This window comes from Xenopus laevis, chromosome 3L, assembly GCF_017654675.1.
Source record: "Xenopus laevis strain J_2021 chromosome 3L, Xenopus_laevis_v10.1, whole genome shotgun sequence".
In the NCBI taxonomy this organism is placed as follows: Eukaryota; Metazoa; Chordata; class Amphibia; order Anura; family Pipidae; genus Xenopus; species Xenopus laevis.
In genome coordinates, this window is record NC_054375.1 from 19,363,548 (window position 1) to 19,435,636 (window position 72,089).

Below are 72,089 nucleotides of genomic sequence, written 5' to 3' on the forward strand. Positions count from 1 at the left end.
GGACCTTTACGTAGCAACAGTCTAGGTGACCGGACCCACTATCACTCCCTGTCTCTTTATCAAAGGCGGGCGATTACGCCACTTAACACCTTAATATCAACAGTCTAGTGATGGGACCTTTACGTAGACAACTAGTAACAACAACAACAAAAAGAAAACATATACGTTACCAGATTCCAGTCACCCTGGTCGCTGTGTTCTTTAGAAACCGTCACTGTTCCCCCAAACGAGTGCGACTGGCCTCTCTTTACGACAGCTGTCGGAGGTCTTTCATTTCAGTCCACAGAGAGAATAGGATTAACCCTCTGCAGTGACCACAGTCACGTTTCCCGTTTGAGAAGACAGATGTTGGTTTCCGGTTCGAAGGACCAAGTTGTTAGAAAAATCTGCCAATGACCATTCAGGGTTCAGAGGAATGTGATAAGTTTTATACTCGCTGCGAGGGGACAAGCAATACAGAAGTAAGCTGCAGGTTGACCAGCTAATACAGAATTAGCTGGCTTTTTATAGATACTGTAAAATGTTACAATCTTTCTGCAGCTGATCTGGCCCCAACGTTCACGTCATTTATTCAGGGGACAGTTAGCTGCGTACAAATGCACTGTTTCAAATTAACACAAAGACTTGTTATTGTTAAAGAAGCTACAATTATCACAAGGACATGTTATTGGTAAAAGAAGCTACATTTCACATATCATGCGTTTCAAGTATTAACTCAAGAATTTCCTTACAAGGTGACAGTCTCTGGAGGGGAAGGCCAATTAAAAGAGAATTACAGTAGTCTAGACGTGATATGACGAGAGAGTGAATAAGAATTTTGGCAGCATTTTGGGTGATAAATTATCGTATTTTGGATAAATTCCTCAGGTGGAAGTGACATGATTTAATAAGTGACTGGATATGAGGAGTAAATGACAGGGCAGAATCTAGGATAACCCCAAGGCACCGGGCCTGGGGAGAGGGGGTGATAGTGGAATTGTTAGCTATGATGGATGTTACTGGTGATAGTTGGAGGAAAGAGAACCATTTCAGTTTTAGAGAGGTTTAATTTAAGGTAGTGTATCTGCCATAGAAGCGGATACAGCAGATACGAATCTCTTCACAGTCACCAGCTGCTCCACAGGGAAACAAACAAAGCTGCTCGAGGTCTGGGAGGTAAGGTGGGGGGAGCTCCCCCCTGCCGTTTGAAAGTATGATTGTTTCACTGCAGAGCAGTTAGGGGCCGTCTGTTTCCTATCCGCAGCAGTCAGAGCAATTAAAAGAAGGGGGAATTTCACTGCATACACTCAGGTTTCTATGAGAATAGATTGTTCATATTGTCAGAAAATGTTCGCAAAATGGTTTTGGAGCAGTTTTTTCATTTCTTCCCAATGGAAAATTGGGGTAGGTTGTACGTTGTTCCTGCACGTTTTCTGTTCTGCTGTTTTCTGCTCTTAAAGGGCACCAATCATAACTAAAATCATTTACTAATATTACTAAGTAAATACACTATGTGAAAGTTCTAGCCGAGGCAGGCATTTTGGATTTCACTGTCTCCTCCTACCTATATATTCATAGCCAACAACAGCTCTGAAATCTTGCACATGCTCAGTTTAAATTCCTTGGTTGCTTAGCCACCCTTCTAAGCTATTTTCAAATCAGCCAAACCTCTGTGTTAGTTGCTGTAAAGTAGTGCTGCCACCTTATGAAAGTAAGTGTGTGCCCTTCATTTGCATAATGACATCACCAGCAGGGGACAAGATAGGGAAATCTCGTGATACTTCTAGTTTTTTAAAATAAGGCATTCTGGGTAGAATACTCAAGGCAACGCTACAATCTGAGCATGCTCCTGAAATTTGCATGTTATAGTCACTGTATGGACTCCCTCAGTGAAAGAACCCATTTGACAAAGTAAGGGATTTTTTAAAACCTGCAGTTTTTACAAAAAACTATATATGTAGTTTGATTAAATGTGTTTAGGTTGTACCGGTCAGATTGTTAATATGTGTTTGATTTTGGCTGTGATAGGTACCCTTTAACCTATATATTGCTTGCTTTTTCAGCTTGCAGTTTGCCCCAGCAACACGCAGGGAAGAGCCACATGTGACCCATCGCACACACGCGACTACTTCCTGTAAACAGAAATTTACTCAGTACAGTTTTGCTACCAGCAGGATTTCGTCATGAGAACTTTGAATAGCATCAGTAACTTCAAAGTCACTTATGTACTCTTAAATGATGGACCAAAAGATGTGCCATAAAAGCCTCTAGTTTCAACAGCCCGTGACCACCTTAGAAACCCTGTCCTTTGCATGCTGAATTGGCAGTCTGTTTCTGGCTTAGCATGACTTGTATGGGAATGCATTCTAGAAGAGACTGCAAAAACTAAAACATTAACAACTCGTGAATACGATAACTCCAGTTTGTTATAGCTCTACCTGGCATGATTATAGATAAGATTCTGTTGTCTTCTCTGATGTGAGGGGATACATGGACCTTTTTAATTAATGAGTACCGAGAGCACTGCTTTCTTTATTGTGACTTTTTCAGATATGTTTATTTTCAGGGAATACAATTTAATTTACATTTTCATATGCGCTTAAGGTTTTTTTGGTGACATTTCCAAAAATTACCTCAAAACTTCCACCCTGCAGCATCTTATTTTCCACATACTATTAGGTATCAATAGTCAAATATGAAAGCCTGTGGTCCTCTAAAGTACATGGCATGTAAATACTCCAGAATCTACCAAGTGAATACTTATTTGATGGCTTACTAATACTGCCAGTTTTATGTGGGCTACAAGGAACAAAAAATTATGGTGACCCCTAAAACCCATACATCTATACAAACTACACATTTGTATGAATCCAAAATGGTTAATTTTCTCTATCTACTCCAAACTACTTGAAGCAAAACAAACCCAATGAATCTAAAAGACTAGTGTTTGTGAGCCAGTACACACATTGCTACTATTCTATGAAGACACTGGCATGTATTACAAAAGTGAGCCCCAGACATGCCCCTATAATGGCCTACAGAAGGGGTAAAAATATAAGAGATACCCTGGTGAAAGCAGACACTGTCCCACAAAAGAAATCTGGGCAACAGCTTTTAGTTGAAATTAAACCAGGGACTTTTCCCTGTTTAAATTATGCCCAATGTAACAGTGTGACTAAGGGCAATACTTTTACACATCCCCCATACTGGGAAAGTCACAAAGTGACAGATTTCAGCAGGTTTCTTGGCTTTACGTGCCTTTTTGCACACCCTCTTCATGTGTTCTATACTTATTCCGTGTCATACAATTTTATTACACATAACTTAATGTTTATGGACTTATTTGTTTTGATTTCTTTGTACGTGTGGATTACTCGGGTTGTTACCGACATCTGGGGGCACATTTACTTTGCTCAAGTGAAGGAATAGAATAAAAAAAACTTCGAATTTCTAATGTTTTTTTTTGGCTACTTCGACCATCGAATTTGCTACTTTGACCTTCGACTCGAACGATTCGAACTAAAAATCGTTCGAATATTCGATAGTCGAAGTACTGTCTCTTTTAAAAAAAACTTCGACCCCCTACTTCGCCACCTAAAACCTACTGAACCTCAATGTTAGCCTATGGGGAAGGTCCCCATAGGCTTTCTATGGTTTTTTTCGTTCGATTTGAAGGATTTAATCGTTCGATCGAACAATTTTTCCTTCTGTCGGACTAATTTTGGTAAATCCTTCGACTTCGATATTTGAAGTCGGAGGATTTACCTTTGGCAGTCGAATATCGAGGGTTAATTAACCGTCGATAGTCAACCATATGTAAATCTGCCCCCTGGAGTAAATTTCATTTCAATAGCCCCATTAGAAATATATTTACTGAGAAAACGTTGACGTGTTCAATATTTATTTTCACTGCTACCAGGGGTGTTGCTGTCTAAGAAACAAACCTTATTTTGAGACTTCATCTGCATCTTTTCAGACTTCATTCACATACTTCATTAAAAATAACACATCACAAACTTGTTAGCTTGTATTCGGACTTTATTACAGGTAATGGTGTGTACAGTATCAGGGAACTCTACAGAATGGAAGACCAACATTTGCTAAAACACGAAAATAAAACTGGGATAGGGTAAAACCCAAACATTTAACTATGTGTACAAAGAATTAAAGAGTTTCCCCTTGCATATGGCTCTGTCAAGCTGTCCAGTACTTTATGTGAAGTGAATCAAGTATCATCACTGGCACATTCTTTGTGTGCACCAATAATATGGGTTGTCTTGTTATGGGCTACAGACATTTATAAGACCTTTAAAAATATATGAAATAGTTCAGGTTTTTAAAGTCCCTGCTTTGTTCAAGTTTTAAGTATACACGTTGTGCATATTATAAAACTCTGATCCTGTACCTGTGATGTTGATTCAGAATCATGAAATACTAGTTCTGAACAGTGGATACTCGAAGGAAATGAATGTTTAATCTAAAAGTCTGTTTAGTATTATAAATAAACTCTGCACTGTATGTTTTAAAAAAAGGCATTCAAACACTTTCTTGTTTAGCAACATGTGTATAAATAAGCAGCTATGAAGTGTTTCTAGGCTGGCCTGGATTTGCAAAATCTGCAACAATAACCCTTTTACACACAGCTGTCTATTATTATTCAAGGGAATCAATTGTAACTGACATGGTGGGTTGTTTGCATACCAGACACAGAACATACAAGGTGCACTAAAATATTTTGGTTTCTATGTTGCAGAACACCAGGACAATAAGATTGTTCTATATGACATTGCTTATGCTTCAAATTCCAGTCCTAGACCCAGTTTGTGACCTCCGGCATTGATGTTCTTGCCATCAAGCAATGTAGATAATGTTAATTTGATACCTACAGAAGAAAAGAGGGGTGATGGGGAGTGTTAAGTGTTTCGATCCATTCCAGAAATTTACAACATTATTTTTTAAAGGAATTTAACTGAAAATATTTTTTTTTTTCAGAAGATGCTTTTTGGGGTGTATTATTCTCAAACTGGAATATGTACATTAGGTTTTGAGATTTGGTTTGTTTTGTAACCAAGTGTAAGAAATTGCCATCTTGATTTTGTTATTTAATATGAAAGCTGTTGTTGTTCATACTCATAATGTATAACCCTTCAGCCAGTTATGAGCCCACACCCCAACTTTTAGAGGTTTAATATCCAGCTTATTGCGCTGCTTTGTCTGTGCCCCACTTACCACCTGACCCTGCTCCACCCAGGTCTGGGCTGGATCCCATTTTAGGCCTCTACTTTTAACAAACCATGGTCTTTGCACCACCCAACACATTCCTACTTACCAGTTTTCATATTAAAGAGACCACACAGGGAAAACATTTTATTATTTTAGGGTAGGGTGTAAATGTCTGTGGCACATTTTATTAATCAGCATAGCTGGAAAGAGCACCTCATTTCAGCAATAGGTGTGTATGTAATACCAATACTGGCCTCAGGAAATTCAGAAGATACACTACACTAAAGTGTGCGGCACTATCTTGGCCAAATCACTAGTGAGCGGTTTCTCGCCTTTGTCTCAGTATTTCCATATCAGTTTCATGCCTGATTATCACAACCCAACAAAACAGAAATTAGCATTATTATCAGAAGAGAGATCATTTAACAACAAAAGAACAACACAAGAAGTAAACTGCTGTCTCTCGCAGATCTGTTATGTAAATAACCCCATGCATATCAAAGTAAGACACTTGTATATTTGCATTTGCTGAAGGCTCACGTAACTTTTAACATGTAGACTGTGTATTGGAGTGTTTTTTTTTTTTTTTTTTTAAACACCCCACCTTGAGAACTACAAATAATTATAAACTACAAATACAAACAACGACAGACAAACTTTGGAAAAAAAAGTCAAAAGAAAAAAAATATAGAGTGAATACTGCTTTGATTAAGAAACACATACTGATGTTATCAAGCAGCATGCAGTCTATGTAAAAAAATGTTCATAACCTGTTGCTGCTGAAACAAGAGTAAAACAAAAATGTCACTCAGGCAAAAATACACCAAAAATAAATATTCAAAATATGCCTCAGTGCTATTTACTCTTCTGTAGACTAAAGCAGCAACCATTTTCAAAACTCCACAGTGCAGGCAATTCTAACTATTAAAAACAAAAATATTTTAGAATTTGTTAAACCTGACTGTACCATATCAATTTAGAGGCTTTTCCTTCAGTACAAAGTAAAAAAAAAACAAATAGATAAGGTCCTCTGTAAATCTTTTTTTCTTTTTTTCATGAGATAAAAGGGTGAAGGGAATTGTTTGGAAATTCTTCTTTTTGTAATCTGCCATCCTGTTACCTGGAAAACAAACTCATAGAAGACATAAGCACCGATTTAAATGTTGGGAACAATTACCTCCCACTAAACTTCTGGTTTGACTGACATTTGATCTCTTTAATGTATAAAACTCAGATTTGAGACTTTCAATCTCAGTTTTAAACCTTCCCCATGCATTTTTCAGTGTAAAGTTTTCTTTACTCAGCCTTTCATTCTGAGTTTTAAGAACATAGTAGGGAATCCATGTATTCCAGCTCTTGCTTTTATTTTGGAATCCCCACCTAGAGGACTTCCAGCGTTCATTTCCATTGTACACATTTTTATGATTGTTTATGTTGTTAAACTGCATGGTACAATTTCTTGCTATGTGCCCAACTCTGGAACATGCATAGCAGCTAAACACTTTCTTTTGTGTACATTTTTTTTTATCTGTACTATACACACTTTGTTTCTCAGGGTGGGTAGCCTTTATAGCAAACACCCTATCACTGCCAGGCTGCTTCCTGGGTTGAATAGGTTTGTAAACCTGTACTTTAGGAAGGTCCTGCTTTTGTCCCACAGTCCTATTTTCTGTACATTTCAGTGTCACTATAGGAGGCTTGGCCTGTCTACAACAATCCATATTTAACATTTTACTTTTGACTACTAATTCACAATTCATATTGCTGTCTTTTATGCATTTCACATCAGTTACGTTTCTATAATTTTTAGCAGTGTTCTCTACTTTAACTGCAGAAATTACACAATCTCTTGCTCCTAACTGAGCCTTTAACTGTTTAAGCTCCGATTTGCAATTTGAATGATCAGCCCCTGCTTTTCTGAAGGTTACAACCAAACTTTCTGCATCCCTCAGCCTTTGTTTGAGCTGCTCATTCTCTAAGCAAACCTGCTTGTACTCTGCAGTTGTTTGCTGGTTGCTAACATTAATAGCAGCAGCATTTTCTACAGAAAATTTTAGAGAATCTACTAATACATTTAAACAATGAACCTTTTCTTCAAGATTCCCTTTTTGCACAGATAACATTTTATACTGCTCTGCTATCCAACAGGCAGCATAAACCAGTGCACCTTTACCCTTTGACTTAGACAGAGATTTGTCATGAATTGCCCTGGCCACATAATCTTGAGCCTTAGCCCATGGATCTGGAGATCCTTGCATACATTTAACAATCTGTCCTGCGCATTTGACCATGGCCATCTTTTTAGCTAAAACCTCCATGATTATTTTAACAACAATTAAAACAACACAAAACAATCAATTAATTTACTAAACAATATTACACACTCATAAATATGGATTAAATGCCATGCATTGAACTCCTACACTGGATCGCCATTTATGAGTTTATATAGTATATTATATCATTATTAATAATATACCTCAACCCACTTACTAGGGTTTCTGGTTCTTTTGAGCAAGCAGACAATGAATCCACACCAATGAGCGTATAGTAAAGTGATGTATTGTAAAATAAATCAAATGATTGTTCTACATAAATGATTACACTTAGACTAAACAAAAATTACAATATTTCCAGTTACACATTACACAAGTCTACAGTTGTTACCAAAAAGGCAGGGGAATAGAGTTCGGCTTCATCTCTGCCTTCGCCTCTGGTCTTCATTCCTCACATGTCTTGTCCCAGGCTCCTCTGGCTTCTCCCGCTCTCTAGCTGCCTCCTCTCAGCTGCCCAGCTCTCAGCTGCTCAGCTCCCCCTCTGCTGCCCAGCTCCTTTCACATTTGTCCAGCGTTCTTTTATCCTGGGTTCTCACCTGCCCCCACAGAAACCCTCCCAACTGCCAAGATGCTGTGATAAACCCCCAATTTGCCTACATCCTGTTGAGCAAGTTTTCTCACATACAAAATCAGTTTTATGGTCCCCACAGCAGACATAGGCCTTAGTAGTCACAGGAAAACCTTTGTTATGATAATCAGGGCTTCATGTAAGTTCCCTGAACAACAGCTTTCATATTAAATAACAAAATCAAGATGGCAATTTCTTACACAAGGATTTGGTCCATAATTCAGCCAAGATTATTAATCCCTACAGTAAAGTTCAGCAAGCTGGATACTATACTACTACTAAAATGTTTCTTCTCTCATATGACTATGAAGATTTTCATTCATCCAGGTCATGGTATATCCAATATAAGTAATTCAAAACATATTTTACCTCCAAAACTAGCAAAAAAAAATCCAAAAATCTTTAAAAGTCTAAATGGCTAAAAAATGGTACAAAGTACCAGCACTGCTCCAATTGACTTATCTAGGACCTCAACTGCTTTTACTTGCCAAATTTATCCATGAGTTTTTTGTGATATACTTCTTGAATTTTCGGTTTTAGAGGAAATAAAAAAAACCACGAATTTTAGAGATAAAAATTCCATTAAAAAAAAAAAAAAAAATAGAAATTTGAGTGTTATTAAATAGGCCCCTAGTATACTAAAGCCTATTGGGCATCTGTAGCTTAACAATGTTTAACTGGAGATGCATTGTTGAAATACCTTAGCAATGCAACACCTTATCATGATTATTTGTAATATAGTATATAAATTTATCAGTAGTAAGATTATTCAGAAATTATAAATGTGACACAATCTGTAATGATTGCTGGCATTAAAACTATCAGTTTTTTTTCACCAATTATAACAACTTAAATATCTCCACTAATAATTCTTGTAAAATGGTTAAAGCATCTCATATTGTTTTAAAGCAATGCTTTGTCTGTACTATGAGGCATGTGAATATGTTTTTTTAGAAGGCTTTCACTCCATTGTTTGCCTTGTGAATGGCTTTTGCACTCCTTTAGCCTAACCTTGACATTTGTTTGCTTCTGATTGCTATCCAAACTCTATTCCTCAGAAGCCAAGTCCCAATAATTTGAACAGATAAAGACTGAATGAAACACAGGTTGTCTGCAAGAATGAATTTATGACTCTGAACTATTAGGCTTTATTTCTTCTTTAATTAGCATACTTGGCCACAGGGACATACTATGGCACAGAGGCAGATTTTTATGCCTGTAAGAAATCTGTGCTACTTGCAGGCAACAAATGTCCTAAAAATACATTTTCCTGCAGCACTACTAAGGGTTATAAGCACACTAGGAGATTAGTTGGCCATGGTAAATCTGTTTATAATCTCTTGCAAATGCTTTCCCAATAGCAATAATGTAAATCGCCTGTGGGAAAACATACATGTTGCATTTTAGGAGGTAAACAAACAGCTTTTTAAATTAAAAGTTACCACCATTATATACATTTAGTAGAAGGATGCTGACAGCCCTAGGAAGAAGAGGACATCCTGGCCACATAATGCCCAGTGTCTACTTTCCCTAGTCCCATGCTGTTTTCCTCATTCCATACACATTTTATTCACTTCAGTAAATATATATGTCCCAAGTACAAGTTCTATTTAACTTTTTTTCAGATATAAATACTTACCAGGCTTAAGAGTCTGAGTGTATCCTAAACCTATAAGACTTGAATTATTCACTTTAGCCTGCAAAAAAAAACAAAAAAAAAAACATATAAAGAAAATATAAGTCATAGCATATGGTCACATTCCACAGCTGGGAGAGTATTTTCAGAGCTATAGTTCACTGCTGGATGGCTGTGAATAAAATCCATGCAGTAAGTTTGTCACAGCAATCAAAGCTGTTTTTTCCCTGTCTGCAGTCATTTACCTGGTCTTTAAAAGACTTTGAAACATGGAAATCCGAATTAATTGCTTGCTTAAAGAAATTAATTGTACCATAAGACAGAGCGCTTCCAAGTAAACAGAATGGCAAGCAGCTGCTGGCTGTGAGGACTACATAGGTCAAAACACCACTGAAGAGCCAATGCCCTACATTCTGCTTGGCAAAATATATTAGAACCTATTGATCACAAGTGCAGGTTAATTCAACAAAACCAATAGATGCTACCAAAATGAACTCTAACGGAAACCCCTCATAATGTATTCATCTTAATTCCATGCAGTGCAGCATAAAAAAAGCAAACAGAGTGGATTACATAGATTTCATGATTTTGCTGTTTAACTGTGGGGTGTGGGTGCTACTCCAGCATTAAAATGAATGGAAACTTTTTCACCAGTAATGTACATGGTATGTAGTCAGCAGCTAAAAGGCCTAGAAATGCATCAATGACACAAAAATCTGCCAAAATTTAGCGTTACATAACATTTAAAGGAGTGGCTTTGGTTTGAACATGAACTATTTAGCCAAGTCAGATAATTGTGAATCCTAGGATTTGGCCAAATTTTTAAGCAAATTGTAGATTTGAATACTGGAAGTAAATACAGTAAGTCTAACAAGGTGAAATCCACATGAAAATACAAGATATATTTCATTCTTTGTACTTACTGAAAATGAAGCATCAGAATCAATTTGATATTTGGCTGCTATTCCAAAGCGTGTGTTGCTGTTTCCCGCTGTCCATGCAAGGTTGATTGCAGTTTCCAGTTTATCATTAACCTTTTGATATACAGAACCACCAAACTCTGTACCGTCATTCCTGTTGGCAATATACCACAATTATTATTATTATTATTATTATTACTGGGCCATTCAGCATAGTCCACAGCATTGTAAATAACAATACAGAACAAAAAATCAATGAAGTAGGTAATGAGGGCACAGTCGTAAGGGCTTCCAACACCAAAGAGCAGGGATACATAACAAAAGGCATTTGGCTGTATGGGAAAGTTTTATGTTGAAGAAATATTACCATAATGACTGTTGGGGACATAAAGACTTGTTATTTTTAGTTGGGATCATCAAGATGTGATATGAGAAGGATTATGTGAGATATCAGATATGACATTGTAGAACTGAGGTCTTTTTATTGGCAGAAGATGTGAGTTTTAAGGGAACATATGTGAGATATCAGATATGACATTGTAGAACTGAGGTCTTTTTATTGGCAGAAGATGTGAGTTTTAAGGGAACATTTAATACTCTGCAAGGTTGGAGTATGTCTGCTGCTGTATTGTAATGAAGTCCACAAATAAGGATCTGCAGAGGTCGTGGGTTCAATGCCCGATTATAGGATTTGTTTGTCTGCATTCCTGGGTGTTACTTAATTCCTTGTATCCTTTAACTTTTTGACCTGAACTCTGGACTTTGATTATTTGCCGCCAGTCTATTGAACTATTGCCTGTATCCCGACTACGTTTATGAACTATTGTCTGTATCCTGACTACGAATATTATTGATCCATTTGGTTACCACGAACTTGAACTTTGTCCTGAAGCTTCCACCTTGGTCTGGACTTCTCCGCTAGGAGCTGACATTATAATCGGGCCATGGACCCCATGGAGGAAGCTCCGCCAGATGCGTAAAGAACTCTCCGGGGGTTGGCAAATCGTATGGAAGCTTATGAAGCTCAATAAAATCGTATAGGGCAAGTACTAGAGGGCCCCTCTCTCCTGTATGTCTTTTGTGTCTCCGGTCACCAGAAATCCTCCCGCGGCTGTTACTCTTCATCGGCTGGTGAGCCCCGCATTCTTTGGCCCCTCGCTATAATGGGGATCCTCAAGCCTGCAGAGGTTTTGATACTCAGCGTCTGATTCAGTTCAAGTTTCAACCCTCGCAGTACTCCAGTGAACGAGCCAAGGTTGGGTACGTGATGTCCAGATTGTAGGGTAAAACGCTAGAGAAGGGCAACACCTCTTTGGGAGAAGAATTCTCCTGTGACCTCCTGCTAAAGCTTTCCTCCAGGCTTTTCGAACGGTGTTTGATGCCCCGGGTCGTGTCGCTAATGCCTCATCCCGCCTCTTACAGATCCAGCAGGGAAATTGCAGTGCCAGTGAGTACGCTATTGATTTTAGAACCTTGATGGCTGAAACCAATTGGTACAACGAGGCTTATGGAGCCATCTTTTGTCAAGGATTATCAAGCTGACTCAAAGATGACCTAGTCTCCAGGGAACTTCCCGAGCAATTGGAAGACCTGATTGCCCTCGCCATCAACATAGACACCCGACTCCGGGAGCCCCAATCCAATAGTAGAAGATCCCTGCCTGTTCTAGCACCACACTTCCAGAAACACCTCATTCCTGCTCCTGTTTCTCCTCCTCCTGTCACTCCCTCGGAGGAATCTATGCAGATTGGTCGGATGCATCTATCGGATGCCTGTATTGTGGAGGTAAAGCCCATTTTGCCAACAACTGTCCTGCAAAGCTGGGGAGATCTCCACACTCTAGAACTGGGGGATTTTACCTGGGTGGCATCGAACCTGTGCCCCAAAGAAACTCTCATCGATTTCAGTTGCCTTCACAGATTCAGCTATCTGATAAGACTATCAATGTCTCCGCTTTTCTTGATTCTGGGGCTGCAGGAAATTTCAAGGATGTTGCTTTTAACAAGTTTCTGAGGTTTCCCTTGTTCCCTCTAACTAGTCCCCTGGGGGTTTTGCTGATTGTTGATCGACCGATGACAGATAATCTCGGAGACAACCAGAAAAAGCTCAGGGACGGTCGGATCCCTACATCAAGAGAAACAGTCTTTTTTTTTAATAAGCTGTCCATCGGCTTCTTTGGTGCTGGGTCTACCGTGGCTCCGTCTGCATTTCTTAAAATGTCTAAAATATAGTTGGCAAGCTTTTGCAAGGGACTGGATTTGAGGGATAAAAAGAGTACATAATCAATTATGACTTAAAAGACAACAACCCATATGTCCTGGAATCAATTACAAAGTAGCTTACAGTAACCAAGAGTATGGGGCTTGGGCATAAATGTGTGTGGGGGAGGAATATTCTCACATTTGTTTTTGAATGTTTAACTCTTTATTAAGATAAATACAAGAATTAAACATGGAGTAACTAAAATGGCAATGTTTACCCTGTGTAGCTCAAGAAATAGCAAGAAAAACAGATTGTATGCAATTAAAAATAACAGGCAAAAATTATGCTCAGCACAGGCAGGGACAAATATGAATTGTTACTTGGGGTTGAAGTTCAAACCACTTAATACAATATTTCGATTTTTTATTGCAGATTCATAAAAAAGGTAGCACCCAACTGTGTGTTATACCCCATACATTGGCCACTATAATTTTTGAATCCTTAAACTTGTACTATGAAGTAATCTTCTATACACGTTTATATGCCACTAATATATATACCCACATGACCAACGACAACAATCCTGATTTAAAGATTTACCAAGAAAAAAATGTAAATAGACAAAAATATGTATTACTAATATGTATTAATGCTTTCTCTTTCATTTTGTAGATTCACTATTATTGGCTTAGAGTGCTGTCCTGTCCTGAGCATTCTGGATAACAAGTTCCATACCTGTACCAGTTTTAAAGGGCTTTGAGAAAACTTTTAGTATGATGTAGAGAGTGATATTCTGAGACAATTTTCAATTTGTTTTCATGTTTTATTATTGAAGGTTCTCCGACTTATTTAGCATTTTATTCAGCAGCTCTTGTAACTAGGGTCCAAGTTACCCTAGCAACCATGCTCCAATTTGAATAAGAGACTGGAATATGAATAGGAGAGGTCAGAATAGAAGGATCAGTAATAAAAAGTAACAATAACAATACATTTGTAGCCTTACAGAGCACTTGTTTTTTAGAAGGGAGTCTGTGACGCCCATTTAAAAGCTGCAAAGAGTCAGAAGAAAAAGGCAAATAACTATAAAAAAATAAATAATGAAAACCAATTGAAAAGTTGCTTAGAATTGGCTGTTCTATAACATAATAAAAGTTACCTAAAGGTGAACCACCCCATTAAGGTAATAAAAGTACAATCTGTATTTAATGCTTAAGACCTGGGGTTTTCTGATAAGGGGTCTTAATCAGTATTCCCTCTAAGCTGTGTGCTCGTGCACACAACTAATTGTGGTGCGGACAAATACATTTGTGTGAAAACACTAGTCTTATCGTATTTTGGATCTCTATATCTTGTCTACTAACAAATCTTATAAATACTAATTAAACCCAATAGAATTATTTTGCCTTCAATAATAATTAATTATCTTCAGTTGGGATCAAGTACAAGGTATCCGACAATTTGCTGTTTTCTCATTATTACAGGTATGGGACCTGTTATCCAGAATGCTCGGGACCTGGGGTTTTCCAGATAACGGATCTTTCTGTAATTTGGATCTTTATACCTTAAGTATACTAGAAAATAATGTAAACATTAAATAAACCCAGTAGGCTGATTTTGCTTCCAATAAGGATTAATTATATCTTAGTTTGGATCAAGTACAAGATACTGTTTTTTTTATTACATTATTACACAGAAAATGGAAATCATTTTTAGAAAAGTGGATTATTTGGATAAAATGGAGTCTATGGGAGGCGGCCTTTCCGTAATTCTGAGCTTTCTGGACTATGGGTTTCCGGATAAAGGATCCAATACCTGTATTAGTATTATCATTACAAGCTATTGTAGACTTATACTGGTGCACTCAGTAGTTGTACAGATGAAATAAATGTCTTGTCACAGAAGTGAACAATATATAGTTTCCCTAAAAAATGTTGCCCACGAGGAAATTAAAATAAATTGTAAGAGCACAAAAGAGCTTATGGCAAATCGATTGGCAATTCTGCACGGTTTTAACATTTTGTTAAATTGCCATTTACAAGAAAAGTAGCCATATACTTCATTTAGTTTGACTTACACATTGGTATGCAACTGAAATTCACCAGTTTTGTATCCAACTGCAAAGTTGCTTTGGGAGACTCTAGACTTTGAGGATTCAAAAGTCATTTGGTAGCCAGCTAACCATCCCTCATAGCCAAACACCACAGCTCCACGTACTGATGGGCCAGCAATATCAAAATCCATGTCACAGCCAATGTTAAGGTGCTCTCGCTTGTATGCAGACTTGACTTTTGCATTCTTCTTTCTATATCGTTTGAGAAAAGACAATGAAAAACATATATTGGATATCAGAGATATGGGAATAGCCACACAAATCTGTTTTTTAATTTTTTCTGTGTATGGATTAAGGTTTGATTTACAAATGTTCCACATGCTAAAATAAATCTACAATAAGAAAAAAAAAAAAAAAAAAAAACTTTGTAGAGTTTCAACCATCTTTCCACAACAGCTACACCTTTAAAACTTGCCTAGATTTCATGCATAATTTATCTCCTATCTATTTTCACTCACAGTAGTCCAATAAAGTGGAGCTAAGCAAGTACAAGGCCAGAAGGGCTGAAACCCTAGGTTACCTAGAAACATAAATTTTTAAACAACATGGCAAATTTATTATTGAAATGAACAGCACAATATTGATGAAGTGTGGTTAACATACTATGTTGGGGGTTCTTTTCTGTAATAAATATAACTAAGAGCTACAGACGATACATTGGATATGAAAGTTATTTTCCCTTTTTGGTTCAAATATTCCTTTGAAGTCCAAAATTTGTTCAGCACATTGGGTCCCCCAGCCACTACTTTGAGTTCCCCTAGGACAGCTGTATATAATTAGACGAAAACAGACAAAGACTCTTTTTCTGACATTCAAATGCAGATTCATCTTACCCAGTGTTAGGAGAAAACGAAGAGTCAAATGTCAACTTCAGACCCTTTGCAAGCTAAAGACAAAACATATGTATTAAATTGAAAAGATATACATTACACACAAGTTATAAAGTTAAATTATCTCATGATCTTTACCTGGTCTTCTACAGTGATCTCTGTCCCTAATGTGTTATCTGTATTCCACTTTTCTGTAAAAGTAAGGCCATATTCTGCCCACTTGTATTTGGTTTCCAAGCTGCCTGCAACTTTGTTGGTCTCTGCATTTGCTGATCCTGAGCTTGTAAATTCCTGAAAGTTAGAGAAGTATACATAGAATATTCTGTTACTGGAAGTTGTGTAATAACCTTTAGGGACTTAAAACAGTTTCTACATGGTGCAATCCTTTCAGTGTCCGCAGACGCCTATCAAACATGAAGTGACTTGATCTCTACACTCAATAGTAGTATGCAGTACTGCACATATTAGTTGAAATTTTGTAAGGTATTCTTTCCTTGCTGGGAACAACAGACTTGTTGTTTAATATGTGCAGAAAACACCATGCAAGTAGGTGATATTAGAGAATGCTAAGGATGAGCACTGTAATCCACAAGGTGAGTTTAACAGCCTGAATGGTTTATGGTGTTTTAAGGGTATAATAAGCAGCGGATGTAGTGGAACTAAGCAGGATGTTACCACTATTATAAGAAAACTTAATCTCCTATTGAAATAACTTGCTCTTGCCCCAAATTGCAGCCAAATAACAGCTTTAAAGAGAAGCCTGTAGGAAAATGTTCCAAAATACACCAAATTGTTGAAATTTTTGACAATTGTTGACAATTGTTCAAATAATGATCTGCACAAATAAATTGTTTTTAGGTTAAGGCTATGGACTAGGCAGTTTTTATGCAGAAAGGCTGTTTCCTGCATTTATCTCTATGCCATTCATGCTTTCAAAACGCTCCTCGCATTTGTCACATCCACCCTCATTCCAAATTATGCGCAGATGTGCTTGTTGACACAAGGGAACCCTACAGTTTTCCCTGCCTTTTGATGCCAAGTACCAGAAATAACATTTTGACTTGGACCATATTTAGCATTGTTGCATCTATTTTGCATAAAAACATATGCTCAATTGCACTCGTTTTGACGTATCAGACTTAACTGCATAAGATAACAAAACAAAAAGAACAGATGCCAGGAAAAATTTAATAAGTTTTGCTAACAATCAAAAGTTGTTTATGTGGGAGGGATATACTCACAGTTTACTCCAGTCCACAGGTGCAACAATAGTTGTGAGTCCCTCCAAAAACAGTCAAGTTTATCAAAAATACAGAAATATTTATTTGAACATAGTACACTTATAGGCACGAAACGTGTTAGGCCGTTTTTTTACTATGTCCAAATAAATATTTTTGTATTTTTGATAACAGTGACTGTTTTTCGATGAACTCATAACTATTGTTAAACTGCATTAGACTCAAGTCCTTCTTGTGGCTGCAAATTTGCTGAAATTGTGATGGAAATTGCTGCATTGCTATGAATTGCATCTCAAACTACATTTACTTATGCAAACTACACCTTTATTGTCCACAGGGTATAACCTAAAAGAGGTTTACCATTAGCAGGAATATGGGAAAACCACTTAATGCAATAATGGATACAATAGTTGTTCAAGTAAACCTATAGTAACCAGTAAGCTGGGAATATTTACAGGGTTGCTGTTTGAAAGCAGATATCCAATTGGCCGGTATGGGTTATCCGACAAGGTCATTTCCATACAACAGAAAAGGTTACATTTTACTCAGTAACATACATTTCCATACTCAAAGTACCAAAAATTTGTAATTATTAACAGTATCATGACCACTTACACGATAAAAAAGCTGTAGCACAGAATTTAAAAGGGATTCAGTCATGATTTTTTTGATGTTTTATTTCTAAATTACACTAGTTACACTGTAAATAATTCACTCTACAATAATTGAATTCCTGAACCCGCGTGTATTTTTTTTTTTAGTTGTAATATTGGTGTGTAGGCGGCCATCTCAGGTAATTTTGCCTGGTCATGTGCTTTCAGAAAGAGCCAGTGCTTTAGGATGGAACTGCTTTCTGGCAGGCTGTTGTTTCTCCTACTCAATATAACAATGTGTCGAGTGAGACCTGGGTTCTGTTCCTAGATCTACCAGGCAGCTGTTTATCTTGTATTAGGGAGCTGTTACCTTCCCATTGTTCTGTTCTTGGGGGGAAATGGAGGGGGTGATATCACTCCAACTTGCAGAAAAGCAATAAAAAGTGACTGAAATTCAAGTCATATGACTAGGGGCAGCTGACAAAATGTCTAGCAGCAGGTCAGATTTCAAAATTAAATATTAAAAAATCTGTTTTCTCTTTTGAGAAACAGATTTCAGTGCATAAGTCTGCTGGAGCACCACTATTCACTGATGCATTTTGAAAGAAACATTCCTATGACAGTATCCTTTTAAGCCCCTTTTCTATAAACCATAGATACAGCATATACATAGTGCAGTGTACCACTATGTACCCGCCTATTCAAACTTACCAGTCCATTTTTTGATTTTGTTTTCAAATCAAGTTTAATGAACCCAAATCCTAAAAGACAACAAAAATAGCAGAAATAAGATGTCTTTAAAAACTTACATTATTAAAAAAATAAAAATAAATACATTTATAGCTCCCAATACTCACAAAAACTTATCTAGCCCCTTCTTTGCAGTTTTAAAAAAAGCTGTGACTTTAACTTTCTTTCCTACATACCGTAGTTAGTACCCCTTAGCAACAAATTTAAAATAAAATTGTGTTCCCAGTTAAAGTGGATTTCCACCCATAAACAGATTTTATCATAAGGAAAGAAAATATAATTAACATAATCAACTTTTGAGGTATTCTTTCATTTTGCAAAATGGTTTTGGGCGGATACCCTTTTATGGTGTAGCACAAGAGTTCTAATTTAAAACAAACAAGCAAAAAAAATATACAAGCTCATTTTTATACATATAAAGAAAGCCATGGCTAAAATCATTCATTTTAAAATGTTTTGCATTTTGGTAATAATGCTTTAACCCTTTCCCTGCCAGTCGTTTTGTCCTAGATGCGAACATCTACTGCCGAGCAGTTTTTAGACATTTTGTATACGGTCACTGTAAGGGCCTTTCCTGGTGGTCTTTTAGTTTACCCAGGAAAACAATATATTGTTTTTTCAGGACAACCTGAACTTTCAAAATATGCAATATGGTGTACTTCTACTTCTGTAAAAAAAATATAGGCTTCTAAGTGTCTAATAAAATGAAAAAAAACATGTATATATCAGAAACATCATTCATTTTATGTACGAGAACACAGCCAATTTGGCTACTTTTGTCTACTGAACACTATGTACCCAAGCACGTGGCATATAGGGGCCCCAAAATGAAGACCCCACATATGGTCTGTCATTTCAGGTACTGCAAAATCAACATATTTACATAGTTGGGGGGGGGGCAGAAGTAGAAAAAAGTAAGTTCACCACAGAAAACCATATATTTTCGTAAAGTAAACATTCCCCTGAATCCAAATTGGGTATGCATGTCTTTTTACTCTAAAGCACCAAGCCGCAAACCTTTCCTAAATTTGGCGATAAAAACATTGGTTTTTACATTTCTGAAAATCGCCTAAAAATATTGCAATTGGCCGCATTTATCTCACCCAATTTCTTACATACAATTGTAAAACACCATAAATATTGATGCCAAGGGTCTACTAAACAGTTTGATGCCCAATATGCATTGATATACCAAGGCAGCTGGCATGTGCAGACCCCAAATAAAAATAGTGCATATGAGTTTTCTTCTCTGCCGATTTAGTCTTCAGTGAACATAGACCCTTGACTTCATATTATGTGCCTCAAAATCCTCCTAACAGCAAAGACCCCCCAAAACCATATATTTTTGCAAAGTACACATTCTGATGAATCCAACAAAGATAAAGACGTCTTTCTACACCCAACTACCAAACTGCAAAGCTTTTCTAAACTTAGAGGTTTTTACAACATTTATGAAAATCGCCTAAAAATGTTGCAGTTTGTTGCATTTATCTCACACAATGTTTTACATACAAAGAAAAATCACCCTAAATGTGGACGTCAGAGGTCTACTGAATAGTTTGATGCCCAATATGCATAGATTTACCAAAGTAGGTGGTGTGTACGGACCCCAAATGAAAAACGTGCATATGAATTTTTACGCTGGCCAACTGAGCTGCTGAAAAGAGAGCCCCAACTGTGCGTTATGTGCCGGAAGACCCCCAAACTATAAAAAGACCAGCAGAAAACCATATATTTTTGGAAAGCACATATTCTGCGGATCAAATGAAGTAAAATATATCTTTATATACCAAAGCACCAAACTACTAAAGATACATAAAGAACAATAATGCAGGGATAAAATTGCAATAAAACCACAAAAATTATGCAAATAAATGAAATAACAAAATAATTGATCCAACAGCGTAATTAGTGGCCAAAATCGATTATCCAATAGTCACGCGGTCAAAATAACAAGTTTTTAGGCAAAACAAACAAAAGATAACAGTACAATAAATAAGTAAAAAAAAAAATAAGTAAAAAAAAAAAAATACAGTTTGTGTATACATGTTTGTGCACTTCTAAAAGTTGTCTGAGTGTGTAAATACATGTAAATAAGTGTACAAAAGGGAGCAAGTGTTCTAAAAAAAATAAAAAAAAAAACAATCTTTACTAAAATGTGTGAGTAAGTGTATAAATGTACTGTAAGGGGCAGATTTATCAAGGGTCGATTTTTGAAGTGTAAAAAACTTAGAAATTTGCATTACTTCGATATTCAAATTCAAAGTTTTTTTATCGAATTTGGCCATATTCGGTCAAAGAACGATTTAGTCAATCTATCGAACGATTTTACATCGACTTCTAAAAACCTAGCCAAATGTTGGCTATGGCTTTTAGGAGGTCCCCATATGCTAACATAGCAATTCGGCAGGTTTAAGGTGGCGAAGTGTCGAAGTCTAACTTTTTTAGAGACAGTACTTTGATTTTCGAAGTCTAACTTTTTTACTTCAAATCAAAGTCGATTTAGGCCTATTCGATGGTCGAAGTACCCAAAAATTAGTTTGAAATTCAAAGTTTTTAAATTCAAAAATTCACTTCGACCCTTAGTAAATGTGCCCCTAAGTGTGTCTAAGTGCATGTAAGTTTGTAAAAAAATGTGCACTTACCGTTTTTGTAGCAGGAGGATCACTGGAATCGCTGGAGGGACCCTGGACAGTGTCTATGCAGAGTTATTGTGCAGCAGGAAGTGAGTTGTCGGGTGTGCGTCGAGGAGGAGGTAAGGGAAGTAGCAGAAGCGCCATGCATGCATGGCGGATCTGACTTGACAGCCCTCTAGCCTCGTTGCCCAGGGGGCTGTCATCCCTCCGGACTCTCTGTGGAGGCGGAAAAAGCCATACACTGCCATACACAGCTGCAAAAGACGTACACTGTACGTGCTTGGCAGCCTGAGCCCTGAACCGCCAGCATGTACGCTGCAAAATAAAATCGGTATTTATTACCACCAAGTGTGGTTATCCCAGGCCCGGTGAAACCTTGATTCGAAGGGAGGCCATTACATTGTAATTGCATAAGTTTTGTATAAAGTTATGTTAAAACTTATACAATAATTTACATAACTTCAGCAAAAACTGCAATGACTTACCTACGTAACAGAAAAGTTTATGCAGTTTACGTGTCTAGCAAACACACTGCAGAGAAGCATGACAGTACAGGCAGGGTGCAAACCCCACTGACCACCAATAAATTGAGAACCTTAAGGTAAATTACACTGACTTCCAATAACATGACTGACTTATTAGTACATTAACTAATCATGTAACTAATCACTAAATAGGAGTCTCCTACATTAACTTTTCAGCAGTGGAAAAAGATCATTTGGGCCCTAAACTCTGGGAACAAGATATCTTCCATTAATATATATTGCAGCTGTTTATCAGTCCCATGGGGCCCCCTATAGTTCAGAGTCTCCAGCACTTGCAGGGTCTTTTTCTTCTATAGTTACTCTCCCTGATTTTTGGTAAAATGATTGGTGAGTTTGTATCATAGTGGTGGATGAAAAAAATATATCCAAAAAGTTTAACCTACCTACCTGCTGGTTTTCGTAGCGCACACAGATGTTGTAACTAAAAATGCTGGTTTTGCATACTTGAGTTCATAGAGCACCCAAAGTTTTTGAGGGTGGCCTACATCACTTACACTAGAACCTTACTAGACCTCCTTGTTTATTGGCAATGTAGCAATATTATATAGCAAAATATATGCTAGACAAAGTGCACATGAAGAATAACGGTATGTCTGGTGTACCACTTTTAGTTATTTCTTAATTTAGGAATCCTATACAAATATAGCAAAACAGGTTTATATTGCCATAGAAAAAAATCGAATTAATAAATTAATTAAAACAAGAGCAGTACTATTAGTGGAGTCTGTAATTGAAGCAGACAGTACAGGGGTTTCCTTTATTATTATTATTATTATTATTATTATATTCCTTTATAAACTTGAGGCAGGCAAGTTACTTTATAGAATACAAGCCAAGCACTTATACAGCAATTCAAAAACAGGCATTCTAGCTACTTCCGAATTAAGAGAAAAGTCTGATTTGAATTGTTGCTGGAGAGAAGGTCTCAAGTTCATTGCTATACAATATAAATTGCAGTGAACTGTCAAGATACAGAAAACCCCATCATACAGCTGTGTGATGATTATGAATATTTTTATACTGTAATATTTTTATATTATGCAGACTTGTATGCTAGAGTACATTTTAAAATTATAGAAAGAGCAGGATGGTAGACAGGGGACTGCACTTGCAAGTTTTACAATTTCTAAAATTTCTGGTATTAAAATAATCTGCATTATAAAAAGCAACAGCACTTTTTTCTGCAATAATTATAACAAAAGACAGGCTCATGGCATGGCACTAAGCATGTTAACACTGGTTGCACCAGAGTAATCTAGCCTGTTTTAACAGCCAGTCTCGCCCTAGGCTGAGGAATATAGATCAGCAGTAAAAAATAAGACAATCACAACAGAAAAGCCATTCTTCTTTGTGCAAGCTCAGTTTGCTTCATGGCGATAGCCCTGTACTCAACCCTCACTCTGCCAGACTCCACTGTTGATACTTACCATATCCTTTAGTGAAGATATCTCGGGCAGATTTTCCTAAATCAGCATATGCCGGAGGTATGGCCATTTTCTGTTGCAAACAGAAAAAAAATATGTTACAACGGAACACAATTAATATAAAATATTTTTTTATTGCTGGATAATACATACATTCCTTCATGTGAAATGTAGGCCTGTGACTGCCAATTTGTTATGTGCCCCCCAAAGATTGTAATCACTAACTTTATACCTATTTTTGTGAGCACTGTGCCTTCCATCTTGCCTCCTGTTCCAGAGATCCTTTGCAGCTGCCCAGGCTCTGCACATGTGCAGTAGAGAAAAATCGGAACTTAGATGGTTAAAGCTAAACTTTTACTCTACAGAGCATAACAGGGCAGCCACAAGGGTACTGGGACACAACTCAAGAAGGCAGAACTGCACCAGAATAGCACACTGTGACAGCCTGCTTTCTCAGCAAAGTACAGAAATTAATCATTGGGGGAGCTTTTCCTTATCCTTTAAACCTAAAGATGACTAAAGTGTTCAAACACTTTAGTCATCTATCTTTTGCACATCAGTTGCTGTATTGTTAAGCAATGTGGCAAAAGGGGCCACTTGTCATTTAGAGTTTATTTTAAACCTTTCCAAGCTGCTGCACACACTGCAGCACACTCTATACTTACACAGCATTCAGGGCTGCAGTACAGATGTAGGAGGTCACATTTGCATTGCTATAATTAACGGCAAAGCATCAGAAAACAAAAGTAATATCTAGTTGATTCTCAGGCCAGCCTAGCATATCCAAACAGACTGTCAACACAGATTCATCAAGCAAGCATGGCTGGTGCCATGTGGGTAATCTTAAACCTCTTATATTCTTCTGGTATAACCTACATTATCCAGGCTGAGCATACTTGCTCATTAACTACATGGATTTCTTTAAAAGGTAAAATAATAAAATGCCATTTTACATAACCTTCACTCATCTGTGAACACTGTTAAAGGATAAGTAACAAAATAATCAAATCATTTCAATTTACATACAAAATCAATTCAATCATAACAGGGGCTTAAGGTGGCCATAGACATACTGTAACAATGATGATCTTTCTTGGAAAAGATCATTCCAAGAAAGATTGTTTGTTTCAATACACACGTGCTTAATTGTCAGATTAAGATACAGGTAGAAACAATACAATTCCACCTGTATCAGACGATTCAGCACTAACAATGGACAATGTTCGGATGCACCAATCAAAACTTTTCGTCCATTTAAACAGAACTGGACTGTGAAAAGTTATCACAAATATAGATTTTTTTTTTTTGAATGAATGAATGCAGGGAGAACGGACATGCCAACAAACAGTAGCCTACATTAAAATCTATATTCTTACAGTACATTAATAATCCCCTATGAGGCTGAAATACTCCTAGTGTCCTAATAAGCAATACTATACTGCTGAGGGTTTTAATGTAGCACTACATTTGCTATCATTATATAAAACAGTATTACTGGTCCTCTCCCATTCATATTCTGGTATCTTGTTCAAATCAGGGCATGGTTGCTAGGTTAATTTGGATCCTAGCAACCAGATTGCTTGAATAGCAATTTGGAGAGCTGTTGAATAAAAAGCTAAATAACACGAAAACCACCAATAATAAAAAATAAAAACCAATTGCAAAAGTCTGGTGGGTGAGGGTATGCCATAAAGAAATGTGATACAGAAAAATACTAGCAATCTGGGCAGCTAAGTGCCAAATGAGATTCAATGTTGATAAATGTAAAGTCATGCACCTGGTATGTAAAAATATCCAAGCCACTTATACCCTTAATGGGGTCTGCACTAGGCAAATCCATTATGGAAAAGGACCTTGGAGATGATGAACTTATCTGTAGCAAGCAATGCCAGTCAGCAGCATCAAGGGCAAATAAGGTCTTGAGCTGTATTAAAAGGGGCATAGATTCACGGGAGGAGGGGGTCATTCTTCCACTTTATAGAGCACTGGTAAGGCCCCATCTAGAATATGCCGTACAGTTTTGGTCCCCATCACTCAAACAGGACATTATTGTATTTGAGAGGGTACAGAGAAGGGCAACTAAGCTGGTAAAAGGTATGGAAAATTTTAAACTATGAGGAAAGACTGGCCGAATTGGGGGATGTTCACGCTGGAGAAGAGGCGCTTAAGGCCGTCGGGCCTGCTTCTCTAATGGAATTTAGGACAGCCTGTACTCTGGGGAGGTGGCTTTGCCAATCCCTGCTAAAAATGACCACGTCATCCAAATAAGCAGAGGCAAAATGTTGATGAGGTCTAAGAATTTGGTCCATCATTCTTTGAAATGTGGCTGGGGCCCCCTGGAGGCCGAATGGCATACAAACATACTGGAAGAGCCCTTGTGGGGTAGAAAAGGCTGTTTTCTCCCTAGCTGTTTCTGACATTGGTACCTGCCAATACCCTCTAGTTAGGTCAATAGTTGTTATGTACCTAGCAGGACCTAGTCGTTCAATCAACTCGTCAACTCTTGGCATAGGGTAAGCATCAAACTTTGAGACTTCATTTACCTTCCTGAAGTCATTGCAAAATCATAGAGACCCATCTGGTTTAGGAACAAGCACAATGGGACTATTCCACTCACTTACAGACTTCTCAATTACCCCCAAATCCAGCATCCTCTGCACTTCCTCGTCCACTGCCTGTCTACGGGCCTCTGGGATCCGATAGGGCTTAAGGCGGACCCGAACCTGAGGATCAGTAATGACATCATGCTTTATCAAATTTGTACAACCTGGTATGTCAGAAAACACCTCAGTGTTTCTTTGCAGAAACTCCCTGACTTCTTGCTTTTGTGGCTCTGACAAGGTTTCAGCTATTTTCACCTTTTGTATACCCTCCTGGGTAGGAGGAAGGGGTTGAATTATAGCCGTGAGGACTTCTCTGTCCTTCCAGGGTTTTATTAAGTTTACGTGGTAAAGCTGTTCTTTCTTCCTTTTATTTGGTTGGTAAACTTTATAGTTCACCTCACCTATTTTCTCGATTATTTCATACGGGCCCTGCCACTTAGCCAGGAACTTGCTCTCAACTGTTGGGACAAGAACAAATACTCTGTCCCCAGGGTTGAAAGTTCGAACCTTAGCTGAACGGTTGTAAACCCGACTCTGGGCCTCCTGTGCTTGCTGCATGTGTTCCCTGACTATGGGCATGACTTCAGCAATTCTATCCTGCATGAGGGTAACATGTTCCACCACACTCTTATGGGGTGTTACCTCTTGCTCCCAGGTATCTTTTGCTACATCCAAGAGACCCCTGGGGTGACGAACATACAATAGCTCAAAGGGCGAAAAGCCTGTGGATGACTGGGGCACCTCTCTAATGGCGAACATAAGGTATGGCAGGAGACAGTCTCAATCCCTCCCATCCTTATCTACCACCTTCTTTAACATGTTTTTCAGGGTTTTGTTAAAGCGCTCTACCAACCCATCAGTCTGGGGGTGATAAACAGAAGTTCTTAACTGTTTAATTTTCAACAGCTTACATAGTTCCTTCATAACCCGAGACATAAAGGGTGTACCCTGGTCTGTGAGGACTTCTTTAGGGATGCCAGTGCGGGTAAACATATAAAACAGCTCTTTAGCAATATTTTTGGAGGCTGTGTTTCTTAAAGGGACTGCCTCAGGATACCGCGTAGCATAATCCATAACTACAAGAATATACTGATGGCCCCGAGCTGACTTAACCAGTGACCCTACCAAGTCCATTGCAATTCTTTCAAATGGAACCTCAATGATAGGCAATGGCACTAGAGGACTACGGAAATGAGGTACCGGAGTAGACAGTTGGCATTCTGGGCAAGATTCACAATACCCCTTCACCTCAGCAAATATACCGGGCCAATAAAACCTTTGTAAAATTCGCTGTTGGGTTTTCTCCTGACGTAGGTGACCACCCAGGGGGTGAGTGTGAGCCAGGTCCAAGACCATTCGCCTATAGGACTGGGGCACTAACAACTGCTCTACCACCTCCCCTTGGATTTTGTCAACCCGGTACAGTAAATCTTGACTGACAGAAAAATGGGGAAAGACACTCTCAGCACCAGGTTCCTGAGGTTCACCATTAATTACCTTAACATTTTCCCAGGCCCTATTCAGTGTAGGGTCCCTCATTTGGGCTGTTCCAAAGTTAACCCGAGAGACCACCAAATCTGGCATATCGGATGCTTCGGAGGGCTCCAAGGGCAACTCTGTTTCACCTGCTAGTACCTCTAGGGGAAAATGATCTGCTTCAAGCATGGTCTCCCCTTCAGTAACTACCTCTGAGTTAGGTTCACAAACCCCTGGTGCATCCTTAGGAATCCCTTTCTCAGACCCCTGTGGAGAACCTTCCTTTCCCCAGAGCTTCCAAAAGAGGGGAAAGTCTCGTCCCAAAATTACACTATGCATCAAAACAGAGGAAACACCCACTTCATGACATGCAGTACCAGTAACAGTTTCAAATGTCACTATAGCAGGGGGATGACTTTTACAGTCTCCATGAATACAGAGCACCCCAAGATTACGTTCATTAACCTGGTCTGGGCTTACCAAACTGGCATGCACCATTGTCACTAAGCTCCCGGAATCCAACAGAGCTTGAACAGACTTTCCACCCACCTTTACCACCGCCATATGCAAGTCAGTGTCTGCGGTGCACACAGGGTGAGCAAACAACGACACCTGCTGAGCCGAGTGACAATCCATGGGCTCTGATGGTAGTGGGCACCTGGCAGCAACAAGACCCCACTCATTACATCGCCAGCATTGCACTTGGCCTCGACCCTTGGTTGGAGGGGACAGCTGAGTTTTGTCAGCTCCTTTAGACCATTCTATAGCCTTTTGGTCAGCCCTGGTATCCTGAGGCAACGACTCACTGGCTTTTCCTGGGGACCTTAGTTACATAGTTAGTTACATAGTTAAATTGGGTTGAAAAAAGACAAAGTCCATCAAGTTCAACCCCTCCAAATGAAAACCCAGCATCCATACATACACCCCTCTCTACTTTTAATTAAATTCTATATACCCATACCTATACTAACTATAGAGCTTAGTATCACAATAGCCTTTGATATTATGTCTGTCCAAAAAATCATCCAAGCCCATTCTTAAAGGCATTAACTGAATCAGCCATCACAACATCACCCGGCAGTGCATTCCACAACCTCACTGTCCTGACTGTGAAGAACCCCCTACGCTGCTTCAAATGAAAGTTCTTTTCTTCTAGTCTAAAGGGGTGGCCTCTGGTACGGTGATCCACTTTATGGGTAAAAAGGTCCCCTGCCATTTGTCTATAATGTCCTCTAATGTACTTGTAAAGTGTAATCATGTCCCCTCGCAAGCGCCTTTTTTCCAGAGAAAACAACCTTGCAGATGGATGTTTTGTGGCTGGCTTGCGCTGTTGTGGAAACGATCCTAAGTTGTCCTCAGCGGCAATATAGCGTTCCACCATTTCCACCAGGTGATCGGCTATCTGGAGATCTGCATGACTCACCCATCTCCTCAAGGATGGCGGAAGAGCTCTCAGAAAGCGATCCACAGTGACCCTTTCGACGATTTGAGGAGCTGACAGGGATTCTGGCTGCAGCCACTTTTTCACAAGATGAATTAAGTCATACATCTGGGCACGGGGAGACCTCTCCTGCTGGTATGACCACGTGTGCACCCGTTGACCTCGCATGGCTGATGTAACACCCAAACGGCGGAGTATCTCCGTTTTTAACCTGTCAGTCTTTGGCATCGGCTATGGTCAAATCAAAGTATGCCTTTTGGGAATCTCCAGTCAGAAAAGGCGCTACCAGACCTGTCCACTGGGACTTGGGCCAAGACTCCCTCTCGGCAATCCTTTCAAAAGTATGCAGATATGCCTCAACATCATCATGTGGCGTCATGTTTTGCAGAAAACGACTGGCCTTAATGGAGCTATCTGTGTTAGGGGCCCCACTTGACACATTGGACCCCAGTGCAGCCATCTGTTGTACCACATCCGTCAAGAGTTGTCGATCAGCCTCAACCGCCTTTGCTAATGCTGCCAGTTGAGCTGCAAGCAAACGATTAGTCTCTTGCTGGGTGGCCATACTCTGCCTCTGGATGGCATTGTTCTCTTGCTGGGCAGCATTTGCCTCCTGCTGACTAGCATTGACTTTGGCCAGCTGCAACACAAGTTCCTCCATGTTGTTGAACTACAAATCCCACAGTCTGCAGCAGATAGCACTGCCCTTTTAACAATGGTTGTCCTATTATGCTCACTGTCTCTCTGTTGCCCGCATCCGAAACACCATTTGTGGGGAATAGCTCAAAGCAGTGGGTAGGGCTCAGGTAAAACAGTTCTTACAGAGGAGACAGGAGGCTTAGGTTTGCAACAAAATGACACAGGCTCCTGCCTGGAGTTTATTGTTCCAACCGGACAACTTAAACAGGCACAAGTTCCGTGCTATAACAGTCAAATAATAAGGAAAACCTCACCGGTTTGCAGTGTTACAGTCCATAGGAAAGTTTCTTGCTGTGGTAACAAACAGTTGCTCTTTTGAGTTGCAGTCAAATACACAGTTTGTTCACAAACACTTCACAGCGTGTTTTCAGAGGTTCTCTCTCTGACTCCCAGTACAACACACTCCCACTCCCCGCCAGGCTCTCTTAACCAGTCCCACCTGCGGACTAATTGGGCAGCCTAATTAACTATCCTTGCTCCAGGGTCCTAACCTGTCTTACCCTGGAGATTTAAAGGAGCCAATACCTCAGGCTGGGTGCTATATACCTCCCATCATATACAGGCAGCCTTTTTTTACATTTTATCCGACGTTTCGGTCCCACATGGGGACTTTTCTCATGGAAAGAGAAAGAAAGGACTGAAACGTCGGATAAAATGTAAAAGTGTGTGAATAAATTGACACTTTTTTTCACCAAACCATACAGAGAGTGCTGATCTTCTTCAGTCAAAAACTGAGAAAATTGCACATTGATCAGACAGAAATTTTCTATCTAGGTTACATTATGTATCAAGGGATTCATTTTTGCTGCACATACCATCTAATTATTCTGTGAGCTAATGTGCTACTGGATAATCCTCAAAGTTCTCTTTCTAAAATGATTCTTGGGGAGATCTTCCCTGTGGTGAAACCAGCTCTAGGAGCCGTATAAGTTTGTTCTTCATTAGAATATCATTCTTTACTGTATGGCTAAATCACAGAAATGGCGAATACGATACTAGTTCATTCAATCCATTGGGAGTTTGGGACTCAACGTATCTAATTCATGGCTCCAACTGAGTTCCAATTGTAGCAGCAGTTTTTCATGATTGCTTCCCTTGTAAGGTATGGGAACATGGTCAAATATCATGCACCTTAAACTGGCCAGCGAATGTTTCTTGATGAGAAAATGTTGGGCTACTGGTGTATCAGCTCTCCCTGTCTCCAAGGCTGCCTGAATTGAAGCATGATGGTTCCTCATCCGTTCCCGAAAAGTAGTAATAGTCTTGCCCACGTAGAACAAGCCACATGGGCATTGAATAAAGTAGATTAGAAATTTTGAAATGCAAGTGCAAGTCAGTATGAGCTAAATAAAGATCAACTAAAAATTTTTGATTAGCCCTGAGATGTGCGTGTGCGTTATGCCTTATAGGGTTTGTTTAACTTCCAAACAATTTGTTCAGTTGTTTACAGATCACCATAAACCAAGACTTTTAATTGCTTTCCACCTTTTATTTTTTGCCGTTTTCCCAAAATGTAAGTTTAATGTTCCCGTCTCTTGTGTTTCAGTCTGGCAGCTCAGTGATCCAGAAGCACATACTAAACTGTTACAATTTGCTACATTTAGTTGATACAATTAATTGCTACATTTCTCAGCAGCATCTGTGCCATATTAACAACTATTGTATCAATTCTAACAGCTGCCTTTAATCAAACTCAGGGATTTTCCATAAAGAAAACAAATAACTGAGAAATTAAAAAAAATACATCTAACAGAAATGTGGATCATATCAAAGTGTGAGCTGAGCCTGGGGGAACAGTAAGTCTTGGACAATTCTGTTAGGCTCACATTTCCTTTCTCAATACAGAATTTGAACTCACTGATATTCTATAAATTATGGCACAAAGAACATTTTTCAGCCCTCTGAAAAGGACCCTGAATCATCTGGTTTAGGGTGGGACTACATGGATGTTTTCAGCGCGATCCAACGCGCTGCGACGAAAGGCATGCGACAGAAATAAGGTAAGAGATAGAAATGTCGGATGAAGTTGCATCGTTGATCTGACGCGACACAACTGCTGGATGCAGACGCAGCGTCAACTGGATTTTCCCACCACTACCGTCCTGTCGGGTAGCTGCGGGGTCACATTCAGTAAATGGACACTATGTCAACTTCATACCTTGTATGGGTAGTTCAGAAATTGACACAGTGCAAAGAAAGAGGAACAGGGAGTCTCCGCTGAACTATGTTACCTTCACAGCTACCCACTACTCCTGCAAGACGTGGGTAGTTTTACATTTTGAAGCACTATGCAGGAAAAAGAAAAGGAAAATAAAATAAATAAAGTGGGAGAGGAAAGGAAAATAATAGATTTAATAGTAGGGAGGGGCACAGAAGAGACATGGGAAAAGGAAAAATGTTTAAAGGATAGATACAAAATATAATACAGGTATGGGACCTGTAATCCAGAATGCTCGAGACCTGGGGCTCTTCAGATAACTGATTTTTCCGAAAATTTGGATTTTCATACCTTAAGTCTACTAGAAAATCATTTAAACAAAAATCTGGATTGTTTGGATAAAATAGAGTCTATGGAAGATGGCCATTCCATAATTCGGAGATTTGTGGATAATGGGTTTCTGGATAATCCCATACCTGAATAGAGTAGGGGAGAAATGCAGGATTTAAGGGGATCAATGAGAGTACAGAGGAGAAGAGAAATAGGTAGGGATCCATGCAAAAAATGGATGTGGATGAAGGAAGAAAGTAGAAGGTACCTGGGAAGCGGTGACTGGAAACAGAGAGAGAGAGAGAGAGATGTGTGAACAGCATAGGGGAGAAAAGTGAACTTTAAAAACGGGAAGAAACCAGCCCATTGGGTTTTTAGAAAAGGGAAGGTATAAAAACTTGGAGACAAACTCGGAAAAAGAAAGTGGAGGAATAAAAATAGGATGGGAAATTGCAAAAGGGTGAATGTTAAAAATAAAAAAAAAAAGAGAGATGGAAAAAATGAAAACAGAAGATGAAATTAGAAAGCTGTAAGGAGAACAAGACAGAAGTTGGGAATAAGGAGACTAAGGCAAAATAAAATGGTAACTCAACAGAATCAAAATAGAAGAGACAAAGCAAATACAACAGTGTAGAATTAAGAACGCATGCAATCACTGCAAATGTCTTTGGCATTTTTTTTTTTTGTTGTGTATAACACACTGTTGATTGAAAATTATTTTGGATGCGCATCTGTGCTTTTGAGCTGCATTTGCACTTGACTATTTGAGGTGCACAGGACATACCTTTCTGACTTAAAGTGATACTGACACTGAAAACTACTTTTTAAAATATGAACATTAAGGGGCATATTTATCAAGGGTCGAATTTCGATTTGAAAAAACTTCGAAATTCGAATTCCAAAAGACCAACCGAAATTAAGTCAAAGCTTTTATTGGTCGAATAGGTCAGTTTCGATCGAATAGGTCCGTATTTGTCCAAATTCGAATCGTAGGAATAGCGCATTTCCCCCCCAACAAAAAAACTTCAATTTTTCGAAGTCCACCAATTGACTCCAAATAGGTTCTAGGAGGTCCACCATAGACTAAAACAGCAATTCAGCAGGTTTTAGATGGCAAATGGTTGAAGTCTAATTTTTAAAGAGAGAGTACATTCGAATTTTCTAATTTTTTTCAAATTCAATTCTAATTTGGACAATTCCCTAGTTGAAATACACAAAAAAATAGCTCGAAATTTTAATTTTTTTCATTCAAAAATTCACCTTGACCTTTGATAAATCTGCCCCTAAAAGTTACCTATAGGTCATGTTGATCATTTTTTGCAAGTTATTGTTAGTGGACTGTACTATCTAAGCCTGTCAGTTAAAATTTCTAATGCTAACGGGCTCCTGCTGTACAAATATGGCAGCTCCCTCATACAGGAACATGGGGCACCAGACAGTAATGTAAAAGCATCCTACAAATACTTTATGGCACAAATATAAGTAGCTTTCAAAGGAAATATTATGACAGATAAAAAAAGAGTTTCATTTCTGGTGTTAGTATCTCTTTAAGGTCATACACAGCCAGAGGTTGCCAAATGAGGGGATTTGAGCACGATTCAGCCACCCACATCCTGGGCCTAATTGGACTCATCAATACTTGTCAGACGACGACCGCATCAACCGCAAAGCCACTACTTGGAATTTTCAAACTTGCCCAATTGCTTTTTGGCCAGATATTGGTAGGGAAGGCCCATCGGTGGGCCAATAAGTTTACAACTTGGTCTGAAGGGACTGAGTCAGCAACTTTTATCTGCATGAGTATAACCACCTTTTGGAGCAATTTGATACTAGGTGACACATTTTACTACAAAAACAAATATGACCATCAGATCTCTTGACAATATGTAGATTCACACTCAAAAGGTAAATGGACCCAACAAGGGAAAATTATTTATACTTATAACCTCTCTACATGACCTACAGGTAGTTACATCTATTCGATTCTCCTAACATAGCACTGGTTAATATCCAATGTAATGTTTTATTAATATTAAATGTCAGCTCTCATATAAACAGAACAACTTCTGTTTTCAAAAATATATACTAGACAATGTCCAAACCAACATTTATCAGAAACTGCAGCAATATTTTCAGCCATGAGTCACTTTTGCTTAACTTTAATTTGCCTTTATCATGAATTCAAATTCGTTCTAAATGTGCAGAAATGAGCACATGTAGAGGGTCACAGCAGGGCTGGAACTAGGGGTAGGCAGAAAAAGATAGGGGGCGCTAGGCAGTGCCTCTTCTGCCTACCTACCCAGAGTTCTGGCCCTGGCTCCTCACCTGCCAGCACAGCTATCACTGCTCGTATTGCTTTTACCTCGATCTGATAATCGCTGCCCCCTGCGACCCACCCCCTCCTTGTTGTGTAGTGCAGGAAAATCCATTGGGGGGGAGGAACGGGAAGGGTGATGAGTGGAGGGAAATCTTAACCGTTTCAGCGTTAAGGCTGAATGTGTTACTGCTGGAATACAATGTAATTCTCCTACCGCACACCTGTAGTTCACCAATCCTGCAAGCTGGTGGTGCGTTCCTTCCGTTGACCCGGCCGGGTCCCTTAGCAACCAATGTGTAAAAGAAACGGATCCGCACACACACCGATTAGTGCAGTCGGGATTATCCCCTTTTATTCAGCCACCAAACATCAACGTTTTGGGGGGGAACATGGGGGGGAACACCCACCCTTCATCAGGATCATGATCCTGATGAAGGGTGGGTGTTCCCCCCCGAAACGTTGATGTTTGGTGGCTGAATAAAAGGGGATAATCCCCGACTGCACTAATCGGTGTGTGTGCGGATCCGTTTCTTTTACACATTGACTGCTGGAATACAGCCATTCAGCAGATCACTTCTGCTCCTAGCTCCTCACTTGCCTGCCCGGCTGTCACTGCTCCATTCTGCCCCCCCCCCACCCAATTGTTCGATGCCCTGTGCGACCTGTCGCTGCTTGTGTAGAAACACATTGCCGAGGGGGAAGAGAGGGAGGGACGACGAGTCGCTGGTCCTGCCTTGGGCGCAATTTGCCCAAGGCCCGGCACTGAGTCACAGCAATATGACATTTCGTTGGCAGGATTGACAATGCCAAATGAAGAGTGTCCTTCAAAGGCAGAGTCAGATGACACCTTATTTTAGAGACACAACACATATCAGCAACACAATTCCTCTCAAAAAATATGCCTCTTATATTTACAATTTTATACACATAAATAACATTTTGTAGGCAGAATGCAGCAAAATCTCAAGTATGTAATGTATATCATCCACCTATCTGAAAATCCACTGAAGAATTTCAGTATATTGTGAAGTCAGGAGTGTCCCTCTTGACCTTCAGCAAAATTGTTAAAGTTTGCATATATTAATAGTGTATATAAAGGGTGACAGTTATATATTAGATTTTTCTCTTTGATTGTTCAAGAATAAATACTGTCCTTGGCTTTTTCCTGGTGAGTAGAAGATAATAACAGGCATTAGTACCTTCTATAGCCAAGCAGGTCTTATATCCTTTCTATATCGAAGTAGGCCTGATTACCAGGACAAAGGAACATTACTACAGCCACCATGCACATTTAGTAATACAATTATACAGGTATAGGACCTATTATCCTGAATGCTTGGGACCTGTGGTTTTACAAATAAGGATCACTATACTTTAAATCTGCTAAAAATAACTGAAATACTAAATAAACCCAAGAGGATTGTTTTGCCACCAATATGAATGCATGTAGCTTAATAAAGATCAAGTACAAGGTACTGTTTTATTATTACAAAGGAAAAGGAAATCATTTTTCAAGATCAGAATTGCTTAAAAAGAACTCTATGGAAGATGGCCTTCTCGTAATACAGAGCTCTCTGGATAACAAGTTTTTGGATATCCTGCATCTGTGCAGAAAATTAAGTCAATATATACTGTAGAAATACTGTAAAAAAGAGTTTTAGTGAGCACTAAACTTAGACTATTCTAAGCTGATTTACTAACACAGGAGCTAATTTGTTGCAGTGCAGTTACCAGTAGCAAAAATTGGATATTTGCTTCTAGCTTGTGATAGACTAATCAAAAGTGCTAATTGATTGGTTGCTAATGCTATTGACAACCCGGCAATGGAGCACCTAAGCAAATCAGCCCCCTTAAATGTTCTGGTTTGTATGGGGTGTATTGTACATATTATACCACTAATTCCTGCATCAAATTTAACTGCCAGAATGAGGACATTCCTGTTTGTCTAAATTTACAATATATATATATATATATATATATATATATATATATATATATATATATATATATATATATATATATATATATATATATTAACGGTATAGGTTGTTATTATGAAGACAAAACGCCATTTGTGCAGTGCATAAATATATAATTGAATAGAACGATTATTATAGGGTACAGTTCAGTCTTTCAGAGAATGAGTCGTTAATCCATAGAGGATGCCACAGAGGCCGAGCAGCCATCATGGAAGCCGACTACAGGCTACCCTACATATGCAATACTTTACTCTCCTATGGCCTCCTATCTTACCAAGCATTTTACAGTGGCATGCAATTCGCTACAACGTACTCATCACTATCTACACCCAGCAACTACGTTAATGACGGCAGGTTTGAGGTTAAAACGGGGATTTTTCGTTACCTTACTTTCCTAGCTGAGAACCTGCGGCGGCTGCAGCTGCAGATCTGAGTGACAGTGCAAAGAGGAGGGGCACGGGAGAAAGCTGAGGGAAGGAGCTGCTTGACGTCACTACACGCGCTCAGGAACCAGATATAGCAGCGACACAGAATGCTGATTGGGTGCTACTTATGGCTAGGGGATGGCTAGCTGATCCTAGTACTCGCACATTAGCCGCATGGCCCCTTGAACTGGTGGGGTGGGGGGAAAAAATCTTATTGTGCAGTGCGTATTATTAGTTCTACACGCTGCTCTTGGTTTTTCTCTCGTCGCAGCTGCTGATGATGCTTGACCTCCTGTCTGGATGGCCAGCAGCCATGTTATTTAAATAGCGACTAGGACGAATACCAGAGCTTTTCTATATATTTGGAGCTAGCGTGGGTTTGTGCTTAAATTGTGTCAAACAGAAACAGTTCACATACAGAGGAATGTCATGTTTAGTTTTTATTATTCTTTCGTCTCCATTTGTTTGACCTCCCGCCCGTATTAAAGATTACAATGAAACCTTAATTTTACTTCCCGTGATTTTTAAGTTTTCCTCATTTTACACCGTTTTTGTGGTCCTGCTGATATATTATGGATCCTGAGGCCACACCACCACCCTGCCTCAGGTGCAAGGCCAACCGCTCTACGCGTAACATTTTCATCAATACGCTGCTTCCTAAAGACAGACTAGCACTTTATGCACAATTTTTGTCTCCATTGCTTTGATCATACGTTTTGGACACCTCTATTCATTGATTGATACTGGTCATTTTTTAATGCCAGGATCTCAGTTACCCCCGTCAGAGCCAGTGACCAGAACATTAAATTTCATGTATCTGTAGGGTTGGCACCTTTTCTGGATACCTGCCTTTCTATATATTTATCTTTTTTCCCCTATTAATAGCATTGGGATCAACCATAATTTTTACCGGCCAGGCTGGCAACCCTAATTATCTGGGGTGTTTCACTTTAAATAATAAAGCTGTTAAAGGACAAGTCTTTTTTCTTCTTCGTGCTTGGGATCATCAAAGAATGTCACTATGTCTTGAGACGTGTGAAATTTAGTAGCCACTTTAGGAACTAAATTATCTTGAGTTTTTAGGTTAACTTTATCATGAAGGAATTGGACTTTGTTTTCTCCGCATGAGAGAGCATGTAGTTCTCCAACTCTTTTTGCCGAGGATATGGCAAGTAGAAAAACTTGTCTAAAGGGCCCGCACCTCCCCTCAAATGGTACATATCAATACTTACATTTCTATTTAAAAAAGAGCTGGAATGGCCGAAACAATATTCAATAAAATGAAAATATTAATCATTGACCTTAAAAGTAAATCATACTGTTCCGTTTCTTTCCACAGTTTGTGAATTGAGTCCCTCTTCCATAGCCAGATCCTGAAAACATGCCCAATTTTAATAATTTTTATTATGTGTGATTTTTTTTATTATTTAGCATATTTTTTAATAATAATAATATTTTAAATAATAAAACGTAGGATTTACGTGCAGGCCAAACGCTAGCTGCAAAGGATGAGGGCTCATTCGCCATGTGATCTAGGTCCTTGGCTCCAACTGGGTTACGTGAGCTGTGGGCAGAAGCAGAGGGACATGGACAGAAGCGGAGGGACGTGGGCAGAAGCGGAGGGACGTGGGCAGAAGCGCAGGGACGTGGGCAGAAGCGGAGGGACGTGGGCAGAAGCGCAGGGACGTGGGCAGAAGCGCAGGGACGTGGGCGGCCCACTGCCCAATCACTTACTGCTGCTGTTCTCATTTAGTGGGGCCTATATTTTGGCTGACTGTCGGGTGTAAAATGATTTAATGCTATGGCAAATTAACTAGAGCGAGGGCCTAAGGGCCCACCGGGTCTTTTCCCAGGGCCAGTCCAACCCTGAATACTAGGGAGAGTACCCAAGGAGGGACTGTGTTTTTTACCTGAGGACGAATTCTGTTCAGGGTCTTGAAGAATTTCTTTATCAGGGGAGAAGATGACCACTGTTTATCAGTGTATGCGGAAATGGCCAATATCTGACCTTTCAGTGGAGGTACTGAGGCTTGCCTTTAGTCCTGACTGAAGGAATTCTATGATTGCTACCTCTGAGATAGAAAAAGAGGATCTGAACTCAGCTGAACCTCAGCTGGAAAACTTTTCCCAGATTTAGCTGTATTTGGGAGAGGTAGACATTTTTCTGGATGCTACCAGCGTGTTAATCGGATAGTCCTTTCCTGAGTTTTAGCCTTTCAATTGCCATGCAGTCAGGGCCCAGTATCCTGGCTCTGGGTGCAGGAGTGTTCCTTGGTGACTGTAACAGGTTCAGAGTTACTGGGAGTCTGTTGAGCTCCTCTTGGGACATCTGGAACAGAAGCAGGAACCAACTCTCCTCTGCCACCAAGGTATTATGATGATAGCCTGGGCTTTGTCCTCTTGGATTTTCTTGATGGTTTTTGCTATCATGGAAATTGGAGGAAATATGCATGCTTTTTGAAAGTTCCACTGGAAGGAGAAAGCATCCTAGAAGGTTGCTCTGGGATCCTTGTCCCATGAACAGAACACTGGATTCTTCTTGTTCGGAAATGTCGTCATCAGATCTATTGACATGCGCCCCCATCTTTGGCAGATGAGATATTCAGCTTCCATTCCCCTATTGCTGGGGATTTTCTGCTGAGTGGTCCACTAGGAGTTTGAGGGGCCTGGAACGTAGGTTCTCCATGTTGTTCTGTGCCCAATCGAAAATAGTTGTGGTCAAGGTTAATAGTTGTTTGGATGTGGTTCCTCCCTGGTCCTTTAAGTAGCTTACTGTGGTTAAGTTGATTTTATCCATGGATTTCTTCCAGAGGTGTTTTTGGAAGTGCAGGATTGCTAGGAGAATAGCCTTCAGTTCCCTCCAATTTTTTGCTTTCTGAGGGTGTCCACTTCCCTTGTATTTGGAATTGTCTGAAGTGTGCTCCCCACCCCATTTGGCTTGCATCCGTTGTCAGGGTTTCACATACTGGGGAAGCAATGGATACTGGGACTTCCAGGTTCTCTCTCCTAAACCATCATAAAATATGAGAAATAGTGGTCTGAGATATGTGTATCAGCTGGGAGCTTTCCTCATAATTCCTGTTCTATTGATCTAAGAATTCTATCTGGATTCGGGCCCATTTTATCATATCTATGGTGAACATGAGTTTTCCTAAGATTTTTTGGCATATCTTGGCCATCGAAATCGGGTGACAGGACAGATTTTTCACTTGGTTTTGGATATCTTGTGTCCTTTCCTCAGTAAGGTTCATCTGAAGTTTTTTTGAGTTTATTATTACTCCCAGGTATAGAATCTGTTGGGTCGGCTCCTACATGGATTTTTCCCAATTGTCTAACCATCCCCATTCTTCCAGAGTATTCAGAACTATTTCCAAGTGCTGTAAAACGAGTTTCCTGGAGGGTGCCTTTACCAAAATATTGTCCAGATATGCAAAGATCTGGATCCGCTTGAGCCTTAAGAAGGCCATCATGGGGGCTAGCACCTTCATGAAGACCCTTGGGGCTGATGCTAGTCCAAACGGAAGGGCTTAGTATTGATAGTGCTTGCCTAGGATCATGAACCTTAAGAATTTTTTGTGTGCTTCCCATACTGAAACGTGAAGATATGCATCTTAAATATCTATCTTTAGCATCCACTCTCCAGTGCTTATGAACTGGCATATAGACCTCAAATTTTTTATCTTGAACTTTTACGTTCTGAGGAATTTGTTTAGATGTCTAAGGTTCAGTATTACTCTGAATGCCTCATTCATCTTGATCAGAAAAGGTGTGAGTAGATGCCTCTGAAGTGCTCTTTTTTGGAGACTTCTGTGATGATCCTGTGAGGATCCTCTTTAAGATTAATACAGCCTCTGGTGATCTTGGTTTTTCTGATGATACAAGCAGGTAAGTCGGGTATTTGTGAAGGTCCAAAGCATAACCCTCGCTTAGGATTTTCAGAACCCACAAATGTGTTGAGCCCACATTGTCTTGAAGTCCTTTAGTTTTCTTCCAAGGCAAGACAGAGGGGCTTTCTTATCTTGTTTGAAATCCCTTTTTCCTTGTCCCTGGGCTCTAGCCCTCCAGAGTTGTCTGGCGAATGGCTTTCCTGGCCTATACTGTTTGACCTTCTGCAGAGGGTTTTTTCTAAAGGGCCTCTTCTCCTTTTTGTCTTGTGTGAGAAAAGCCGACTTTCCTGCAGAGGTTTTGGAAATTATTTTATCAAGTCGCTAGCCAAACAGTAGTGACCCTTCAAAGGGGAGAGAATAGAGGTTAGGTTTGCTTTGGGGATTGTTATGACAATGGCACAGCCAAAGGGCTCTATGTGCCACCACACTGAGACCCATGGCTTTTGCAGAGAATCTAACCAAATCCATGAATGCCTCCGTGGTGAATTCTTTGGCTGTTTTTACATCTTGAACCATTTCAACAAGTTTCTTTCTGTCTGTTCCAGATTTGATAGCATGTTCTTAATCTTCTATCCAATGTGATTAGCTCTTGCTACAGTGGTAATTGCTATTGACGCTTGGTTAGCTATTCTGCATACTAAGTAAGAGTCATGTCTTGTCTTCTTTCCATGGCGTCTTTTAGTGAGACCCCTTCATCCACTGGTAGGATGGTATGTCGGGCCACTCTGGTTATGGCTGCATCAACCTTCGGGGAAGCGTGCCAAAATTTGAAGTCCTCTTCCTCGAAAGGATACTTTTTTTTTGATTGTTCTAGAAAAATTCACTTTTTTTGTCAGGCTTTTTCCATTCATCCATGATGGGATCTTTAATTACCCGATGGACTGGAAAATTTTCACCTTTCTTGACCACTGATTTAAACATCCTATCATGTTTGGGTGTGTCTTCCATTTTGTCAAGTTCCAGGAAAATCTCATAGCTTTAATAGTTACATAGTTACATAGTTAAATTGGGTTGAAAAAAGACAAAGTCCATCAAGTTCAACCCCTCCAAATGAAAACCCAGCATCCATACACACACCCCTCCCTACTTTTTATTTTTTTCAAAACTTGGGTTGAAAAAAGACAAAGTCCATCAAGTTCAACCCCTCCAAATGAAAACCCAGCATCCATACACACACCCCTCCCTACTTTTTATTTTTTTCAAAACTTTTTTATTGGTTTACAGAATTACATTCACTTACATTATGAAGTAACCATTTTTCTTTTTTTGCATTTCAGGTAACAGGTGTTCACCTACTCAGAGGGAACCACCAGCTTTACTGTTAGTTACAAATAAATGATGATTTTCCAGACTTTAATTGCATACCAATAAAATACTTTCAAACAAACAAACATAACCGTCTACAGCTGAATATTTCCCCAGTTTTATGTAACGTGTTCTCCTAACGTAGTGCTTCATGGTAGCAAAGTACTGTCCTAGATTTCAACTCAGCCGATTTTCTTTAAACAGTTAGAAAAGTAAAGTACACTTTAGTGGGAAAATGTCTCAGGAGAATATCAGTTTCACATAGTAGTATATAATATCCAAGGCATCCAGATCTTGGTATAGATAGTATAGTTATCAGCCGTTATACTTAACATTCTTTCATTGATCATTATCCAGCTCATTCTGTGGCGGAACATAGTTATAGGGATGGTACGTTTTTTCCAAGAGGCAGCAATAGTTTGTTTCGCTGCTATGAAGATAAACTGTATCAGTTTTCGCGTATATTTATTTGACACTGGAATTTTTGTGTTCAACAGCACAAATAGTGGGTCTTTTCGAAGGTTAACTCCAGTGATTGAATTTATCAATGTTAAAATTCTAGACCAAAATCTAGACGCCTCTCTACAATGCCACCATGTATGCAACATCGACCCTTCTAGTCCACAGTTCCTAAAACATAAGGGGCTAAAACTAGGATAATATTTATGTAATTTAGTAGGCACCATATCCCAACTAGATAACACTATATATTGTGTTTCTTGTGCCAGTAGATTTATCGAACTTTTGTGTGTATTTTCCCAAGATTGTTGCCACAAAGTGGGTTCTATCGTCCTATTCAATTCTCTCTCCCATTGTTTGGTGTAGTTCGGGGGGGGGGGGAGAGCGTGGAGGAATTTAAGATTTCTTTATATAATAAGGTTATTATTCCACTACTACATGGAAGATTAATACAGACTTGTTCCCAAGAAGTTGAGTTTAAAACATTACTATGCCCTTTAAGCACTTTGGTAAGCACGGCTGATCCTATCAAATGTGGGGCCCAATTGGGACCATGTTGGTGGGGCCCCTAGACAAAGTGTTGCTGGCTACTGACACACCAAGTATTTAGGAAAATAAGGGCATACAGGCACAAAATAGAAAGGAAAGGGGCAGACAAGGTAAGAGTGTGAGAGGGATGAAATAGGGGCACATAATAGGGGCACACAGGGTAAGAGAGAGAGAGGGAGGAAATAGGAGAGTGGACTGGGCCAATTAGTTTGGGGCAGGCTGGGCCGATTCAGCTTGGGAGCAGGCTTGGTTGGATTGGGGGCAGGCAGGGCCTATCAAGGTTGGAGGAAAGCTGGGCCTATGAGAGTTGGGGGCAGGCTAAGACCTATGGAGTTGGGGGATAGGCTGGCTTATCAGAGGTGGGCTGGACCTATGGATTTGGGGATGGGCTGGACAAAGTTGGGGGCAGGCCAGGCAGCATCATGTGCTGAGGGAAATATTATCTGTGCTGCCCTGTGGTGCGGGGCCCCCAGAGGTGGTCCAATAGGCCTAAGGCCGGCCCTGTTGGTAAGGAAGTGTTGGATTTGTAAATATCTAAAATATTCACTTTTAGGCGGATCACGTTGCATAAGTATAGTGGCCCATTTTACAATACCGTGTAAACCCAGAAAATGATTCACATAAGACATATTATGTGTTTGCCACCATTGGAAAGCGAATTTCCTTACACCTGGGACAAAAATAGGATTCCCAAATACCAGCATAGCTGGACAATGAGGGGAAGCTAAAGGGTTTTTTTGTGTAACAGAATCCCATACAGCCAGGGCCATTTTGAGAATAGGAGTGGAACTAGTCGGTCTTTCCCGTTTGGGGATCCATGGTAATACCATGGGATAGATCGGTTTTAACTGTTCGGTTTCTATTTGAGTCCATAATGGAGGAATGGGTTTATAAAAGTGAAATGATGGCAAAATCTGCGCCGCTTGATAATAGTAAAATAAATTGGGTACACCCAAACCGCCCTTATTTTTAGGTGTTATAAGTGTTTTTTGTGATAACCTTGATTTTTTCCCACTCCAAATAAATTTTGTGAGCTTGGATTGCATTTTGTTTATAATATATTTTGGGACTTCAATTGGTAACATGCGAAAGTAATATAAAATTTTAGGTAGAATCATTATTTTTATTGTATTTATCCTCCCTAACCATGATATATATAAATGTGACCAATTTGATAGCATTTTGTCTATTTCCGTCCAAAGAAGTGGGTAGTTGGCCTGATATAGATCCTCAAGGTTTGGTGTTATCTTAATCCCTAAGTAAACCAAATATTTATCTTTCCATTGCAAATCAAAGTTAAGATGAATTCGTTTTTTATGTGCCTGACTTGGGCTAGGGCTTCAGATTTTGTTGGATTTATTTTCAGTCCTGAGATAGTCCAAAAAGCGTGTAGGATAGTAAATAGATGGGGCAATGATGTAAGCGGTTTCGTAATCACCAATAACATATCGTCTGCAAATAGCATTTGTTTGTGAGTCTGCTGACCTATCAATACTCCAGATATGTCCTGATTTTGTCTTATCGGTGCTGCAAGGGGTTCGATTGCTAATATAAAGAGTAACGGTGAGAGGGGACAACCTTGTCTCGTCCCTCTATGCAACCTAATAGCGTCAGAGACAAAGGGGCCCCATTTTAAAAAAGCTTGTGGAGTGTTATATAATGCTTGGATCAGCAGAATAAATTTATCCCCAAAGTTCCATTTATTCAATATATAATACAGATAATCCCAGGTAACTGTATCAAAAGCTTTCTGTATGTCTAATGAGAGTAAGAGCCCTGGGGTTTTGGCAGAATTAAGAGTATATATTAGTTGCAATAACCTCCTTATATTTTCTCCACCGTCACCGTCTCCACCGACTACCTGGTCTTGGTGTATTAAATTAGCCAAAAAGGAATTCAAACGAGTGGCCAGTATTTTGCCTAAAATTTTTATGGAAATGGGACGATAATTGCCACAGTCTAAAAGGTCTTTGTTAGGTTTTGGTATCAAGGCAATCTGGGCCAATATAGAATCTGAATGCATTTTATTTCCTTGCAAGAGTTTGTTAAACATGGAAGTGATATAGGGAGATAGTAGTGAGGCAAACTTTTTATAATATATTATAGAAAAACCATCTGGTTCAGGTGTTTTAGAATTAGGAAGCAGTTTAATAGCTAACAGGGTTTCCTCAATTGTAATATTGTTATCCATTATTTGTTTCTGTTCTGGAGTTAGGATAGGGAGCTGTAAATTCGCAAATAAATTATCTGCTTGGGTTTTATCGAATTTGGTAAGTAAAACTCCTTAAATTTCTGTAAAAAATTTTCTGGGTTACCTATAATTGTCCCATTTTTAGTACGTATTTTATGTAAGGGTACATTCGGAGACATGACTGAATGCAAAGTACGGGCTAAGGGAGTGTCTGGTTTATTTCCTTTACAATAATTTGCCATTGAGATATATTATCCACATCAAGCGTATATTGTAGGTCTAGTACCCGTTTAGTATCAATTATAGAAGTCTGCAACCTGGGGTTGTAATTTGCCTTATTTTGCATTTCCAGATTCAATAATCTGTTTTGTAAGTCTTGTATTTTCGCTTTTTTCTGCTTTTTGCGGGCAGCTGCCATACCTATTAATTCCCCCCGTATTACGGACTTGTGAGCTTCCCATAATGTTATCGGCGAGGCAACTGTACCATGATTTAGATCAAAGTATTGTTTTATAGCATTTTCAACTTGTGAGCACAATTGGGGAGTCGTTAGGAGTGTGTTATTCAATCGCCATCTACCATGGGAAGGCATACATATTAATGAACTCAGATTTATCGAGACCAGGGAATGGTCCGACCATGCTATTGGCAAAATTCTGGCAGCTACCAAATTCGGTAATAGCGTTTGGGACAAAAAGATATGGTCTATACGAGAATATGTTTTATGTGGGTTAGAGAAGTATGTTAAATCTTTGGTTAAAGGCCATCTTTCCCTCTAGGCATCTATTACGGATAATCTTTGGAGTATTTCTAATATTTTCCTGGTTTGATTAGAGTCAGACGCAATATGCAGAGCATCTTTGTAAGTCTTATCAAGTTTTACATTAAGACAAATATTGGTATCACCCGCCAGTATCAATGCACCCAGTTGATGTGCTTGTATTACTTTATCCAACATTGCAAAAAAAATGTCTTGACTCGTATTTGGTGCATAGTAATTAAGAAGTGTAAGCGTAACATCTTGAATTTCTCCAACTAATAAAAGGTACCGACCATGTGGATCTCTTTTTATGGTCTGAAGTGTACACCTTTAGTGAAGCAAATTTCCTCACCATTCTTTTTCTCAGGACCCGAGGCTAAGAAGTAAGTTGGGAAGTAACAGGATAAAAATGAGGGTTTAGATTCTAAGGAGAAATGCGTTTCCTGCAAGAACACCATATCAGAGTGAATAGAACGATAATACTTAAAAGTTTTTGTCCGTTTGTGCGGAGAGTTGAAACCCTGTACATTATGGGTGATAACTTTTAAACTAGCCATATCATCATATAATTTTTAATAACCTAAGTATATGGCTAATGTTGGATGATTGGGATTCAAATCGTATAGCATTAGGAGTAAAATTGTACTGTAGATGGAGAAAACTCAGCTGCAAGTAGACTAAATTCGTAACTGAAAACATAAACAAACAGAGAAATAAGATCAAAGTACATAAAACATTTTGGATTCCATACGTCATGCGACGTCTCAAAGTATAATCCTGGTAGGAATCGAATAACAGGTTGATCCTTGGAGCCTATCATAAACATAACTTGAAAGCGTTTCAACACTGAGATAACATTGATGGTAAAGAGATACATGCAAGAAATAAAATCGGTTAGATATCAAGCATCGGATATGAGCAGTGATAACAGTCCAGAACTTTCGGTAGGAATGTCATACATCAGAGATACAATTCAATCTGCTCCTTGTGGAGAAGAGATGGTAGGAGGTTGCAGTTTGAGTTGAAGTTGGTGTAACAGTTCAGTCGCTTCCTCCAGAGCTGTAGCTGAGTATTGTTTTCCACGGTGCAAAAAATAGAGACGAAAGGGGAAGGCCCATCTATATTTAATATTATGTTGTTGTAAGACCGCTGTGATGGGTTTAAAAGACTGCCTTTTGGCTATCGTAGCTGGAGCAATGTCCGCAAACAGTTGGATGGCCCTCGTGTTCTAGTTGAGGAGATTGCCTTGCTGCATGCATAATAGCTTCTTTGGTGGTGTAGTAGTAAGTTTGAGGATAACATCTCTGGGGTTCCCTTCTTGCGGTGGCCGTCCCAGTGCTCTATGAATCCTATCGATTTCCAGTTTGGAGGTGGGAAGTTGTGGGACCAAGTTGCTAAAAAATTCTGTCATGTCATCTTCTAGATTTTTATAAGATTCAGGTAATCCCCTGATTCTGATGTTAACCCTGCGGGACCGATTTTCCATGTCCTCAATTTTGTCTTGTAGCTCTTGTAGTTGAAACCGGAGTGTATCAATATCCGTCTCATGACCTTCCAATACTGTGGTTGTATCATCCATTCTGGTCTCCAATGTGTCTGTTCTCTTACTAATTTCCTTTATTTCCTTAGACAAAGAGGCTGTTATCTTTTTAGTAGTCACATCCAACTCTGTACGTAACATTATTTTAAATTGTTCAATTAACGCAACATCTCTTGAGTGCAGTTTAGTAGGTTATCGTCGTGGAAGAGATTGTTCAGCATGTTCGTCACCTCCCTCTGACCAACTGACCGCACAGCCAGTTTCTTTAGCCAAATAAACATCCAGATTATGGGACTTCTTTTCTTTTTGCTTTTCCTGATGAGGAGGGACAGCTTTCCCTAGTTTCCCCATCGTACAGTAAAGTGTGACAAAAATTTATCCAGGAGGAGTATTATAACCAACAGTCCAGAGTAATAAAGCAATGTCACAGTGTATGGTGTTATTATGGCTCCAAGGGTTACACCCGTGGCCTTAAAAGAGGCACATTGTAGTCGAAGTGTGCTTGTTATCCACTCAAAATATAGGTGCAGTCATTAATATCCATAGACAAGTTATGGATAATTGGGATAGATAACAGGGATCAATGTGGGGGGGGGGGGTAATGGAGTATGATCTTAAAAGGCAGCAGGTTTGTGCATTGGTGAATATCGACAGGAATCTCCGTGCACTGTTTTAATAGGGCTAAGCAATCATATAGGCAGTAGATGTATTGGCAGGTCGGCTGTATAGTCTCTGGCAGGTAATAGAGAACAGTATATAATCAGCAGGGCCTTAAAGGAAGCGCTTGTTTGCACTTAGGGCCTAGGCAATGCCTCTATGCGTATATTATAGCCAAGACCAGTTCCATATAGATTACAGGCACCCAGCAAGATGTGCAAAAGCAATATTCAGCGACTGTTCCTCTATGAAGAGTAATTACCTTTGGCGCGAATGAACAAGATGGCGCCCAGCAGCGCAGTGCGCAGCGAGTTCCAGAGGCCCCAGCAACTAAGCGAGCCGTGTCTCCCGGCACAGCCCCCAAACGGCACCAATACAAATTCCACTGGCTGCACCAAGTACCCGGTAAACAATACTGGCAGTTCAGGTCACATCAAGCGTGTCCAAAGCAGATCAGTACGCTGCAGCACACGGAGCTCCTGAAAGCACGTCCTGTCCCGCTCGCGGTCAGCTCAGCCCCCCCCTCCCTACTTTTAATTAAATTCTATATACCCATACCTATACTAACTATAGAGCTTAGTATCACAATAGCCTTTAATATTATGTCTGTCCAAAAAATCATCCAAGCCATTCTTAAAGGCATTAACTGAATCGGCCATCACAACATCAACCGGCAGTGCATTCCACAACCTCACTGTCCTGACTGTGAAGAACCCCCTACGTTGCTTCAATTGAAAGTTCTTTTCTTGTAGTCTAAAGGGGTGGCCTCTGGTACGGTGATCAACTTTATGGGTAAAAAGGTCCCCTGCAACACTACCTCGTTCATACACATTACGAAAGCAGACAAACATCTTATTGGACGACTGGCAGCAGCAGCCAGAAAAACTATACTGCTACAATGGCTACACACCGACCCTCCCCCACTGACACTGGTAAAACAAAAACTACACCATATTTTCCACATGGACTGGCTGGAAACCATAACCTGGAAAGAGCACAACACCTCAAAATTCTTTAACACCTGGATGACCTACATAACACACCTCCCCGAACAAATCAAATACCTCACAGTTTATACTTTTAGACATACCTCGTGGTATGATATGGAAACTTTGAAAGATCACCCTTTGGTCGTGGAATCATCCCAACATCTGACAGCGTTACAGCAAGAACAATTGCAACCTGACATTGCACCTCCCAGAAGTCATCAGATTAACAGATTGCTGACCTCCTATTTAAACCAATCCCCATAGGACTTACCCCCATGCTAATTCTCACAACTGAGCTGAATGTTTGAAAAATTGTTGAAATGTTTTATACTTGATGTTATAATCACTTCAATTTTTGCTTTATGGCACTTTATCTTGTGATTTCATTTCACCTTTACAATAAAAACAAGTTTTAAAAAAAAAAAAAAGGTCCCCTGCTATTTGTCTATAATGTCCTCTAATGTACTTGTAAATCACATCCACTGCCATCCCAGAATCGAGGTCTCTATTTATCTTCTCATAAAAAGAAATTAAGTTAGTCTGGCAAGATCTATTACGCATAAAACCATGCTGGCACAAACTCATAGTGACTTAATGAGAGGTTCTAGGTGTCTAGAACAGGTGTCTTCTATCTGTTCTTCTTCTGATAGAGACAATTCCCATTCAGAAACACTTGAATAGTGAGGGTTTCTGTGTTGTTTGCTGTTGGTATCTGCTGTAGAGGAAGGAGACTTTTATTTATCATCAGTGTTGAGTAAGACTTTCTCAGTGACTCGATTAACCATGTCACTCATGGATTGCTTGATGATAGTCTGCAATCAATCCTTTATAGTGTGCAATTATTCAGAGGAGGAGCCAGACGCTTCTTGAAGGCACTTCTCACATTGCCTTTTGTCCTGAAGCGCTGCTTCTCCGCAACAATACAGTCAGTTTTTGATGTCTTTCTCCTTTGTGATTCATCTCTTAAGGGAGGACTCCTAAAAAAAAAGTAGTATAATTACTCACCACTGGTTTTTCAGACCAAACTCCTGGATGAAGGAGCTCTGTTAGTGCACTTACCCCCCTGCAGCTAAATATAGATAGTTTAGAGAAAAAAAACATTTGTCAATATATGTATAGAGAAAAAGGAAATAAGGCTCCCAGCATTACTGATTTCCAGATATAACTTACACCTGGGACCAGTTTATATTCAGGGGCACACAGAGTCCTCTGCCTATCAGGGGTGTTTGCAGCAAGAGAGACCGCCAGCCTGTGTGTTTGCAGTTCACTGTGAGACTAACCTGGTCCGGCACGCCTCCTTTTAAATATGTGCAGACATGCGTTGAGCACATCCATTGAAGTCTTGAGGCGCCATTAAGGAGATTGGTGCTTGGCGCTACCTTCCCGGAATGGCAGCATTGAGACTTATTGCACCCTTCGGCTTCCCCTGGGGCACTCAGAAGATAAGAACCTCGGCCCCAGGCGCTTCAGAGGGTGAGAGCAGCCCCTCTGGTATAGGGGGTTTTCCATTCGACAGGTTCCATTCACAAAGTTGCATCTCTGAGGGGCATATAACCTAATCCGAATCTGAGAAGGCAACAAATGGAAAATCGTGTTCAACACTCGTGATGGGCACTACGAGTATCTCGTAATGTCTTTTGGGCTCTGCAACGCGCACGTGGTTTTTCAGGAATTCGTCAATGATATCTTTTGGGATCTGTTAGGCCAAAGTGTTGTAGTTTACTTGGATGACATTCTAATCTTTTCCAAAAGAAAAAGCATCGGCTCCAAGTACGTTAAGTCCTCTCTCGGTTAAGAAGGAATGCTCTCTTTGCTAAGTTAGAAAAGTGCACCTTCGAGACCCCTAAGATAACCTTTTTGCGATACATCATCTCCCAGAAAGGTTTCGAGATGAACCCAAAAGTCTCCGCAATACAAGATTGGCCTCTTCCTACCAGCACAAGATCCATACAGATATTTATTGGCTTCGCCAACTACTACAGACAGTTTATAAAGGGTTTCTCGTCTAAGATTGCCCTGATTCTTTCACTCATCTGAAAAGGGGGAAAACCTCTTTGCTGGTCTCCACAAGCCTTGGAAGCTTTTAAAACCCTAAAAGAATCTTTCTCCTCTGCTCCAATTCTCAGAAACCCCGATCCTCTTCTTCCGTTCTTCATTGAAGTAGATGCTTCGGATGTTGGGGCAGGAGCCGTGCTATCTCTGAGGCTACCTTACATCCCTGTGCCTTCTTTTCCAAAAAATTCTCTCCTCCGGAACAGAATTATCATGTGTGAAATCGTGAACTTCTGACGGTTAAACTGGCTCTGGAAGAGTGGAGACATTTATTGGAAGGAGCTACTGTGCTAGTGTCAATCTTCACAGATCACAAGAATCTGGAATACATTCAAACGCTCAAACGATTGAATCCCAGACAGCCTCAGTTGGCACTCTTCTATTCTCGGTTTAACTTCATCATAACGTTCCATCCAGGCTCTAGAAATAAAAAGGCGTATGCAGTTACCAGAAGCTTTTTTCCTGAAGGTCCCAACACCGAGGATACTGAACCCATTGCACCTCCAGCTAAGATTGTGGCTGCCTTATTCCTCTCCATGGCTTCACAGTTGCTGGCAGCACAACCTTCATCACCTTCTGATACCCCATGGGAGTAGCATATGTTCCTCCAGAACTACGTCACACCATCCTCAGTCAGTTTCATTATTCCAAGCAGGCTGGTCACCTTGGAATTAGAAAGACGACAGAGGGGGCATGGTCTGGTGCTTCATGTAGGAAGACGTGTTAAGGAGTTGCTCTGGTTCCCGATCCCAAGCATCCTGTAAATATCAGCGACATCACCCAGCAAAAACGGATTACAGCGACCAGACCTGGGAGCCCTTACCACACAGATCCTTGATGGGGCAAAATCGGGCACAGAAGCGAGCTTCTGAAGCTGCAGCTAAACTGGAAAGTTTTGGCCACGATGCGCGGCAAGGCCAAGATGGCGGCGATGGGCCTGACCAGAACGACACCGATGATCCTCAGCTAGTGGAGCCCACACTTGCTGACTTACTTACCGAAATAAGATCCTCCAATGAAGCCTGCACATCCCTCATATGCACGAAGACTGATGAGATAAAAGTCGATCTTTCCATAATAAAGTTAGACTTCCAAAAGCTGCGAGAGTGCACGGCCACGCTGGAACGCAGAGTAAGCTCGGTGGAGGACTTGTGTAACCCAATGCCGGAGCGCATGCAGCAAATGGATAAGGCGCTTCATGCCTGCGCAAGTAAATCCGACGACCTGGAAAACAGGCTCCGTCGCAACAATCTCCGGTTCATCGGGTTCCCGGAAAAAGCTGAGGGAGGCTCCCCTGAGAATTTTATCGAGTCCTGGCTGGTGGACAAATTTGGCAGGGAGGCCTTCTCAACTACCTTTGCAGTCGAGCGTGCACACCGGATTCCGTCCAAGGCCCCTATCCCAGGTGTGGCCCCAAGACCAGTCATCGCAAGATTGCTCAATGCCAGAGATCGTGACTCAGCGCTGTCTCATGCCAGGAAGTCGGACACGCTGACATACAACACCACCAAGATCTCAATCTTCGGTGACTTCTCGGCTGAGGTGCAGAGACAGCGTGCCAGATTTATCGAATCCAAGCGTCGCCTCCGGGAACTCGGTTACCAATATGCCATGCTGTATCCTGCCCGGTTGAGAGTGATCGCGGATAACAGCTCGCATTTCTTCACCTCCCCGCAAGACCTCAGCGACTGGATTGACAACAAGAAAAAGTGCGACGCCTAAGAATCCGGCTGGTCCCTAAGCTGAAAATATGTCGTCCTATCCCCCGGGCTGTTAGGGGCAGAGGTGATACTTCAACCAGGTCGTATAAGTCTACCATGTTATTGCTTAATGTTACCTGCCGCTTGACTCTCTGACTATCGTTGTAAGGGCTTCAGCCTACAGCGGCTATTCCTGTTGTGTTATGGCTTTCCGTGTTCATTCTAATTGCCCAGTGAATGACTCCCTCTGACTGATATGGGATCGGGGGAACAGAGTGACTCTTTTTTCTTATTTTTGTTTCCCTTTTTTCTGTCTTTTTTATTTTATCTCACTTCCCCTTTTTTTTTCTCTTTGGAACTGTGGTGCTGTCCATACAGGCGGCCAGTGCGAAGTTCTGCTCTAGAGAGAAGGCCGGCCGTGTGCCACACGATCACCCCCCACGCACATGCGTATGTTAACTGGACTTGAAAGTTATGGGTTGCAAATCTGCCAGGAGTTGGGGATCTGGTCAGGTGGGGAGGGGGAACGGCTTTATGTTCTTAAGTCAAGAGGGGTTAATGTTTCACAAAAGAGGTTCAAATGTGATGTATTTGTCCAACAGCTGCAACCAGGGATGGCAACAAACAAGATGCTCAAGTGTACCAATGCCATTAATTTTTTAGAAAAGATCAATGACGCAGTTACTTAGCTGGAATGTCAGAGGGCTTAATGACAGTATAAAACGCAGATTAGTTATGGATTTTGTTAAGAAAGCCAGGGCTAACATAACTATGCTACAAGAAACGCACCTAATTGGTAGTAAGACACTAGCCCTGAAGAAACCCTGGGTGGGCTGGTACTACCATGCGGAATGCTCCACCCACTCATCAGGAGTTGCGATTCTTATCTCCCGCAACACACCATTTAGGGCAGAAACTGTCAAAACTGACCCCAAAGGCAGATACATATTCATACATGGCTACATCCAATCCCAAGAGGTAATTCTAGCCTGTATTTACATTCCACCCCCGTACCAAGATACATGCTTGATACAACTCATTGAATTTATAGCAAACTATCCACACGCAGAGGTAATAGCCATGGGCGACTTTAATGCACCCCTAGACTGTTCACTAGACCGTCTCAGGAGACGCTCCCAAGTTGTCATAGATAAGGATACGAACATTAAAGCCCTGACCGAAACTGCAGGTCTCATAGAGGCCTGGAGACATAGGCACCCAGACAAGCAACAGTTTTCCTGTTATTCCATGTCCCATTCTGTGTTATCTCGCCTTGACCTAGTTTTCTTAAGTCGGGGTGCACTCACGGAGCTTCAGGAAGTGAGATACCTAGCCAGGGGGGTGTCAGATCATGCTCCTCTTGAAATTCGCTTGGGACTGGGAATAGCACACTCCAGACCGCGCTGGTCTCTTAACCCAAACTGGCTAAATGTGCTAGACAACTCTCAAACTATTGCTGATGAGATCCGCGAGTTCCTGGCTACAAATGATGGTACTGCAGACAACTTAATTATATGGGATGCCCTAAAAGCATTTCTCAGAGGGCAATTTAATTCCGAGATTAAGGCCTTTAAAAAACAGCACAAACTTCAGCAAAGCCAGTTGGAACAAAAAGTTGCCGATGCCGAATTAACAGTAACTCTAGACCCGACCCCAGAAAATTTTCAGGCCCTGCAGGAGTCTCAGGACACTTACGCTAAGCTGTTAAGGGATAAAGCCCAACACTCCCTGAGCTTTATGAAACTGAATGTAAAGGAATGTGGCGAGAGAGCAGGCAAACTTCTAGCCCACTTAGCCAGAATACAAACCTCCCCTCCAGCAATAACCTTGTTAAAAACCCGAGAGGGAGAGCTGACCTCAGACCCCACTCTAATAAAAAGTACCCTATCCCACTTTTACTCCACCTTGTATGAATCCACCCTGGAGAACGGATCTATTGAGCAAATTTACATTTTTATTGAATCAGTGACACTGCCTTCTTTAGACAATGACTATAGGGAATACTTAGAAACAGACATCTCCTTAGTGGAGCTGCAAGAGGCAATTGATTTGTTTCCACCAGGGAAAGCAGCGGGAGCTGACGGCCTGCCCATTGAGGTCTATAAAAAGCATGCCCATTCCCTGGCCCCCTTCCTACTGAAGGTATATAATGAAGCCATTATGCAATCCCGCTTACCCGCTTCAATGTACCATGCGGCTATTACCCTTATCCCAAAACCAGGTAAAGACCAAACCCAACCAGAGTCTTATAGGCCGATATCACTCCTTACAGTGGACGTCAAAATCCTTGCCAAGATCATGGCTAATCGCCTAAAGAAAGTAGTCTCCGCTCTGGTTGGGGAGGACCAGCTGGGCTTTATGCCAGGGAAAACCACTGCCCTCAACATCAGACGGTTGCTATACAACCTTACCTCCGACTATACCAACGCAGGCACTAGAGCTATTGCTGCGCTGGATATCGCCAAGGCCTTCGACACAGTAGAATGGCCATATCTGTGGAAGGTCTTGGCGGCATTTGGTATAGGCCCAAAATTCATAGCCCTGATACAACTCCTATACAAAGCCCCTATGGCATCCCTCAGGATAGGTAACGGGGACACATCCCCCTTCCCGCTCTCCAGAGGCATGCGGCAAGGCTGCCCCCTGTCACCCATGCTCTTCGCCCTCGCAATTGAGCCTTTTGCCGCAGCAGTACACCAGAACCCGAACATACAGGGCTGGGTTGCACAGGACCGAACGGACAAACTGCAGCTATATGCAGATGATACCATTATTTACCTGGGAGACAGGGACCGGTCACTCAAAGAACTTATAAGACTAACTGATACCTTTGGCACGGTCTCTGGTCTGAGAGTCAATAAATCTAAATCAAACCTATTTCTGGTGGACCCTCCTCAGCCTGATGAAAATCTAGCAAATAGTGACCTACCAGTTGCCCCCCAATTTACTTACCTAGGGGTGGTCATCTCCTTGCCGGTGTCCTCATAAGTAAGCTTAAATATAAAACCACTGCTTACTTGGGTGCAAGGTAGGTGTGCGGCATGGGGCAACTTGCCAGTGGGGCCAGCTGGCCGTATACATCTAATCAAAATGTTTGTGCAACCAAAAATTTCATATATGCTGTGGCACTCCCCCAGGTCACCGACCCGGTCCTTCTTTAAAGAACTAGATGGAATTATTAGGAAATTCATCTGGGGCAAGGGTAGGCCTAGATTAGGTCTTCCCCTTCTGAAACGCCCTAGACAAGACGGAGGAGTCGCCCTCCCAGACTTCCACATCTTATATCTAGCTGCACAGCTGTCACATGTCTGCTCGCTAACCCCAGAAGGGCCGTGCCCTCCTCTCTACAAAAGCTGGCAACAGGGGTGCAATAAACAGCTACCCGCTTGGCAAAGCCTAATAAATATTCCCTTGAAGCCTGACAGGTCCCCACTAAACCAAGCATCCGCCTCCGCTTACACAGCTGCCAAAAAAATCATGAAATGCGTGACAATGGACCCGGCCACCCCCCTTTGGGGTAACAAAGCCCTAGGTAAATTAGCCGAAATGGTTCCCCCTAAGTGCTGGCCGAAATGTGGTATTGTAACTATTGGAGACGTCTGGGAGGGGGACGGTATGTTACCATTTGCAGCTCTAAGAAAGCAGAGCAACCTACCTGCTAACCAATGGTTAACTTATTACAGAGTAAAGGGATACCTAGGGAAGGTGCACAGGCTCTCCCACATAACCATAGCAGAGGACCCAGTGTTAAGTCTAATTAAACAAGGCCCATCGAAATGTAAGATTTCAACCTTATATAAGCTCATCACTACTACTCAGGCGAACTCCACTAGTTTAAAAAGCAAACTCCTATGGGAAAGAGATGTAGGGGACATGACTGACACTCAATGGAAATTAGCACTCAAAACCCCCAGATTAGTCTCAAAGGACTGTAGGCATGAACTCCTCCAGCTTTATCTAATACATCGGGCCTACTATACTAAGGACAAACTTCACAGAATGTTCCCAGACCAATCCCCTCTGTGCAACAGATGTAAGACGGAGGTTGGATCCCTCATACACACTTTCTGGCAATGCTCAGCACTGCAACAGTTCTGGCAACAAGTCTTGGGTCATACGAGTAAAGCCATAGATACATTGATACCTGCGGACCCGGTACTATGCATACTAGGGGTGATCACAGATCAAAGCATGCTGGCAGAAAAGAAACAGCTGTTAACTAAAGCACTATTCCATGCCAGAAGGCTCATAACTGCAAATTGGAAGTCAGAACTCCCCCCAAGTGTTGAGGCGTGGGTGGGGGCTATGCAGGATGCGTGTAAGTTAGAACTGCATATATATAGGAGAAGAGGCACACTCCAGCACTTCACAAGGATATGGTCGGGGTGGATGGCTAATAATGCGGACATGGAGGATCCAAATAGGGGTGACCCAGAGTAAAGTGCTCTAGTAAGTTAGGGACTACCACTTTAATGCTAAACTGAAATATTATGGATAGGCATGAATGATGTTGATATGTTATATGCATAAATAATAAAATGTGTCTTGCTGAGAACTGTTCGGTAATAAAGGTGAAATGTTATCTTTAAGGACTGTGCCAATCTGCGCATTGGCCTCCATTGTGAATGCACTGTTGAGTACTCTGTCATGTTTAAATTGTTCAATAAACCTATTTTGAACCAAAAAAAAAGAAAGACGACAGAACTTTTATCCCGCCTTGTCTGGTTGCCTTCCCTTCGAAAGGATGTTAAAGACTTTGTGTCTTCCTGTGCTACTTGTGCTACCTCTAAATCTGGACATTCCCCTCCCAAGGAGTTACTTCGTCTGTTACCCATACCCTCTCGACCCTGGATCCATTTGACAATGGTTTTTATTGTGAATCTACCTGTTTCCCTGGGGCACACAGTTATCTGGGTTGTGATCTACTGATTAGCAAGATGGCCCATTTCATACCTCTACGTAAGTTACCTTCAGCTGTGGAACTTATTTAAGTTATTTATTCAGCATATTTTTCATTTCCACGGATTCCCAGCTGAAATTGTGTCCAATAGAGGTTCCCAATTTGTTCTAAGTTTTGGAGATACTTGTGAAAAGCAGTGAGAGGATTAATCAAACACTTGAACAGTTTATGTGGTGTCATGTTTCCTTGTGTCAAGAAGATTGGGCAGATCTTCTTCCTTGGTCAGAATTAGCTCACAATAATGCCTTGCATGCTTCTTCAGAAAGATCTCCCTTCTTCTGTGTTTATGGTCAACATCCACTGGCTTTTCCTCAAGACCTACTCCTCACTAATGTTCCTGCAGACAATGACCAAGTCGCTCACATGTCGGCTATCTGGAACGCTACAAAAGCCAACTTAGCGAAAAGCCCTCTCTCTCAGAAAAAGTATGCTGACAAAAGAAGAGTCCCTACTCCTCAATATTCTCTCAGAGATAAGGTCTGGCTTTCCACTAGGAATATTAGTCTCAGAGTTCCTACTCCTAAGCTTGATCATCAACCCGGTGGCAGTTTGTCTTCAACTACCTCCTGATATGCGGGTTCCGAATGTGTTTCATGTATCTTGCCTCAAACCTGCGGCAACCTCAGACTCTTCTTCTTCTCCCGCTCCTGTTCTTCATGCTCCTTCTCTTATCTGAAAATTCCACAAACAATTTCCTTCAAATTGTCCTGAGGCCCCCCATAAGGAAGGGGGTACTGTAAGGAATCCTCACTGCTCTGGTCCACTTCGGCAAGATGGCGGGTCCGGTCCTCCGGGACAAGATGGCTCCCTCCGGGACTCCCTCGTGGCATGTTCTGACGCACCATCAGGACGCCAGCGCATCAAGGTTGCGCAATGTCAGCACGCATCGACATGATGCCAGTGCGTCCGTTTGGCCTATTTAAGATGCCATTACAGACCTTGCCCAAATATAGGTTCATCTTATTGAGTTCCTGAGTGTGATGTATTGCTATTTCCTCTGATTCTTGTTATTGACCTCGGCCTGTTATCTGGATTACGAACCTTGCTGCCTGGATTGACCCTTTCCAAGTCTAACATAAAGAGAAGACTGCATGGAAGTAAATAGAGAGGGTACACTTCAAGGTGCAAGCCACTCATAAGCATTGTGGGGGAATCGCTCTTTAGGTAGTAGCAGATAGTAGACAGTGCACAGGTTTCCAGTTGATCTTACGTGTGCATTTATTTAACACAGCAGTTTAAACACCAACATAACAGTTCATACTCTTTGGGAAGTAAATAGATAGTGCCAATACACTCACGGTACTTGTATAACTTGTGTGCTGCAGGCTCTGCGTGTCTCCTGATCATGTGACTAAACAGGATGCATTCAATAGTAGAACAAAAATAATGAAGACGCAATGCCAATGCGGGTGGTGTACTTAAAGTACCTCCAAGGCTTTAATGTGTGGAATATAACCAAACGTTTCAGGAGCCTCGTGCTCCCTTCCTCAGTGGATAAGTGCATTATTTTTGTTCTACTATTCATACCCTTTGTGTCACGGTCGGCACCCTAAACCAGAACTAGTGCCAAGCTCCCTTGTCTCGGCTTGGCTTCACCAGTAGTGTGACCACCTTTGGTTTCGGGAGGAGCCCTCAGCGTACTCAGATGCCACCTGGACTTTTCGAGAGGAGCAAGGTTGAAGAGTTCTGGCAAGCAAAGGGGCACGACAGTTGTTAAAGTCAGTTGAGGCCGAAGGTCGCTGTACAATAGGATAAGGCAGATTCGTGGTCAGACTGGCCGGGTTGAGGCAGGCAGATAGCTAGGATCGTCAGGAAGGCAAAGGGTCAAAACCGGGTAATCAATCAGATGGGTTGAGGCAGAATCGGAGTCAAATAACAGGCAGAGGTCAAACCAGAACGTCAAACAGGAGGGTGAAGCAGAATCAAGGTCGGTTTCAGGCAAAGGTCAGGTTCCAGAGATCAGAGTAGTCAAACAGCCAGGCAGGGGTCAAAACAGGTAAACAGAATCAGATTTGAGCAGAATAGCAAGAGCTAATAGCACCAGGAAACAAATCCTATCATGGGCACTGAGAACAAGCAAGAGTCCCCTTTAATACAGTTTGAATTTCGCTCCACTGCACGCTGACTTCATCACGTCAGCGCGTATGCTCACAAAATCCAGGAAGAGGTGCGCGCGTGCACCCTAGACCGGCGCAACCAGAGAAACAAAAAGACGTGGCGGGCGTCCCCGCCGAGGGGGCAGCAGGCGTCCCTGCCGTCACCCCACTATACCACCAGGGTAAGATTTCCTTACATTACCCCCCTCTCTAGGGGGGGCCACTGGACCCCCAGACTTACCAGGAAACTTAGCATGGAATTTTTTCCTGAGGCAGTCAGCCTTGATGTCATCAACTGAGACCCAAGAGTACATAGATGAGCCGAAGTTAACTTCAAACACGTCTGACCAGTCCCCATCCCCAGTGCTCCTTGCAGAAAAAGTGCAGATGGAGAAAGAACCCCCCCCCATATATTGTACCTCCTCAAGTTGTGCTCTACCCCCCCTTACAAAAATTGTAGTAATAAGTGCCATAACTGTGTATTACATTCATTTGAAAAGGGAGTCTATCGCAGACTGTACAGCTGGGAGGCAAATATTGGGGACCCCGCATTCCTAGGGTGCCATGCATAGACTACCAGTTCAGATGAATGGCAAACGGCAGGGTGTTTCCATTACAGAAAGGACACGTACCCTTATTGGGACTGCACTGCACTAGACAAATCCGTTATGGAAAAAGACCTTGGAGTCCTTGTAGATAATGAAATTGGCTGTAGCAAACAATGCCAGTAAGCAGCATCAAGGGCAAATAAGGTCTTGAGCTGTATTAAAAGGGGCATAGATTCACGGAGGAGGGGTCATTCTTCCACTTTATAGAGCACAAGGTAAGGCCCCATCTAGAAAATGACATACAGTTTTGGTCTCCATCACTCAAACAGGACATTATTGAATTAAAGAGGGCAACTAAGCTGGTAAAAGGTATGCAAAATCTTGGCTGTAAGGAAAGACTGGCCAGCTTAAATATATTGCAATATATGGACAAACAATCCCTGTTTTGTTTAAATGGTAAGGCATTTTTTAGTAGCAGTATGCACAAAATGTTGCTGTCTTAAATATATTGATAATGGGTTGAGTGCAGAGGACTTTTGTATTTGACTATATGTATTTTGTGGTCGCAGCCTCATTGCACCCCCGCCTAATGGTTTTAAAAAATAGTGGTGAGCACAACTTTCCCTAGTTTGTTATAGTTATACAGGAGCAGTGACCAGCTCCATGTTGTAGCTCCCACCCCTCCCAGCTATAGTCAGGTGATCCCACTGGTGTCTAATAAAAGGGCAGCCATGTTTGGGAGTTTTACTTTGAAAGCAGCTAGTAAGTTGCAGGTAAAACTTAGTCCCTTTGTAAAATGTATAATTAAGCAATTGAATTCTTAATGAATCAGATGAAAATTAAGCGTAGGACTGGCCAGATATGGGATGACTTTGACGTAGTTGGCCAGCTTAAATATATTGCAATATATGGACAAACAATCCCTGTGTTGTTTAAAGGGTAAGGCATTTTTTAGTAGCAGTATGCACAAAATGTCTCTGTCTTAAATATATTGATAATGGGTTGAGTGCAGAGGACCTCTTGTAGTTGACTATATGTATTTTGTGGTCACACCCTCATTGCACCCCCGCCTAATGGTTTTAAAAAATAGTGGTGAGCACAACTTTCCCTTGTTTGTTATAGTTATACAGGAGCAGTGACCAGCTCCATGTTGTAGCTCCCACCCCTCCCAGCTATAGTCAGGTGATCCCACTGGTGTCTAATAAAAGGGCAGCCAAGTTTGGGAGTTTTACTATGAAAGCAGCTAGTAAGTTGCAGGTAAAACTTAGTCCCTTTGTAAAATGTATAATTATGTTGGCTTTGAAAAAGCCAACATCTTGATCTACTAGTTCAGCTCGTTCTTATTCTTCTTCTTCTTATTATGTTGGCTTTGAAAAAGCCAACATCTTGATCTACTAGTTCAGCTCGTTCTTATTCTTCTTATTATTATGTTGGCTTTGAAAAAGCCAACATCTTGATCTACTAGTTCAGCTCGTTCTTATTCTTCTTATTATTATTATTATTAGCGCCCCCCGGTTTTCTAAACGCTACTCCTCCTACAGTTTTAGGGGTACAAGCGCCAAACTTTCCACACCTATTCGCCTTATAGCAAAGTACGTTGCTTGTGCTTTAGTAAGCGATCCCACCCACTGCGCCCGTGCGGCGGACCACCGAAGACGCCGTTTTTCGTATTGACTTTGACAGGGAAAATTTTCAAATCGATGCCGCTCGTACAGTTTTGAAGCGACACTCCCCAAACTCGGACCGCATATTGTTGGTGCCACCCCGAATAAAAATATGTATTTTGGGGGGCACCCCAAAGTGGGCGGAGCTACCAACAGCCAATGAAATTTTAGCAATTTTCTAAACGCTACTCCTCCCAGAGTTTTAGGAGTACAATTATGAAACTTTGCACACTTGTTCGGCTCATACCCGAATAGGTTGCTTGTGCTCTGTTAAGCAATCCCACCCTCCATGGCCCTGTGGCGGCCCCCCAAAGACCCCATTTTTTCCCATAGACTTTCATTGGGAAATTTGAAACTTTTGCCACTCGTACAGCATTAAAGTTACACTCACCAAACTTGGGTCACTTAAGCTGGCCATAGACGCAAAGATCCGATCGTACGAATCGTGGATTCGTACGATTTTCGGACCATGTGTGGAGAGTCCCGTCAATTTTCGTCCGTCGGAGATCAGTAGTTTGGTCGATCGGACAGGTTAGAAAATTTCTGTCGTCTGCCGATAATATCTCTGCGTGTATTGCCGATCGTACGATTTTCAGTGGGAGACTGTCACTAGTGTTGTCAGACATAAGTATCGTACGATTGCTGTCAGGGGCAGAACATTGGGTGATCTGTTCTTATTTGATCGGAATGGTAAAGACTTTGATCTGAATGGTTAGTGGAGGGTCGGGAGATGGGAAAGTCCGATCGTACGTTGATTCGTACGATCGGATCTTTGCGTCTATGGCCAGCTTTAGTCATGGGGTCAACCTGAAAAGTTCTGTCACATTTTGGGGACTCCAAAAAGTGGGCGGAGCAACAAACAGCCAATCAGATTTTCCCTATTGACTTCAATGAGAAAATGTCAAACACTGTCATTCCCACAGTGTTAAAGCCAGAGACCCAAAACTTGGCACCATGGGTCACTGGGGTTAAAATTTTGAAAAGTGGGTGGAGTCTACCACAGCCAATCAAATATTAGCCATTTGTTTCAATGGGAAAAGTTAAAACTGTCGCGCTCTTAGATTGTTCATGGGAGGGTCCTCAAACTTGGCACAGTTGGTCCCTGGAGGACCGGGATCAAAATCTGGAAAAGTGGGTGGAGCCAAAAACAACCAATCAGATTTCTTTGATGATTTCAATGGGAAAAATTTAAATTGCTGCCATTTGCACGTTATTGATGTCATGGACCTCGAATATCACAAATGTGCTCACTGGGTGTTTGCACTTCAAAGTTAGGAAAAGTGGGTGGAGCCACCAACAACCAATCAAATGTCATTCATTGATTTTCAAGAGAAAAACATAAAACTGCTGCCATTTTTACAGGTTAAATGTCATGATTCCGAAACCTTAAAGTGTTAGTCACTTGGTGACTCTGGTTCAGAATTAGGAAAAAAAGGCGGCGGGGCAACAACAGCCAATCGGACTTCAGCCATTGACCTTAATGAAAAACGCCAAATTGCTGCTATTATTATGGCGTCCATGCCAAGTGTCGCAAACTCAGCACAATTACTCACTGGGTGACTGTGGTCAAAATTTAGGAAAAGTGGGCGGAGCCAATAACAGCCAATCAGATTTTACCTATTGACTTCAATGTAAAAGTTTCAAATACTGCCATTCCCACAGTTTTAACCCTTTAACTGCCAAGAACATAGCTCCTACGTTCTTTGAAAAAAGGCTTTAAGTGCCAAGAACGTAGGAGCTACGTTCTTTACTAAAACAGCTCTCTCTCTGCACACACTGCAAAATCAGCGTGCAGAGAGGAGCAGCTAGCAGCAGAACCCCCTAGGCAACGAGCTTACCTGAAAAAGATCGGCGATCCTCCACTCCAGGGTCGCAGAGAGACGCAGCAACAGCAGCAACAGCAGCAACAGATTCAGCAGCTTCCATGTCGCAAGCATCAGCACAGCACATGCTCCTGCTCCGCCCACGCACTTCCTGGTGCAGTGACTCATCGTGTCTCAACTGAAAAGCACTGAAAAGGACTCCTCTTCATCTAGATTTGGTAAGTGTCCCTTTTTTTTTACTTATTTACAGGTATTTACAGGTATTTACAGGCATTTACAGGCATTTACATATACACAGTACACATACTAGTAAAAGTAGTTTTTTTTTTTTTTTGATTTTTCAAACTTTTGCACATATTTACATACTCAAATACATATATGCAAATATTTATATTCACAGCATGACTACTGGATCAAGCTTTCTGACCTCTAACCACGCTGTCGGATCAGTAATTTTGTTATTTCGTTGATTTTCCTAATTGTATTTGCTTTTTTGTGATTTTTATTGCAGTTTTATGCTTGCATTGTTTTTCCTTATGTAATTTTTTAGCCTCATTTACACTTTGATAATTTGGGATAGAAACATATTTTTAGCAACTCTGTGTTCGTCAGAATGTGTGCTTTCTAAAAATATATGGTTTTGGGGGGTCTTTGTACTGTTAGGGGGTCTTACGGCACATTATATGCAGTCAGAGTGCTATGTTCACAGAAGGCGAATTGACAGCTGAGAAAATTCTTATGCACTGTTTTTATTTGGGGTCCGTACGTGCCCACCTGCTTTGGTATATTTATGCATATTGGGCATCAAACTGTTCAGTAGACCCTTGGCGTCAATATTTAGGGTGTTTTCTAATTGTATGTAAGAAATTGGGTGAGATAAATGCGACCAACTGCAATATTTTTAGGCGATTTTCAGAAATATCATAAAAACCACTGCCTTTAGCGTTGCTTTGCAGTATGTACATTTGGAGCAGAAAGACAGTTTTAGCAAATTTTTATTCGGCACAAGGCGTACTTTCCAAAAATATATGGTTTTGGGGGGTCTTTGTATTGTTATGGGGTATTACGGCACATTATATGCAGTCAGAGTGCTATTTTCACAGGAGGCGAATTGACGGCCGAGAAAATTCTTATGCACTGTTTTTATTTGGGGTCCGCACGTGCCCACCTGCTTTGGTTTATCTATGCATATTGGGCATCAAACTGTTCAGTAGACCCTTGGCGTCAATATTTAGGGTGTTTTCTAATTGTATGTAAGAAATTGGGTGAGATGAATGTGACCAACTGCAATATTTTTAGGTGATTTTCAGAAATATCATAAAAACCACTGCCTTTAGCGTTGCTTTGCAGTATGTACATTTGGAGCAGAAAGATAATTTTAGCAAATTTTTATTCGGCACAAGGTGTACTTTCCAAAAATATATGGTTTTGGGGGGGGTCTTTGTACGGTTAGGGGGTCTTACGGCACATTATATGCAGTCAGAGTGCTATGTTCACATGAGTCGAATTGACAGCCGAGAAAATTCTTATGCACTGTTTTTATTTGGGTTTCCGCACGTGCCCACCTGCTTTGGTTTGTCTATGCATATTGGGCATCAAACTGTTCAGTAGACCCTTAGTGTCAATATTTATGGTGTTTTCTAATTGTATGTAAGAAATTGGGTGAGATAAATGCGACCAACTGCAATATTTTTAGGCGATTTTCAGAAATGTCATAAAAACCGCTGCCTTTAGCATAGTATTGCAGTATGTAAGTTTGGAGTAGAAAGACAATTATAGCAAATTTTTATTTAGCAGAATGTGTACTTTCCAAAAATATATGGTTTTGGGGGGTCTTCGTACTGTTAGGGGGTCTTACGGCACATTACATGGAGTCAGAGTGCTATCTTCACAGAAGGCGAATTGACAGCCGAGAAAATTCTTAAGCACTATTTTCATTTGGGGTCCGCACGTGCCCACCTGCTTTGGTATATCTATGCATATTGGGCATCAAACTGTTCAGTAGACCCTTGGTGTCAATATTTAGGGTGTTTTCTAATTGTATGTAAGAAATTGGGTGAGATAAATGTGACCAACTGCAATATTTTTTGGTGATTTTCAGAAATATCATAAAAACCACTGCCTTTAGCGTTGCTTTGCAGTATGTACATTTGGAGCAGAAAGATAGTTTTAGCAAATTTTTATTCGGCACAAGGTGTACTTTCCAAAATATATGGTTTTGGAGGGTCTTTGTACTGTTAGGGGGTCTTACGGCACATTATATGCAGTCAGAGTGCTATGTTCACAGGAGTTGAATTGACAGTCGAGAAAATTCTTATGCACTGTTTTTATTTGGGGTCCGCACGTGCCCACTTGCTTTGGTTTATCTATGCATATTGGGCATCAAACTGTTCAGTAGACCCTTAGTGTCAATATTTATGGTGTTTTCTAATTGTATGTAAGAAATTGGGTGAGATAAATGCGACCAACTGCAATATTTTTAGGCGATTTTCAGAAATGTCATAAAAACCGCTGCCTTTAGCATAGTATTGCAGTATGTAAGTTTGGAGTAGAAAGACAGTTATAGCAAATTTTTATTCAGCAGAATGTGTACTTTCCAAAAAGATATGGTTTTGGGGGGTCTTCGTACTGTTAGGGGGTCTTACGGCACATTATATGGAGTCAGAGTGCTATCTTCACAGAAGGCGAATTGACAGCCGAGAAAATTCTTAAGCACTATTTTCATTTGGGGTCCGCACGTGCCCACCTGCTTTGGTTTATCTATGCATATTGGGCATCAAACTGTTCAGTAGACCCTTAGCGTCAATATTTATGGTGTTTTCTAATTGTATATAAGAAATTGGGTGAGATAAATGCGACCAACTGCAATATTTTTAGGCGATTTTCAGAAATATCATAAAAACCGCTGCATTTGGCGTTGCTTTGCAGTATGTACGTTTGGAGTAGAAAGACAGTTGTAGCAAATTTTTATTCAGCAGAATGTATACTTTCCAAAAATATATGGTTTTGGGGGGTCTTTGTACTGTTAGGGGGTCTTACGGCACATTATATGCAGTTAGGGCGCTATGTTCACAGAAGGTGAATTGACAGCTGAGAAAATTCTTATGCACTGTTTTCATTTGGGGTCCGCACATGCCCACCTGCTTTGGTATATTTATGCATATTGGGCATCAAACTGTTCAGTAGACCCTTGGCGTCAATATTTAGGGTGTTTTCCAATTGTATGTAAGAAATTGAGTGAGATAAATGCGACCAACTGCAATATTTTCAGAAATATCATAAAAACCACTGCCTTTAGCGTTGCTTTGCAGTATGTACGTTTGGAGTAGAAAGACAGTTTTAGCAAATTTTTATTCGGCAGAAGGTGTACTTTCCAAAAATATATGGTTTTCTGGGGTGAACCTAGTTTTTTGTACCTTTGCCTGTTGCAAAATGCTGTATATGTGCTGATTATGCAGTATCTGGAATTACAGAACTCGTATGGGGTGTCTTCTTTCTGGGGCCCCTATACGCCACATACTTAGGGGTACCTATGCATATTGGGTATCAAACTGTTCAGCGGACCCTGGGCTTTCATGTTTAGGGAGTTTTATCTTGGTATATAATGATATGTGGGAGATACGATGCTTCAGAGTTGCAATATTGATGTGATTTTCGGCAATGTCATAAAAATTTCGAAATGTAGGAAAGCTTTGTGGATTGGTACTTTGGAGTAGAAAGACGTGCATACCCATATTAGATTCGTCAGAATGTGTACTTTCCAAAAACATATGGTTTTCTGGGGTGAACATACATTTTTGTACTTTTGCCCCTTGAAAAATGCTGTAAATGTGGTGATTTTGCAGTATTTGGAATATTATTCAAATTACAGGTGAGTGATTGCTCACCAAAATGAATTACACCTCAAAGGAGATGTTGATGATGAATATAATAGATCTGTCACTTAAATTAAATTAAAGTGCACTTAAATATGAAGTGTGAGAGTTGTCTTAACAGAAACCAAATCTGGGGATACTGAGCAAAGCAACCCATCTATTGCCCACTGGTCAGCAAATTCACTCAACCGGCCAGTAAACACTGCCTGGGTGTACTCTGCTCGGATGCGGGAACGCACCAGCACCCGGAACAAAGCCTCTACCGGTAGAGGATTCCCACCCTCCAAACATTGCATTCTAGACTTATGAATGGCTAGTTTGGCTAAAGCTAGGAGCAAGTTGAAGAGAAGGGTCTTTCTCCTGATTGTCCGGGATACTGGGCGTCCAAAAATAAAAAACGTGAGGGGAAAAATGTAACCAGAACTGCAGGTGAAGTTTCCCTCAAAAGAGCCAAAAGAGGTTGCAGTCTGGCACATGAAAAATAAGCATGAAACACGGACTCCCTTTTGCCACAGAATGGGCCAATCAGCTGTGGAGTCTGTAAAATGGACCAAGTACTCTCCTGTGCTCAAAGCACCATGGAGCACTCTCCAACTCAAGTCTCCAGTGGGTCTGGGCACCAGGCTGGAATAAAGGGCTCGCCACTGGGTTTCTCACCCTCATTAACACCCGCCTCCAGATGGTATCATAGCGGGAGACAAGAGCAAGAAAGTGTAACAGTGTGGAGCATGAGGGAGTAACAATAGCTTTCTTGTCATGTCATAAAAGCTAGTCGAGGTAAAATTCTCCAACTGGCTCAAGTTGGGGGAAAGAGGTTGTGTCAGGTGGATTGACGGGTCTTGGGTGCTATTTTTTATGGCTGGAGGTGTGAGAGTTCCAAGGTGGATGTGGTTCTCCACCACGTAAAACCCCATCAATAAATGAGTGAGGAGTCAGGAGAGAGGTTATTCTTGATCTCCTGGAGCAGACAATGTGGAACTCTAGTGGTAATGTACCCATGCGTGGCATAACTGCCCGAGCTTCCACCCAATCTGACCTCTCGAAATCCAGGAAATCCCAACTCTGGTTAGCTGAAGCCCTGCAAAGGCGGTAACGGATGCTGGTGGACTCCAACATCCTAGTCTTTAAAGATGGATTGTAAAGTATGGGCTCAGTTAGAATTCCTCCCCCTGAATGCCTCCCTTGCCTAGCACAGTTACCATGCTCAGGTCTTTAGCAGTCTCTTGGTAATAAGCCGGTAATGGTGAGAGGGCTTCTTAAGAATCCTTCAGGACTCGATGACAAACAATTGCCGTTCATACCCCATGTTGCGTACCTGATTGATAAAAGCTGGATGCTAGGGTAACACCACTGTGAGAAGGATCTGCATACAAGTATCTCTGTATCTGCTGGAGACGGAAAGTATGTACTATGAGAACGTATGCATACAACTCCCTGTCCTCCCTCTCTCAAGGTAGGCTTGAAACACCTGCAGAGACCCAGTGCTTTCCATCCAGAGAAAGTCCAGCAACCTTCTCTGAATTTAGCAATGAATTCTGGGTTGGGCTAAGACATGTCAGCCTATACCAGAGTTGAAGAGGCTACCAGCTGGTTATCACCCAAAGCCCCTCCCCCTCATAGAAAGCATTTTAGCAAGACCCTTCCACTTTCCCAGGCGGGTAAGAAACTCCTCAAGTTCAATAAAATTCTGTGGAACTGACGCTCTTCTTCAGCTGACAGATAGACACCTAAATATTGATGACTTTAGTCTCCCACGAGATGTCGCGAAAAGCAGAAGGCAAAGAATCTACATGTAGAGGACCTTCCAGAAGGCCTGAGCTCTTGGTCCAGTTGATCCGAGCTGATGAGGCAGCAGCGTAAACCTCTTGGCATTCTTGTGCTCGCACAAGATCAACTAGGTCCTGGGCCACAAGGATGACATCATCAGCATATGCTGAAAGAACTACCTCATGTCAGGTTCCCTGAGCACCAGTCCTGTAAGCCTCTTCCTTAGTAGACACAGGAAAGGCTCAATGGCCAGTGCATACAGCTGTCCCGACAAAGGACATCCTTGTCGAACTCCTCGTTTGAAGGCCAGAGGTGCAGTCAGAGACCAGTTGATTTTAACTAGACACTCTGCAGAGGTGTACAGTGTTTTCAGATAGCTCACAAACTGTGGGCCAAAGCTATAGGCTTGCAGAGTGCCTAAAAGATATTGGTGATCTACTCTGTCAAATGCCTTCTCTTGATCCAGGGAGAGAAAAGCGAGAGATAGACAAGCCTTCCGGGCAAAATGTAGTAAATCCCGAACCAGAAAGACATTGTCAAAAATTGTCCGGCCGGGGACTGTATAGGACTGGTCAGGATGAACCACCTCTGCCAGCACAGACTTGAGCCTGAGTGATATAGCTTTGGCTACAATTTTATAGTCTGTGCTGAGCAATGAGACCGGTCCGCCAATTCTTAATAAGGCGGAGATCCCCTTCTTAGGTAGCAGTGATAACACTGCTCGACGACACGAAAGTGGCATCTCACCGGTCTTGAGGGCCCTCATTTAGAACCCTATGGAAATCATGTCCCAGAGTATCCCAGAAGACTGGAAGAACTCTACAGTCATCCATCTAGCCCTGGAGATTTATTATGGGGCATTAAGTGGAGTGCTTGAGAGAGTTCATTCAGAGTGATTGGTTTTTCCAACCCTCTCTCTTCTCTCCTCGCTGACCACTGGAAGCCCATTCCATAGCTCCCTGCAGGCATCTGGAGAGATGGGATCAGGAGAAAAAGGTTCTGATAGAAGACCGGGCTCTGTCCCGGATAGCCTCCGGATCTTCAAGGGGGGTGCCATCCTCCGCAAGAAGGCATGTTATTTGTTTTCGATTCCCTTCTTCTTCTCCAGAGCATAGAAGAATCGTGAGCCACGATCCATATCACAGAGTAACTGCATGCGGCTTCGTACATAAGCACCACAAGCCTGTCGATATTCCATGTTACGCAGAGTCTCTTTCTTTCTACATATTCACACTGTATGGCTTGGTCTTCAGAGCCTGACAGCCTTTGCTCAAGATCAAGCACCTCCCTATTCAGAGCCTCAATCTCTGCATTTTTCTGTCTGCTCAAACATTTTGTATACTCTTGACACAAGAGCTTTAGGTGAACCTTGCCTACATCCCACCATTGACTCAGTGTGGCAAATTCATCCTGATAACCCTTCCAGTCTGTCCACATTTCCCGGACTGCCTTTGCAAACCCTCATCCCTTAATACTGTTATTAAGTGCCAATAGGCTGCTTTGGAGAGGTGCAACTGCCACTATCAAAGAAGCACAATTGTGGTCCGAGAAAGGTGAAAGCTAATATTAATTCCGGCTCGTGACATATATGGCTAGATATATATAAAGCCTATCAATCCGGGACTGAGACACACGGCCATCCCTCACCCTAACATAGGTGAAAGCATCGGTTTCTGGGTGTTGTTCTCTCCAGATGTCTACCAAGGAAAATGGCAATGAGTTCCCGCAAAGCTGACTCAGATGAATCCCTTTTCTGGGGAACATTCCGGTCCCGAGCCTCAAGGGTGTAATTGAAATCACCCCCTATAATCACGGCTTCATCTGAGTCAATTGTCTCCATATAGGCTGATAAACTTTCAAAAAATACTTTCTCTCTGGTCCAGTAGTTGGGGCATACAAGTTTATCAGATTATATGTTCCACTAGACTCTCCCGGACCGGAGATGTAACAGACGGCCTGGGATGACAGAATTAACACTCAGTACCTCTGGCTGGAAGGATTCTGAGAACAAGGTCACCACCCCACATGACGTCCATGTGAGGTGATTAAAAAAGATTCTACCTTCCATTCCAGATGCCAGGTCGCTTCAAGCTCCTGAGTGATATGGGTCTCTTGAAGGAAACTCACAGAGTACACTCCTTGGCGTAGAAAGGAGAGTACCTGAAACATTCTAAAGGCTCCCGACAGCCATTTGTATTAAGGTGCTTATACTTAGAGCCATTATGTGTGTTAGTAAATGCTTTAGCCCTCACAGAGCCTGGTGAGACAACACTTTTTGTGGAACTTAACACTACGGAGATATTCTGCAGTTCCAATAGTTTTTGGCCTCTTTTATATGACCTTGATGTATTGTCTCACAGAACTGATCACCAAAGTCAAATCATGCCACTTCTCTAGAGCCATATGTAGCTTCTTCTCCAATTTAACACCAAGGGTGCTCTCAAGAAACATCTTGAGTTCCTCAGCTGGGATGATTGGGGTAGAATGGATTTGTCACAACTGTGTCAACCTCCTATTCATGTCCCCCTCATCCATGAACTCTTCTTGGCTAAGGGATTGATAATTCCCTCTCCACTGGAGCTTTGATAATATCTACACAAGAAGTCGCAGAAGAAGGATCAGAAGCACCTGCTATCTGGAGACCCAGCAACGGCTCAGATAACACCACTGGAGGTGTTTGGCTCAGGGGTAGCAGATGGAATTGGCTCCTTAACAACAGGAGCTTTAGAGGCTCGATGGGCAACTCTGCCCTTTCCACTGCCTCCTGTGCTCTGAATGGCAATAACATTGGGATCAGTGGAAGAGAAGGAGGAGAGATTAACATGCACAGTAGACCTTACAGAGTCTGT

General features: G+C 41.1%; 1 protein-coding gene across 2 annotated transcripts; it reads right to left on the minus strand.

Annotated features, from left to right (window-relative positions):
* Positions 1–3,999: 3,999 nt before the first annotated feature.
* On the minus strand, positions 4,000–36,525 carry vdac1.L (voltage-dependent anion channel 1 L homeolog). Of its 2 annotated transcripts, none has more exons than XM_018251968.2 (9): positions 36,379–36,525; positions 22,994–23,063; positions 18,347–18,396; positions 15,943–16,095; positions 15,808–15,860; positions 14,939–15,166; positions 10,666–10,816; positions 9,746–9,803; positions 4,000–4,861 (listed from the first exon to the last, which is right to left on the minus strand). In XM_018251968.2, the coding sequence occupies exons 2-9, from the start codon at positions 23,058–23,060 to the stop codon at positions 4,770–4,772; spliced, it is 852 nt and encodes a 283-aa protein (XP_018107457.1). In that variant the 5' UTR covers positions 23,061–23,063; positions 36,379–36,525; the 3' UTR covers positions 4,000–4,769. The 2 variants fall into 2 exon arrangements, with proteins under 2 accessions (XP_018107457.1, XP_018107458.1); XM_018251969.2 differs by having other exon boundaries at positions 36,384–36,469.
* Between the last annotated feature and the right edge of the window lie 35,564 nt (positions 36,526–72,089).

What these genes read in the sequence shown, in the direction of transcription:
- vdac1.L (XM_018251968.2), bottom strand. Translation starts at nt 23,060, where the DNA reads ATGGCCATACCTCCGGCATATGCTGATTTAGGAAAATCTGCCCGAGAT. An exon ending in AGATCACTGTAGAAGACCAG is followed by an intron (nt 15,861 to 15,942) that starts GTAAAGATCATG and finishes TTTTGTCTTTAG; the next exon opens with CTTGCAAAGGGTCTGAAGTT. An exon ending in ATTCTGATGCTTCATTTTCA is followed by an intron (nt 9,804 to 10,665) that starts GTAAGTACAAAG and finishes TTTTTTTTGCAG; the next exon opens with GCTAAAGTGAATAATTCAAG.